This window comes from Gossypium hirsutum, chromosome A04 (genome assembly GCF_007990345.1).
Source record: "Gossypium hirsutum isolate 1008001.06 chromosome A04, Gossypium_hirsutum_v2.1, whole genome shotgun sequence".
Classification (NCBI taxonomy): domain Eukaryota; kingdom Viridiplantae; phylum Streptophyta; class Magnoliopsida; order Malvales; family Malvaceae; genus Gossypium; species Gossypium hirsutum.
Genome location: NC_053427.1, coordinates 10,361,160 through 10,433,248, shown reverse-complemented (window position 1 = coordinate 10,433,248; position 72,089 = coordinate 10,361,160). Strand labels below are relative to the sequence as shown.

Here is a 72,089-nt window from a genome sequence, read left to right as displayed (position 1 = left end):
AAAATTCGGCTAAGGGGAATATTAGCTAATATGTTGAATTCGATTCGTGATTTCGTACATATGTGACTCTAATGTCTAATGTATATATGGGCTAAGTACCTTGAGCTTCTCTTTTGATGTTCGAATGAATTGTATTAAATTGCTTAATGTGATTAAAAATGCGTATGACCATTTTGTATTTGAGCTAAAGGTGGCCATATGACCCATCAAATTCATTGTCATGTTCGGCCATAAGCTAGCATAATGAGACTTTAATAAGTTAAATTTGTTTGAATTAGCTCAAGAGATTAGAGGACCAAAGTTGGATAAGGGAAAGGAAAAAGTGATCGAATAGCCGCCGAAATCGTTCCACAACATCCGAGGTAAGTTTTCGAGTAATAGAGCTTAGATTATGATTCGATTAGATTATGTCTTAAGTAAATCAAAATCATGCTCTTTGTATGTGGCTATTGAGCCGAAATTTGTAAGTGTGATAAGTGTTTTGTGTTTGAGCTTTGGTAATGAAAATGAAATATGGATGTGTCATGATTTATTGATATATGTGCATGGTTATTCGAATGATATCCGGGCTAAGTCCCGAAGGCTTTTGTGCTAGGTGACTATAACCGGACTCAGATCCGAAGGCATTCGTGCGAGTTGCTATATCCGGGCTAAGAACCGAAGGCATTTGTGCTAGCGATTATATCTGGGCTAAGTCCCGAAGGCATCTGTGCTAGTGACCATATCCGGGCTAAGACCCGAAGGCCTTGTGCAAGTAGTTATATCCAGCTAAATCTCGAAGATTACTTGAGTTTGGGAATGAGCGATCTGCTATAATAATTTCAATTAATACGCTCGTAAAATCTCAACAACGAGGTATGTGTTGTACATGCATTGGATTAATTGATTCCTCTTAAATAGCATTCGCTCATTCGATTAAGGAGCTTCCGGTTTTTGGTTAAGTTGATCCCTTATGTATGAATATAAGGGTTGGAAATGTGAAGTAGGACTGATTTTTGAGAATATATGTGTATATGAAATTATCCGTTTATTTATATGAATGCTATACTTCAGTTGAGCCTAATTTCATTGCTCAAAACTTACTAAGCATTAAATGCTTACTCCGTTTCTTTGAATCTTTGTTTTATAGATTTTGGTACGTCAGCTATCGGACTCGGGAATGTCGAAGTTGAAGTCGCCCAAACTATCAAATCCCCTTTTGGTACACTTTTGGTTGAACTTTGAAACGGCATGTATAGGACTACCCTTTTTGTTGTTGGTCATGGACCCTTTGGTTTTGTATAAATTTGGATAGCCATGCGAAAATGGCTTATATACACTTTGAGCTTAATATTATAATCGTCTTGTATGATGTTCATTAAGAGGTATGGAAATGTTTTGGAACGATTAGCCATTGGAATGGTTAATCATGATCATATTTTGTGCTATATATGCTAAAGGGCTAGTTGAATCATGGAGACTATGTAATAGGTAAAGTCTACCTTAAAAATAGATTCTGATAGCAGCAGTGACGTGGATGTGAAAAATCACTAAAAATATTAGGAATGGAATTAAATAGTGAATAAATTATGTAATCGAAACTTGTTGAATCTATTCTCATAGGAAAGTAACAAAATGATCATATGAACAGTATATTATGAGATATTTAAGTTTTCGCAAAACAGGGCCAGAATGTTTTCTGGATTCCCAGTTTTGAATTTTGAAATTAATTATTAATTAACCAGAGATAATTAGAAGTCATGCCATATATTTAAAGATTCCTTTTCGAGTCTAGTTTCTATAGAAACAAACGGCATCAGTATTGAAGCCTTGTACAGGGAGATATCCAAGTCGTAATGCGTAAAGTTCAGTGTAGTCGAACCCTGAAACAGGGGAGACTTTAACTAATAATCTGTACTAATTGGCTCGACCAAAAATTATAGAAAAAAATTTGTAGATGAACATATGAGTTTAGTTTCAGGAAAAATTTACGAAACTGGTTTTCGAGTTTTTGAACTCGAGATATGATTTTTAAGGTGACAGTGACGCAGTTAGCCAGCTCGTCAGGAAATTTAAAATGGACTGTGCAAATAAGTGATTTAAGTCTGCGAACCCCTCGTGTCTGACTCCGGCAACGGTCTCGGGTACGGGGTGTTACACCGCATACGACTTCTGTCTATCAGATGCCTCCTTTAATCGATCTCTTATCAACTTAACCTTACTTTCAGTATCTGCTACCAACTCCAGTCCAAGCACTTGTCGTTCACCCAACTCTGTCCAACACGTAGGCGTACGACATCTCCGCCCATAAAGTGCCTCATATGGATCCATCTGAATACTTGCTTGGTAGCTATTATTGTATGCAAACTCCGCCAATGGCAAGTAGTCCTCCCAACTCCCACGAAAATCTATGATACAACCCCTTAACATATCCTCCAAAATCTGAATAACCCTCTCCGACTGTCCATCTGTCTGTGGGTGAAAGGTAGTACTGAAATCCAAACGTGTACCCAATGCCTCCTGCAACTTCTTCCAGAACTGAGATGTAAACCTAGGGTCTCGGTTGGAAATAATCGACACTGGCACTTCATGTAGTCGCACTATCTCTGCCACATACAACCTAGCCAACTTTTGAAGTGAAAAGTCAGTACGAACAGGTATGAAATGGGCCGATTTGGTCAACCTATCCACAATCACCCACACCGAGTCTTTCTTCGATGGTGTCAAGGGCAGCCTACTCACAAAGTCCATGGTTACCCTTTCCCACTTCCAAAGTGGTATCTTCACTGGCTGCAACAGTCCAGAAGGTAATTGATGCTCAGCTTTCACTTGCTGGCATGTCAGACATTTCCCTACAAAATCCGTTACTTCTCGTTTAAGTCCAGGCCACCAGTACAATTCTCGCAAGTCATGATACAACTTGTTCCCTCCAGGATGCATGGCACAAAGTCCTCCATGAGCTTCCTTCAATATTGTCTGCCTCAAATCAGAGTCCTTCGGAACACAAATTCTTCCTCGGAAACACAGAACTCCTTCGCCATTTAACCCAAACTCAGAAGTTTCCCCTTCCTTAACTTGTTGGAAACGAGCGACCAAAGATTCATCATTCAACTGCTTTTCCTTAATTTGATCCACCCAGGTTGGCCTCACTTGCAACTCAGCCAACAGACTTCCATCATCATACAGACTCAGACGAGCAAACATTACTCTCAGATCAGATACAGCTCTACGACTTAGAGCATCAGCTACCGCATTAGCCTTGCCTGGGTGATATTCGATCGAACAGTCATAATCCTTAAGTAACTCAATCCATCTCCTTTGCCTAAGGTTCAGCTCCTTCTGAATCAACAAATACTTAAGACTCTTATGGTCAGTGTATATAATACACTTTTCTCCGTACAAGTAATGTCTCTAAATCTTAAGTGCAAATATCACTGCTGCCAACTCTAAATCATGAGTCGGATAGTTCCCCTCATGAGGCTTAAGCTGTCGTGATGCATATGCAACCACCTTACCCTCTTGCATTAACACGCAGCCCAAACCCACGTGTGATGCGTCACTGTACACACTAAAATCCTTCCCAGACTCCGGTTGAATTAACACAGGTGCTTCAGTTAGAACTTTCTTCAACTTCTCAAAAGCTTCTTGCTGCTTCTTAGTCCATACAAACGGTACTCCTTTCCTTATGAGTTTTGTCAGGGGTGCTGCCATCACAGAAAAACCTTCCACAAACCTTCTGTAGTATCCTTCCAGTCCTACGAAACTCCGTATTTTCGACACTGACGTAGGAGGCTTCCACTCCAAAATCGCTTTAATTTTCTGAGGGTCCACCTTAATCCCCTTAGCAGAGACCACATGTCTTAAGAAGGTTACCTCCCTCAACCAAAATTCACACTTGCTGAACTTCGCAAAGAGTTCCTTCTTCCTTAACACTTGCAGCACTATACGGAGATGCTCATCATGTTTCGCTTCATTTTCAGAATATACCAGGATATCGTCAATAAAGACGACTACGAACTGATCTAAAAATGGTTGGAACACACGATTCATCAGATCCACAAACGTTGCAGGAGCGTTCGTCAGTCCAAATGGGATAACCAGAAACTCGTAATGACCATACCGAGTCCTGAATGTTGTCTTATGGATATCTGCCTCCTTGACCCTTAACTGATGATATCTAGATCGAAGGTCGATCTTGGAAAATACAGAAGCTCCTCTAAGCTGGTCGAACAGATCATCAATCCTTGGCAGTGGATACTTATTTTTAATCGTCAGTTTGTTCAACTGGCGATAATCAATGCACATCCGCATCGTACCATCCTTCTTTTTCACGAATAGCACTGGTGCTCCCCATGGAGACATGCTTGGCCTAATGAAGCCCCTATCCAACAACTCTTGAATTTGAGTCTTTAACTCCACTAACTCCTTCGGTGCCATCCTATACGGTGCGATGGACACGGGCGCCATTCCAGGCAACAAGTCTATTCCAAACTCAATTTCTCGGTTCAGAGGCAATCCTGGAAACTCCTCCGGAAAAATATCTTGGAACTCTTTTACGGTCTTAACCTTATCCACTGTCAGTCCCTCCTCTTCTGACTGACTTACAAATGCCAAATAGACCTCACAACCTTTCCGAATCCACTTTTCGGCTCTTAATGCCGACACCACATTGGACAAATAATCCCTTCGCTCACCTATCACCATAACCTCTTCATCCTTTGTGGTCCTTAACACCATTCGTTTAGCAGCACAATCCAGAGTCACTTTATACTTAACAAGTCAGTCCATTCCCAAAATGAGATCAAACTCTCCGAACGGTAACTCCATCAGATCTCTAGGGAAAATCTTACCTTGAGTTTCCAAGGGTACATCCCTGTACAGTTTGTCTACCCTAACCGAGTGACCCAAAGGACTTAGTACAGATACCCCACTCACAATCTCCTCAGAGTGCACACCCAATGACCCAGATACGGCACATACAACATAGGAATGAGTAGATCCAACATCCACCAAGGCAGTATACGGCATGCTAGAAATAAAAAACGTACCAGTTATGACGTCAGGTGCGTCACCCTCCTCGCGGTGACGAGCAGCATATACCAAAGCTGGCTAACGAGCCTCAGTGTTAACAGTACCCCTGCCAGGTGCCCCACGTCCATAGCTATTGCCACCACGACCTCGGCCATGACCTCTCGACGGCGACGGTCTACCTCGCGCTGTTTGCACGGGTTGCACAGCCCTTTATTCAACCACTTGAGCCTGAGTTGGCCTCTTAGGACAATCCCTAATCTTATGTTCCTTTGATCCACAACGAAGACAAGCCCCAGAACATTTCCAACATTCCCCCAGATGCATTCTACCACAATCTCCACAAGCTTGAGGTCTAACAGTGTTCACCAGAACCGCTCGAACTGGTTCCTCCATCCTAGCTCTCTTAACATTCCGTTTGCAGTACCAGTTGGTCCAACATCTCTCCTGAACCGATTTCGATCCCTGTCGCGGTTCCTTCGTTCAGCTTGCTTCACCTATTCGGCTATCTTAGCCTTTTCTACCAGTGCAGTAAAATCGCGCTCTCTCTGCAGAGCTATGAGCACCCTTAGCTCATCCCTAAAGCCATCCTCAAAGAGACAATACCATTAGCATAGCGGCTCAATCGCAGAAACTCTACCTCATATTCAGCAACGGTCTTACCACCCTGGGTCAAGTTCAGGAATTCCTTCCTTCGCTCATCCACATAGCTAGCTCCGACATACTTCACCTTGAAGGACTGCTTAAACAACTCCCAAGTTACCCTCTCAGCTAGGTTACTCTCTCTCACAGTGATCCACCACTGATACGCCTCGTCCCGTAGGAAGGATACTGCTCCTTTTAACTTTTGCTCCACTGAGCAGTCCAAATCATCCATAATCCGCTCAGTGGCTTCCAGCCAGTACTCAGCCACATTTGGGGCTACTCCAGATGCACCCCTAAAAACTTCCGCTCTGTTGGCCCGGAGTCACTCAGAAATGGATCCCCTATTCATGGGCCCGATATTAGCTCCAGCCACCCTTTCCAAAACTCTTAACATGACCTGGGACAAAGCGTCATCCCCTGCGGCCCGATCATACGGCCCATTCTCATCCACCGATGGTGGTCGTGCTACTCCAGCGGGTATGTGTTCAGAAGACGAAGATCCAGCTTGAGTACTACCTCGGCCTCGACCACGGCCTCGACCACGGCCTCTTCCCCGAGTAGCTCTCGTACTCATATCGATTTATCTGATTACGAATTTTATGCATTTAGTTTACTGTTTCCACAGTTTATTACAGAATATCTTATGAACAGATAAGGTTTCAGAGTTGTTCTTGCGTAACCACAGTTTAGCTACTGTCTCAGTTTCCTAGGGCTTAGTTTACCCTACAGTCTCAGTTTCATAGCCTTTACGCTATATTATCTATAGTACTATCTCTAAGGTTTAGTACTAACTACAGTACAGTTCAATATATAAAACAGAATAGTACTTACAGCCTTGGTGCCGGGGATTCAATATTCCACCTCATCAGTTTTCAGATAAACTCAAAAGATTTAGACTTTTTGAAATCCATTTTCCAAACATTTGTGCTAAAAAAACAAGTTCAGAGATTATCTCCTTTAAACAGAAAATTTATTTTCAAGAGTCAGGTTTTTCCAAAAATACCTTGTTTTTGGCATAAAGTTTTGAAAACCCTTTTTGGACTCGACCACAGTCGAGTTGTTGCAACCTAGGCTCTGATACCACTAAATGTAGCACCCTAAATCTGGCCCAGACGTTAAGCCCGAATCTGACATGCCACATTGAAGTCAAAAACCCGTGTTCCCTTTTCAGTGTTTTAAAAGCCGACTTTTGTCAAACTAACCACGTGAATGGAAGCTGGGCACCAGGTAGGAAACCGGAAAAAAGAAGGTGAGCCATGAAGGCTACTTAAATACCAAGCTCTCCAATTGGATCCAATCTTAGACATGCCCACATCCACTACCACACTTGGTTATAACAAGTTGAAATTTCTTTGAGTGATTATCTTTGGTAAATCAAATATTCGTGACGTCGTGTTATTTTAAAAAAAAAAAACAAGTATCGTTTTGAAATCACGCCCTAAGTCTAGCCCATTTGAATTAGTATCCATCAATTTAAAGTTATTCAAAATAATATAATCCCAGAAAATCAAAGAAGAAAATAAAGTTAAAATGGCCTTATTACAACCCAAAAATTAAATAGTAATTAAAAATAACTTAAGAAAACCAGTCTCTTTTTCAAACCCAAAAGTATTCACCATGGCCACTCTGAATCCCCTCCGGCTCCAAGTCACCCACATCAAGGCTCACCTGCAAGGTTAAAGAAGGGGTGAGTTTGGGGAAACTCAGTGTGTAAGGAAAACCCATCCAAAGCCCTAGTCAACTCAAGCCCATTGGGCCTAAGCCCATTCAGGTAACAGTGATACTGGGCCAGAGCCCTTTTCAGATTACAATAAACTGGGCCTTAGCCCCTTATTCAGATAACAGTATGGCCCATAGGCCCATTTCAAAATACATGCAACATCACTAACATATACAAGCCCATTTGGGGAGACTACTCAACCCACCAACCACTACACTCCACCCGTACCAGCCATACACTCCATGTGGGGAATAGCTCAACCCACCCAGCCGAACACTCCACAGTTGCAGCCTTGCTGCTCAGTTAACAGTAAATTGAGGCAAAGCCTCCAGTACGTGGACAAGCCACTTTCAGTACTTCCTCCGTCAATATCCCAGTCCCATGCATCAGATAATAACAACATGGCATGCAGTAAATAACAACAGTCAAACATGCATTTAGGTCAATTTAACCCTAAGGGTATTTCGATAATTTATCTCCTAGGGGTAAAATTTTAAATTTTCCACTTTTAAAGGTATTTCAGTAATTTATCTATTTTAGGGTTTTTCACGCATATTCCTACCTTTCACGTACTAACAGAATCACTACCGAGGGTTCTTACCGAATTGGGCCCGTTGGCCCATCATTCCAATTTTGCCCCATTAAGCCCAAAAATATCGAGGGCACAGAAATCATGCACTTTGCAGTCCAAACATTGCAGCTTACCAAAAGCATTAATCGATTTACCTCACGAGCATTCGCACACTCACAAATCTACAAAATACCGGTTTTCGGCATTTCGGCTTTTCAACTTTTGCCGATCTAGACTAAGAAAGAGGGTGTTAGTTACACACCTGTTTGCGACGATATGCTGACGAGATCCACACACGAACCGCCTACAATTGGATTACTAACACGTTAATCTAACTATTCAAATGCAAACTACGTATTAACCCCTTACAATATTCGGCCAACCACACCTACAGGTCTTAGTAAGCTTATAAGAAATCAATAAGCAACTCATTAACAAATTTTTGTCAATGTTTACCACATAATCATAATTTCACTGCAAGCTGTCTTCCTGAGTAACAGTCACTAAATCATTTATAACTGGAGCTACGAAACTCCAAATCAAGTGCCGTTAATTTTCCCTGAAAATAGACTCATATATCTTCTATCCATAAAATGTTCAGAATTTTTGGTTTGGCCAATCAATACCAGAATTTTCTTAAAGTTTCCCATGTTTCACTGTTTGACTAATCTGACCACTCTTCTTTACAAATCAAATTTCTCATTGTACAGAATTCAAAATATGTTCTCGTTTACTTCATTTGAAACTAGACTCATTAAGATTTAATTACATAATTTATTCAGCTTCTTATTTATCTCCCACAATTTATGGTGATTTTCCAAAGTCACGTTACTGTTGTTGTCCCAAGCAGATTTATTACCAAATCACTCTTTCACACACCTATCTTGCATGCATGTTATTTAAACATGTATATCACCAATCAATCATCACATATCTATGATTTTTACTTAAGCATAATCTCCATTTCATCATTTTAAAGCAAAACATGTTAGCCGATTTTTCCCTTTAGCATCTAAGGCACATGCATGATCATTTGTTTGGCTCAACTTCACCTATCTTCATTTTTCATAAAAAGAACATGAAACAACAACCATTTCCTTCATTTTAATTCATGACCAAATGCTCACAACACACCCAAAAACCAAAATATGCTTCAAGAGTTAAGGTAGAATTAAGAAGAACTCATGAACATCAAGATAGAAGCAAACTACTATGAACTTACCTTCAATTTTCTTCCCCAAGTGACCGAACCTTCAAGAGCTTTCTCCTCTCCTTTCTCTTCTCTAACTTTCGGCTATGATGAACAAAGATGGACAAAACTTTGTTCTTTTCACCCCTTTTTCTTTTAATAAAATTTCATATTTCATCCATTTAATTCTTTAATACAAAAGACATGAAATGCCCATCATGGAACATTTACCTAACCCATTATCATGGAACATTTACCTATTTGTTTGGCCACTTCAATTTAGCATATAGCATTTTCAAACATTTTCACATAGGTCCTATTTCATAATTTCACCCCCTTTTTCTTATGGAACAAAAATTAACTAAAATTGTCGGGTTCTATCTTAAGCTTGGGCCTTCTAGAGGCCCACTAACATAATTAAACCTATGCCAACATTCACAGAATTCCCGAAAATTGGGGCGTTACATTATCTATCAACAACCTTTCATTTTCTACCATAAATTTCTAATTTTCAGCATATACATCCAAGACCCATTTTCCATACTTTGATAACTTCTCAAATTGATCCCCCAAATAGATAGATTAAGCTATCACAGTTTCAAAAAATCAAAATTACTAAAAATGGGCCAAGGAAACTTACCCAATTTGGCCATGAAAGTATCTTCTCTCTCTCCTAGGGTTTCCATGTATTATTTTGGGGAAGAATATGATAAAAATGATTTTTATTTCTATTTAATAAATTATCATCTTTTAATAATTTTGATTTCCAATTTAGTCTTTAGCCTTTTTCTAATTTTTCATGGATGAATAATCCAAAAATATCTACTAACTTTTCATTAATGATCTAATTACCATATAATGACCTCAAGTTTTGAATTCCATAGCTATTTAATCCTTCTAGCTACTAGAATTCAACTTTTGCATTTTATGCGATTTGGTCCTTCTTGTAATTAAGCACATAATCGATAAAATTTTCTTATCAAAATTTTCACATGACATTTCTATCATATTATGGACATATAATAAAATAAAAATAAATTTTATTTTCGCCTCAGATTTGTGGTCCTGAAACCACTATTCCGATTTCACCGAAATTTGGGCTGTTACAAAGTGACAATATGTTATAACTCAATCATCAATTACACTCTTTGTCAAAGCATATGAACCACATATTAGCTACCAAAAGAAGCCATACATATATATACCAATTCATAGCATCCAAAACAACTCCAACCAAAGTATCACCTATTCAAACATTTTCTATCATATTTAATTCATCTATATGCATTTCATTCAATCATATATTTAGTCCATCACATATCAATCAAATATCACATTCAAATCTCTAAATCAAGCTATGATCAACCACATTATTTTCCACAAACACTCAACTTATACAAGCACAAAATATGCAAATTATAAAGAAACACTTATAAACAAAAACAAAATACTCCTATTACATGCAACATATCCCAAAATAAATATTTTCAAAATCTACCAAAAGATAACTAGATAGTGTGATCTTCAAGTTGATCTAATCGCGGGATTCCACAAAACGAAATCTACAAAGAAATAGGATAACGACACGAGTAAGCTTCAATAAAGTTTAGTAAGACCATAGGTCGAAACGATAAAACTTACCGTATAAACATAGCATAACATTTAACAACATTAATTAATTAAATTTTTTCAAATTCTTGTTTAGAACTTGACCACAATAGTTGTTGAGTGTAAGGTTACTAATTACTCTCGTCCGTTTAAAATTTAAATTTTACTTAGTCTATAACACCCCTTACCCGACCCGATCCCCGAGTCTGAGCTACGAGATGCCATATCCGTTGCCCGAGCAACTGTTGACAAAATTCATAATAAAATCATCATTCATGTAATTAATAGCATACAAATGTTTTAATTTAACTCGAGATCAAATAGGGACCTTTTTGAAACATTTTTAAAATTTTAGATCAAATACACCTTAAATAAATCATTCAAATATTTAAGCATGTCATAAACATCTATATATTATAATACACAATGAAATCTGAGCCTTAATCGAACTTACGAAAGCTCTTTTGTAGACTCGAGCATGAAATGGGAACAAATTGTAAAGTTTTCAAAATCTCCAGATCAGGTATCGATACCCTCGCCTGGTACCGATACAAAATTTAGCTTCAATGATTCAGAAAAATTGAAATTAAAACCAAAGTATCGATACCAATCGTAAAGTACTAATACCTTCTTCATGGTATCGGTTCCTTACCTCTGTATCATTACCATTTTAAGATTCTGTTGTTTTGAAAATCAAGAATATTTGTTAAAGTATCGAAACACTCATCAAAGGTATCGATACCTCCTATTGCAAAAATCTTCATTTTTGTACCTATTTCATGCCAACAACAATAACTTATACAATTGGTGTATAATGCACGCTTATACCTGCACCAAACCAATCCAAAAACATACTTGAACATTTCATTTCAACTAAGTTACATCATTCAAACCAATAAGCCATAAATTGGCACTAAGACAAACCAATTTCATTTTTGCAAACTCGAGTTATACTAACATGCCTTTAAGTCAATTGAAACCAACATCTTACCATTTCAATTCATGTTCAAATATATCATCCAAACTAAAATTTAGTTATACCATATCATAACTCTATCATGTTACTTGAATACCAACCATACCATACATCATTTGCCAATTCACATAGTCAAATTTGCATCACTTTCACAACATTAAACATTAACTAAATTCAAGCCAAATCTAATAATTTAGATTAACGAAATAACACATATTTACATGCCACAAAATTGAATATAAAACGATCAAAATATTGCCGATTTGAAAGTGGGATAGTGTGAGCTTCTGGATGATCCACAAGACACGTTTCACAAGTTAACAATCTACAAGGAAAGGGAAAAATAATAGGGTAAGCATTTTGAATGCTTAGTAAATCCATATGAAATTAACTCAACTTACCTTGACATTACAACTAGTTTAAGTAATTGAAATACAACTGTACAAAACATTGCATTCCTTTGGCATCCTTATGCATACATATACAGCTTCATAAAATAACCAATAGGTTAGTTCATTAATACAACAAGATCATAGTACTCACTTCATATCCAAGTACAACAATGCCATTTTGTATCATGTTATTCAACTTTGCTCATTTTCTAAAATATCAATTGAATTCATATTCAATCTTATCTTCCATTTCATTTTCATTTAATTCACATTTTTTTATTTGAGCTGCTCACACAAGCTTCAGATAAGGTTATTGTACAAGCTTTAGAGAATGCGCAACAAGTGTTGAATCTCAAACCATTGGTAATGTAACACCCCTAACCCATCTTCATCACCGAATTAGGGTCACGGAGCATTACTGTACAAATCAAAACAATTAATTTCAAAATAGATCAATAATGCCATTTAAACTTTATTATCAAAAATTCATTAAAGACCCAGCCAATATACACATTTGGGCCTTAAATCAAGCTTTTGAAAAACATTTCAGGAACAATCCGGGACTAATTTAAAACAAATCAAAAAAGTTGAAAAAAGATTAAAAATTTTGAAAACATGGGTCACACTTGTGTGACATAACTCAAGTTGTGTGGGTATTCAAAGTTTGGTCACACGGTCGTGTCGTCAGGCCATGTAACTCACTATGACCATGTGATTCATCCTGCATCTAGAATTTGATAAACACACGGCCGTGTGGGTTGGCCGTGTGTGGCATATAGTCGTGTGACAGCCAGTGTCCCAAGCCGTGTGCACCAAAATTAACCCTTAAAACAAACCATTTCAATACCATCCTTGTCCAACAAGATACATCATTTACACGTGCATTCATTTGTCCAAAACACTCTTTAAACACTCATTCATTAAGCCTTATACATGCCAAAACACACATCACTGATTCACCACTTAGTTACTTCATTCTCAAATTATACCACTTACTCACATTCCTTTACAAGACAAACATAAGAGACCAAACTCACCTATTAACACAAGCATATACCAACTAATTTCAAAACATATATATACACGCAAGTATGTTAAGCATAGGCTCAAAACATAACAAATTAACATACAATCTTATACATGTCATTTATAATCATTAGCCTAAATTATTCAAAAAATACCAAACTAGTCAATGGATAATGTGATTGTGCTCTGACGAAGATTCCAACCGATTAAGCTTTCCGATGATCTACAAAACAAATAAAACAACTATATAAGCAACTAATGCTTAGTAAGCTCGTATAAAGGAAACTTAAACTTACCAAACATATTAAATTAAACAACCAAACATACTTTCATCATGTCATATGCCAAACTTCCTTTCCTATACACATCACCTCATAAGGTTAATAAATATAACATTACATGTAAGTTCCAAGTAAATCATGGCATATACATTATAAGCTTTTAGGCTTTATATATCATCCATCGCATATATATATATCCATTACACATTCTTCTCATTTGCATCCACATAGTTAGCAGATAATAAGTAAACTTAAAATCTATTAAACATAGCATATATTAATAAATGAATTCCATGCATATTTCATCCATCACTTGATAAATTCTTATCCTTTTTATTTCATTTATGCCTATCTATCTTTTCATTTCATATGAACATTAGTAACATTAAATTTAATACATGTCTTTCCATTAATCTTTACTTACCAATTGAACCATATAGAATTACATAGGATACTTGAAATAATATTTTTTGTACAAATTACTTGATACAATACATCGACACGAAGCCTGCTAGGCTTAAGGCCTGATATAATACACCGACACGAAGCCTGCTAAACTCACGGCCTAATACAATATACCAGCATGAAGCCTGCTAGGCTCAAGGCCTGATACAATGCACCAGCACGAAGCTTGCTAGGCTCAAGGCCTGTTATGGTACACCGGCTCGAAGCCTGCTAGGCTTAAAACCCGGTACAATATCTCTAATATAACTCAATTGCATTATTAATTTCCATCAACCAACATTATATAATTACAAACAACTTAACTAATAGAGTAAAACAAATCAAGGAATTTAATATAAAAATATATATAATACAAACTTACTTGTACCAAAACGATGCACTAACATGATCCAACGACTAATCCGCTACTTTGATTTTTCTGCGATTTGTGTCCGTTCGGGTCATTTCTTGATCTAGATAATAAAGTTTATTCAATTAATCTCATTTCAGCATTTAAAATAATTAATTTAACTTATAACCCTTAATAATGAAAATTTATAAAATTACCCTCAAAGTTTATCCTTTTTTCAATTTAGCCCCTAAACTCGAAACTTGCAATTTGACCACTTTTAATTAAAATTCATGATAGCCAATTATTACCTAGCCTTATAATAGCCCATATTTATCATCAATTTACAATATTTTCCTTAAATTTTACCAATTTCATAAATAAGTCCCTAAACCTTAAAATCATCAAAAATTACCTAACAAAATATGTTTATTTAGCAGTCAAGCTTAACAATCTATCATAAAACTTCAAAAATATATCAAATTCATCCATGGCATAATCTATAACATTTAAAAATTTTACAAACTGACCCCCGAGTTAGCTAGATTAAGCTAATACAAACTCAACAGCATAAAATTTACGAAAAACATGTGAAAATTAAACTCACATGCAGATAACCATGCTTGGTGAAGCTTATGAAGCCAACAATGGAGTTTTCCATTTTCCTATTCAGTGATGAAGATAAAAAATGAAGAAGACACATGCTTTATTTTATTTTATTTTATTTTAGGTTTATTTATTAAATTACTATATTAACCAAAATAAACAACTAAAATTCCATATTTAAAACCCATGAACCGTCTACTATAGTCTAAAAAGTTATAATTAACACAAAAAGCCGTTAATTCATGCTTTTATATCCATTTAATACAAATAAAGCTATAGCAATTAATTTTTACATATTTTACAATTTAGCTCTTTTCAATTAATTAACTATCTAAACATTAAATTTTCTTAATCAAATTTTAATATGACCCTAATAACACTCCAAATATTTACGAGCTCAGTTTATAGAAACGAGATCCTGAAACCTTATTTTCTAAAACCACTTAACTTTAAGGACTTACCACTTGAACCTAATTATTCATTCAAATAACATAATTTATCAAATCAAGATTTATTATAATACTATATTGGACTCATAAATATTAAATAGTCATATTTACGGATTCACTCGTCAGATTTGTAGCCCCGAAACCTCTATTTTTGACACCACTGAAAAACGGATTGTTACAAGTAAAGAATAATTTGATGTTGCTCACACAAGCTTTAGAGAATTTGCATGAAGTGTTAGATCTCAAGCCATTGATAATCAATGATTCGATGTTGCTCACACAAGCTTCAGAGAATCTGTAACACATGCTGGATCTCAAGCCATTGATCATGATACCCCTGATCAAACACCCAATTCTCTTTTAAACCTTAAAACATTTACTAAGCTTTCCTGATTACCATTATTGTTTTCGTACCATTTCAAACTTTATAACATCAACACATATGTATCATTCAACCATACCACATTTTACATCCATACAGTTTCATATACTTATTTGTATTTTTCACACAACACTATTACCACATACAATTCATTCAAGTATATAAGCATTCATCCAATACATCATATCCATTCATAATAATAATAATTTTCGTACTTTACGTTTTAGTCCTTAAATGCCAAAATCATCAAATTATATTTAACTTATACTAAAAGACATTATAATTTAGGTCAAACATAACATAAATAATATAGATAGTTTCATATAAACTTACCCGACAAAAACAGCAATAGACAATGTGTCATAGACTAATATGCAATTTTTCTTTTTTCCACGATTATCCTTTAATTGGTTTAAATCTCAATCTATATGATAATTCAACTCAATTTATCAATCTAAAATACCTTATAACATCTAATTATAATCATATGACATTTTTGTCGAAACCATTTTTTAAAGGGATGTTTGAAAAATGGGGATCGACTTTTTGAAAAATGAAAACGGGAGTCGCCACCAACCTTTTTAGGTGTGATTGGATCACCTTATAAAACGTTTTGGTCTATGAAAACTAAGAAAATAGGTCCGGGAGTCGGTTACGTACAAGGAAGGATTAGCACCCTCGCAATGCCCAAAATTGGTACCAAATTGAATAGTTTTCTGTCTTAATGTCAAAAATTTGAAAGGATTTAAAAATAGGATCCCTTTTTTAAAACCAAAATTATTTTAAGTTGAAAAATCGAGATTCCTTAGCTCCGAAAGAATACAAACATCACATCCAGCATGATAGGACACGATATTCTTAAACTCACGTAACTGAAATCATCTCGTGATTTACAAAATCTATTTAGAAGGATACTTTAGGCATTTAGACTAACGGGAAATCGCAACCCAGCATGTTAGGGCACTATTTCCCGAATTCCTAAATACGAAAAACATTGCCTCATTTTAGAAAAACTTTTGGATAAAATATGACAATTAAATGAAATATATTTTTTTAAAAATAATGATTTGAATAAAATTTAAAAAAAATAATTTACTAAGAGTAATACTAAAAAAATTATTAAAAAATGAAAGAGTTTGATATGATACTAAAATTATTTTAAAAAAATTAAAATATATAAAAAAATCAGGGAAACATGGATTAAATCAAAATAAAAAGAGTTGAAAAACGATGAACAAAGAATAAAATAAGAACAAACCGTAGAAAATAAGAACGTAAGAGGGAGAGAAATTTGAGTGAAAGCTCTCAAAAATTTTTATTGTTTCCCAAAACTCTAGTGTGTTTACAATGAAGGGAGAGGCCTCTATTTATAGTTGAACCTCCTCAAATCCAACGGTACAGATCAATTACATCAACGGTTAAGATTAAAAGGTATCTACAAATTAAATCTCTAAGATTACAAAATCATATCTTCTAAGATTGCATATCATATCTAAGATTGCAATTCATATCTAAGATTGCAATCATATATAAGATTATATCATATCTAAGATTGCATATCATTGAAGATTATATTTCCATATGAGTCAAGCTTGTAGATGGACCTTAAATCTTTTCAAGTAATGGGCCATTCCGATCGGGCTAAATTATATTTGTAGTTCTAGACTGAACTTGGACTTCGTTTTTTTTTTGGTTTATTATTTTTGTTTTTGGACTTATTTCTGGGCCCAGGCAAAATTGAGTGTCTACAACTGCCCCTCTTTGCTCATTGCTGTGTAACAGGAATAGAGCAAAGACTATAAAACGAGCAATTTTGCCCGGGCTCGCCGAGTCTTGAGTTCTTGATCCTTGATCTTCTTTAAATGGCCTCTTGACGACTTCAATCTGCTTCACTGCAACTCAGGAAGGTGATATCTGCTATCTTTGATTTGCTCCCCGTCTAATACAGAGACGCCAAATCTGTTATCTTCGATCTGCTCCCCGTCTAATACAGAGACGCCAAATCTGTTTCTTCAATCTGCTCCCCCTCTAATACAGAGATGCCAAATCTGTTATCTCCGATTTGCTCCCCGTCTAATACAGAGATGCCAAATCTGTCATCTTGGATCTGCTTCAATGTAAACACATGAAGGTCAGATCTACTATGTCTTCGATCTACTCCCCGTCTAATGTAGAGATGCCAAATCATCTTGGATCTGCTTCAATGAAGGTCCAATCTGTTATGTCTTTAATCTGCTCCTCGTCTAATACAGAGATGCCAAATCATCTTGGATCTGCTACAATGAATGTCAGATCTGCTATGTCTTCGATCTGCTCCCCTTCAATACAGAGATGCCAAATCATCTTGGATCTGCTTCAATGAAGGTCAGATCTGTTATGTCTTCTATCTGCTCTCCGTCGAATATGGAGATGCGAAATTTGTTTCTTCAATTTGTTCTCTGACAGTATAGAGATGCTAAATCATCTTAGATCTACTTCAGCGTAAACACGTGAAAGCCAAATCTGCTATGTCTTCGATCTGCTCCTTGTCAACGCAAGGATGCCAAATCATCTTGGATCTACTTCGATGTGAAGACATCCGAAGGTTAGATCTGCTATGTCTTTGATCTGCTCTCCATCGAATATGGAGATGCCAAATATGTTTCTTTGATTTGTTCTCTGACAGTACAGAGATGCCAAATCATCTTAGATCTACTTCAGCGTAAACACGTGAAAGCCAAATCTGCTATGTCTTCGATCTGCTCCTTGTCAATGCAAGGATGCCAAATCATCTTGGATCTACTTCGATGTGAAGGCATCCGAAGGTTAGATCTGCTATGCCTTCAATCTGCTCTCCGTCGAATATGGAGATGCCAAATCTATTCTCTGACAATACAGAGATGTTAAATCATCTTGGATCCGCTTCAGCGTAAACACCTGAAGGTCAAATCTACTATGCTTTAGCCTGTTACCCTACTGCTTAGGGGGTTAAGGCGCATCAATCTTCATTGTCCCTTGAAGGACATAACCTGTATAATGTGTATGAGTTCATGCCTAATGATTAGGATGCTATGATCGAAGTGAGTCAAATGCTCCTAATTAAACCTGTTATAATGCAAAATTTTTATGAATATGACCCCTATTCCAGACATCACCACTCATTCTTTCGTCAAAGTTTATCCTTATTTCTCTCGAAGTATCATTCCTACTCAGCCTGTGGGTTTGTACCATTCTTCAAATGCTATGACCCACCAAAAATGTCTGTAAGATTATCCTCTCTTAGGATCGAATCGTTTGATTTGTCCAATCATCATTTTGGACTAAAGAAAGAATTTCCTCGAGTTCTTTCAAACCTCACTTACGTGAATTCTTCGAACAATTGTTCTGTTTTAGTTTCTTGTATTATCTAGAAATTTCCAGAGTAATGAGCAAAACTTTATTTGTGAAAATTATTTAGTTCATCTATCATTATTTTAATGCAACATACTTTAAGAATAATGGAAGATGAATTTAATCTTGAGAATAATTAGATTTGAATAAATCTGTCAAAAATATGAAGGAAATTAATCTGAAAGCCTATCTTTGAGAAGAAAAAGAATCTAAAGGTAGCAAACAAGACAAAAGTTAGATGCCCTAGATATTGCCGCTTGAGCGTTTATATGCCAGCTCCATGAAGACTTTTTTAAATTCAACATGTGTTTAAAAGATCCAAAGTACTTTGTTGATGCCCCGATATGCAACGCGCTTCACTCTTCGTTGAATCAGATATAGCAAGATTACCGTGTGCTCTTCAAAATTTGAGCTGCCCTTTCGGGTTTTCAACTCAAAACCCCTTTGGTCACAAGGCGCCCTTTGCGGGTTTTCACCTTGGCCTCTCTATTTTTTTTTCGAAAACTCAAGGCACTCTTTGCGGGTTTTCACCCTGAATTCTTCTCTCCTTTAGACAAAGTACTTCTTGACTGAGTCTGAATTCACTGGATTGGGCAAACTCTTCCCATCCATTTCCGTTAAGATCAATGCACCCCCACAGAAGGCCTTCTTCATGACATACGGCTCTTCCCAATTCGGCATCCATTTTCCTCTAAAGTCCTTCTGAATGGGAAGGATCTTTTTCAGCACAAGACCCCCCTTGTGGAATTCTCTTGGTCGCATTTTCTTGTCGTAAGCTCTCATCATTTGCTTCTGATACATCTGACCATGACGAATGGCCCTTAGCCTCTTTTCCTCAATCAAGTTCAATTGATCATATCGCGATTGTATCCATTCAGCCTCATCCAACTTTATCTCTGACAAGACTCGGAGAGACGGTATTTCTACTTCAATGGGTAACAGTGCTTCCATCCCATAAACCAACGAGAAAAGAGTTACCCCAGTAGAGGTTCTGACGAACGTTCGGTAGGCTAAGAGTGCAAATGGTAATTTCTCATGCCAATCTCTATAGGTTTCAGTCATTTTCCCCACTATCTTCTTGATGTTTTTGTTAGCAGCTTCTACTGCCCATTCATCTTTGGGCGATATGGAGATGAATTATGAAGCTTAATCCTGGACTGACTGCAAACTTCTGCTATCGTTTTGTTGTTCAAGTTCAGTGCATTATCTGATATGATCCTTTCAGGCATCCCATACTGACAAATAATCTCTTTCTTCAAGAAACGACTTACAGCCGACTTAGTAACATTCGCATAAGAAGCAGCCTCTACCCACTTCATGAAGTAATCAATGACCACAAAAATAAAGCGATGCCCATTTGAAGCTTTTGGTGATATTGGCCCAATGACATCCATGCCCCACATAGAAAAAGGCCATGGAGAAGTCATAACGTGTAGAGGTGAAGGTGGTACATGAATCTTGTCTCCATAAATCTGACATTTATGGCATTTTTTGGCGTAGTTGATACAATCCTCTTCCAAAGTAGACCAATAATATCCAAACCTCATGATTTGTCTAGCCATCGTGAAACCATTAGCGTGCGTCCCACAAACACCCTCGTGAACTTCTTCCAAGATTAACTTAGCTTCCACGGCGTCAACACATCTCAACAGTACTTGGTCCTTTCTTCATTTGTACAAGATGTCCCCATCCAAAACGTAGTCGCGGGCTAATCTCCTTAAAGTACGCTTATCATTTTCAGTTTCCTGTTCTGGGTATTTACAATTTCTCACATATCGTAATATATCCTGATACCAAGGGTTATCATCCTTTTCTTCTTCCTCAATGTTACAACAGTGAGCTGGAGCCTCGAAGATACTCATCTGAATGGGTCTCATCTCCTCCTCTTTATTCACTTTAATCATTGAAGCCAAGGTTGCTAGAGCATCTGCCATCTGGTTTTCGTCTCGTGGGATATAATTGAAAGTGATGTCATCGAACTCCTCAAGTAACCCCAAAACTACCTTTCGATAATTGATCAATTTAGGATCCATTGTCTTCCATTCACCTTTAAGCTGGTAAATTACCAACGCGGAGTCTCCATAAACTTCTAAGGTTCTTATTCTTCGCTCTATAGCCGCTCGGAGTCCTATGATGCACGCTTCATACTCGGCCATATTGTTTATGCAATCAAAATCCAACTTGCACGTGAATGGATAATAATAACCATTTGGGGAAACCAATACTGCCCCAATTCCATTTCCCACTGCATTGGATGCCCCATCAAAGCTCAACTTCCAAGGATAATCCTCTATAGCTGCTACATCAACTCCTCATTTGGGAAATCAAAATTCAACGGCTCATAGTCTTCTAAAGCTATATTAGCTAGAAATTCCACTATCGCACTTCCTTTTATAGCCTTCTGGCTCACATAAACTATGTCAAACTCTAAAAGCAGAATTTGCCACCTCGCCATTCTTCCATTCAAAGCTGTTGGCTCCATCATATACTTCAGAGGATCAAGTTTTGAAATAAGCCAAGTAGTATGATACAACATATATTACCTCAACCTTCAAGTCGTCTAGATTAAAGCACAGCACAATTTCTCAATTGGCGAATATCTCATCTCACACTCTGTGAATTTCTTGCTGAGGTAGTATATCGCCTTCTCATTTCTTCTCGACTCGTCATGTTGGCCAAGCACACATCCCATAAAATTGCTAAACACTGATAAGTATAGAATTAATGGTCTACCTGGATTAGGTGGAGATAACACAGGAGCATTTAACAAGTATTGCTTAACCTTATCGAAAGCACTCTGGCATTCCTCATCTCAAGTACTTTGGTTGTGTTTTCTAAAGAGGTGAAATATAGGGTCACATTTTTCAGTTAATTGTGAAATAAACCGAGCAATATAATTCAACCTTCCAAGAAAACCCCAAACTTCTTTCTGAGTACGCGGTGAAGGAAAATCTTGTATGGCTCTAACTTTTTCTGAATCAACTTCTATTCCTTTTTCACTGACCACAAAACCTAGTAACTTCCCTGACCTAGCTCCGAAAGTGCATTTTGCCGGATTAAGTTTTAACTGAAACTTCCTTAATCTCAAGAATAGTTTCTTTAAAACCACAATATGTTCCTCCTCTGTTCGAGATTTGGCAATCATATCATCAACGTACACCTCAAGTTCCTTGTGCATCATATCGTGAAATAAGGTCACCATAGCCCTTCGGTATGTTGCCCCTGTATTCTTTAGCCCAAAAGGCATTACCTTGTAACAAAAAGTCCCCCAAAAGGTTATGAAGGTGGTTTTGTCCATGTCTTCAGGATGCATCTTTATCTGATTGTACCCTGTAAAACCATCCATGAAGGAGAACAACGAATATCCTACTGTGTTGTTTACCAAAGTGTCTATGTGAGGTAGAGGGAAATTACCTTTTGGGCTAGCTTTGTTCAGATCCCTGTAATCAACACACATTCGTACCTTCCCATCCTTCTTAGGAACTGGTACAATGTTAGCTACCCATTCAGAATACTTCACCTCTTGTAAGAATCCTGCATCGAACTATTTCTTGACTTTATCCTTTATTTTTAATACGATATCTGGTCTTATTCTTCGCAACTTCTGTTGAATTGGTTTACAATCTTGTCTTCTTGGAAGACGATGCACCACAATATCAATATTTAATCCTAGCAAATCTTGATAGGACCATGCGAAGATATCCTTGAACTCACGTAACAACTCAATCAGTCCTTGCCTTATATCATCAGCAATATGCGTGCCAATTTTCAGCTATTTCCCTTCCTCTAGGGCTACATTCTCTACTGCCTCTTTCTCATGTGGCATGATTTGTTTCTCCTCCTGTTTCACCATCCTCAAAAGATCTAGAGACACATCACAATCCTGGACATTTTCAAAACCCTGTGATTCCTCTAAACACATGTCTTGCTCACGAGAGAAATCAGGATTTGTAATATCAATGCTCATGTCATTGATATCTAGGGATCTGTGAAGTATAAAGAATATACAAAGAATTAATGAATTTAAGAATGATTATTTATGTGCTATGAATGAAAGAATAAGAATTGCCAAAATTTAATGGAATATTGGTTGATAAAAATGAAACAATACTTGTTCAAATTGATAAAAGTTATGCTTTATTAAAAAATAATAGATAATTGTAAGCCCATTTCACAAATGAAATCCTATTACTCCTAGGCTCTAGAGTAACAAGAATGTTTCGAGAATTACTCTGAAAAATTCCTAAAGACTACAGAAAGTTCCTCCACAGTCCAATTATTCAAAGAGCTTCCCAGTTCGTAAAGGCGAATGCCCTCAAGGTTTCCTTGCTCCGATCCTTCATTGTGTATAGCATTAATCTGATGAATTTCTTCTATAATTAACCCTCCCGATATGAAAGTTTGGGATATTGGAGGGAATGACATCGGCTTCCACTCCACTTCTCTTCCATTAAGGAGCGCCCTTCTTCCCTCTTGGCACTTCTCAACTTCTTTCCTCCTTTGCTTATAGTCTGGCTTGAAGCCCAGACCAAAGCGATCTCTCTTGTCTTTCAGTTCTGGGATTTGAGTCCCTCCTTGAAGATATCTTCCCAATACTTTTCCTGACAAGGCTCCTCTTCCCATTATCATTTGCAATCCCATCCTTGTAGTTCTGGATATCCTGGGCACCAGCACCTTATTCCCTTCTGAAATGAATGTTGCGTTGACGAATTCTAATGACCGGAAAGAGCATTCAATTGCCTCCTCGTTTTCTTCCTCATGTCGTTTTGTATCTTTTCCAATTGCTCTTGCAATTGGTCCTGCATGTCCTTCTGTAACTATTCAAATCTTTGGTCCATGTTCTTAGTTTTTGCACGAGTTCCGTAGTGATGTGTTGCTTCCATATTTTCTTTCTCTTACTCTCTTTCTCCCTATTAATTTTAACTAATTAGGGTCTTTCTATAAACTTGAATGCATATGATACAATGAGATGCTATGAAATGCAAATGCATGAATGCAAAAGATGTCGATTCTGATTCAATTTCATTTTAGAAAACGTTATTTAAGGAACAAAAATCTTTTCATAAAACGGATTACAAATACGCTTTCACCCGTAGGCCTAGAGTCTTAACCCTATCTAATAACAATGTTAACTCTCATCCTCTGTCTGACGATGACTCATACATTATACTCAGTGTTCTAACTTGTACTATCAAATCCTGCAAGTGTTCAGCAACCTCTCGAATCTGAACAAAGGCTTCTCCCATGAGATAATCCCTATTTCCAACTTGATCCTGAAGATGGTGAAGTTCTCCCTTCCACTGTTCTTCTCTTGCCTCGAGCTGCTCAATCCGTAGCTCACAGCCCTGTAATGCTGCTTCCAACCTTCCAATATCGTGCTTCATTTCCTCAATCTTATTCAAGCTTGCCTTTAACTCAATTGCAAGGTTACGACTTCAGTGATGATGAAGAGATCATCCAAGTTCAGCCACCTTAGTTTTTAATCCTTGATTTTCCTTCTCTACGGTCTGATTACGCGACCGCATCTCTTGGAACTTCTTCTCCCAATACTCGGCTTTGGCTCTTTCTTCCTGAATCTCTTGTTGCCACTGCTCTGGAGATCTCCCTAATCCGACCCTTTTCAACGTTACCTGGGCCTTTTTGTAGTGCGTCTTTAAATCATCTTGATCTTCCTCGATCTTTCTCTTTTCCTTTTTCACCTTCTCGACTTCCATCTTTTGAACATCGACGTCGAAACTTAAGCACATTTTTTCCTCTTCGAGCTTCTCAATCCTCTTTTCAATCTCCGAATTCTTTCTCTCGAACTCTTGCTTCATAACCTCCAACTCTATAGAATCACTCGTAAGCTCTCCTCTAATGATCGAGCCACTCCCAAAATTGGCCTAGGGACATTATCGTTGACTCTCCTACTAAACCACCCTTTATACTCAAGGATTGACGTCGAGCCTTCGGTCAAGATCTTCATACAGAAAGGCTTCTTCCAAGCCTCAGAAATCTCTCGCATCTTCTTCTTATAGTGATCTCCTTTATAAGAGAAATCACTTTGAGCTAGACCTTGTGTAACCAGTATGAACTGCCTCGCTCTATATTGCCTTAGAACAAGCAATGGTGCATATCCAACAACTCCCTAAATTCCTGGCAAAGGGACCCAATCAAAACTGCCACAGCAGTAAAGGACTTCACTAGGAACCAGCCAATGAGCCTTCCACATAACATCTTCCTCTCGAAGATTCTGAAGAATGTCTATCCACCTCTCCTCTGAAATGTCATCTCTCCTCGACATGTCTACTGCTTCTTTTAAGGAAGAATAACCCTCAAAGAATACTCGGCAAGGAACCTTATCAAGCTTCCAAAAATGACTGTGGAACCAAACCAACAGAAACTGTGCACATCCAATGAATCTACCTTCGCCGGCTCTCCGACATGCACTCAAAGATCTAAATGTCTCAGCTAGGATTACTGGTACCGATATATTCTGCTTACCAACGCAATCGAACAAATCCGCAACTGCCTCATCTATGTGCCCCAACGCCTTTAGGAAAATCACCATGCCGTAAATACTCAAAGCCAGGACGTCGACCCTTTTCTTTACGTCTGGATGTGTCGATATCGAATCCATCAAAACGGCCCATGGAACGCACTTACTATCACCCTTTTACTGTATACGAGCTACAGCCCACTGCTCACTCATCCCAGTAATCATCACCAACTTCTTTGCAAAAGTTGGAAGACTAGCGGGCCTAACATAAGCCTTGTGACCCTGAATCCTTAGGCAACGTAGTAAAGTCGTATACTCCTCCAAAGTAGGTGCAAGATCAACCTCACCAAATGTAAAGCAACTATAAGCAGGGTTCCAGAACTGTACCATAGCTCGAAACAAGTGCCTATCTACTTTGACATCTAGCAAATAAGGAAGGTCTCCATAATTCTGATAGAAAAGCTGCTTAGCCTCGTCATCCCATTGGGCCCAAATGTTTCTCAGCTCCTGAAACTCATTCTGCGTCGAATTAATACGGGTGAAGTCCCATAACTCTGACGTATAGCCCTCGGTGACACTATCTCCTTTCTCTAACTGGGTTTTCTCTGACCAGGTACAGACAGAAGCATTGTCCACCACTCTATCAAGGTATTCATTCCTCATTACAAAAATTTCTAATCTAGAAATCAAGCTGTGAATCGATACCTTTAAATGCCAAATGACATGCAATGACAGCAAAATAAAAATAGGTCAGTATCATAAAAAATGATAAACAAAGTACTTACAAGGGTAGCTTACTAAAGGCTATCACTATCTTTCCTAAACTCTTTAAAGCTCGCTATATGAGTTTTAGCTCTAAAGCCAAGGTACCTAAACCAGCAGATTCCTTGGTCTTCACCCATTATAGGCTCATATAGACCAAGTTCAGTTCAGGGGGACACATTTCCCTATGGCCATACGGAGATGAAAATCTCACGAAGACATAGGTACAGTATCCCGGAAGCAATCCACTAGCTCATACGAAGGTGAAAACCTTGCGAAAGCGTAGCTTCTCACTCCCACTTAAGGGTGTGACCACAACGGTCATGCAAATGCAATGTACAGATATAAGGTAACAAACATATGCAGCAAACACATGTAAAAAGGATCTAATTTTAAATTTTCCAAACTTCCGACATTAAGACAGAAAATACTCAATTTCTTGGCTTGACTCTCTTAAATCCCCAGTGGAGTCGCCAAGCTGTCGAAACCATTTTTTAAAGGGATGTTTGAAAAATGGGGATAGACTTTTTGAAAAACAAAAAGGGGAGTCGCCACCAACCTTTTTAGGTGCGATTGGATCACCTTATAAAACGTTTTGGTATATGAAAATTAAGAAAATAGGTTCTGGAGTCGGTTACGTACAAGGAAGGATTAGCACCCTTGCAACGCCCAAAATTGGTACCAAATTGAATAGTTTTCTGTCTTAATGTCAAAAATTTGAAATGATTTAAAAATAGGATCCCTTTTTTAAAATCGGAATTATTTAAGTTGAAAAATTGAGATTCCTTAGCTCCGAAAGAATACAAACATCACATCTAGCATGATAGGACACGATATTCTTAAACTCTCGTAACTGAAATTATCTCGTGATTTACAAAATCTATTTAGAAGGATACTTTAGGCATTTAGACTAACGAGAAATCGCAACCCAGCATGTTAGGGCACTATTTCCCGAATTCCTAAATACGAAAAACATTGCCTCATTTTAGAAAAACTTTTGGATAAAATATGACAATTAAATGAAATATATTTTTTTTAAAAATAATGATTTGAATAAAATTTAAAAAAAATAATTTACTAAGAGTAATACTAAAAAAATTATTAAAAAATGAAAGAGTTTGATATGATACTAAAATTATTTTAAAAAAAATTAAAATATATAAAAAAATCAGGGAAACATGGATTAAATCAAAATAAAAAGGGTTGAAAAATGAATATGAACAAAGAATAAAATAAGAACAAACCGTAGAAAATAAGAACGTAACAGGGAGAGAAATTTGAGTGAAAGCTCTCAAAAATTTTTATTGTTTCCCAAAACTCCAGTGTGTTTACAATGAAGGGAGAGACCTCTATTTATAGTTGAACCTCCTCAAATCCAACGGTACAGATCAATTACATCAACGGTTAAAATTAAAAGGTATCTACAAATTAAATCTCTAATATTACAAAATCATATCTTCTAAGATTGCATATCATATCTAAGATTGCATATCATTTAAGATTATATTTCCATATGAGTCAAGCTTGTAGATGGACCTTAAATCTTTTCAAGTAATGAGCCATTCCGATCGGGCCAAATTATATTTGTAGTTCTGGACTGAACTTGGACTTCGTTTTTTTTGGGGGGGTTATTATTTTTGTTTTTGGACTTAATTCTGGGCCCGGGCAAAATTGAGTGTCTACATTTTAATTTTCATTTTACAAAAGTTTCCTAAATTTTCACATTTTATTCAATTTAGTCCCTAAACCAAAATTGTCATAGTTGAGCTTCGATTTTGAAATCAATCTCAACTTCATCATTCTACAACCCTCTAATATATATAATTACAAAATTTTCATACCAATTTTGAAATATTTACACTTTAGTCACTATGTTCAAAACTAACAGTTTTCACTTTACAAACTAACCAAATAACATCAATTTCATCAAGTATTCATCAATGACAAGTTTTGAAAACTTTAACAGTTTTGAAAAATAATACATGGGTTAACTAAACTGAGTTACCACAGTCTCAAAATTATGAAATTTACAAATATATATATACTTCTAAATGCTTACCATGCAAATGTTCAAACCTTTAGAGGTTAGAAAAATTGACTTTTTTTGTTCTTACAAACGGCGGGGAATAAGGAAATAAGAGTTGATAGCCTTGTTTTATTATTTTTAACATAAAATAATAATTTAATTAAAAACAAATTTTAATATTTTTAAAAAGAAACATCCACTATATAGCTTAATGGTCAAATTGTCATTTCAACCCTTGATTTAATTATTAATTTAGTCCTTGAGCATTTACAAATCTATAGTGACATAACTTTATCATTTTTACAATTTAGTCCTTATATCACAATTAACTAATCCAAATGTCAAAATTAAAGAACCAAACTTTAATTAAACTTTATAATAACCTTGTAAATATTAAATAATTATATTTATAGACTTGACCATTAAAAATAGGGTTCCAAATACACTGTTTTTGACACCATAGAAAAATGAATTGTTACATAATCGTTAAATTTCAAATATTCTCATTAAACTCGAGACCGTAGCTCCTGAGGTGCTACGATCCTTTAGTGTCATTACCTTCATTCCAAGTGAGTGCTGAAAACTAAGCATTTATATTGAACTCGACACTCGTGGTTATCAAGATATTGCTAAAAAAAGTATTTTAGAAATTAACTTTCTTATTTACCCATTTCAATATACTAAAGAAATTAACTTTCTTATTTACCTATTTCAATATACTAACTTCTAATGTCACATGTGTTGCCTGTGATTTTATACATTTAATATCATATTCAACATACAATATAGTTTTACTTCATGTAATTAATGCAAAGTAATATTATTCACAACAATAGCTTATTAACATAATTAACTCTAATACATTAATTAGGTGATAATTAAGATGCTTAGAATTCTATTCAAGTAAAAACTCTATTTTAAAATTAGCACAACATTTTTTTATCTAATAATTGTAAATTAAATTATAATGTTTTTAAATGTATAATAATTATCACAAATTCTATCAAATTATAATTATTTTAAATATATAATTATCACAACTTCTATTTTACTTCAAATTTTTTTTATTTTGAAATATGAATTTAATAATATGATGAAAAATAAATGACATTTTTTATAAATTAGACTCGTACTTTTATATATATTATTGATAAAATATAAAACTATAGTATCCTAGTAAAAGTATAAGAAAGGAAATTAATAAATTTCGATACAAAATAAATTATGTTTTTAATAATATCTATACCTTGTTATGGCATTGCAAAAGAAGAGGAAGGAATTGTTAAGAATAGGAGTAAAAGGGATGATGTGGAGTTATACGATTGGAACGGATTACAAGTAGCCCTGATCATGGGTCGGGCCACCCAGTCTGACCCGAAGGCCTACCCGAAATGTGGGAGGGTTTGAGTAAAAATATAGGCCCAAAAAATTGGCTTTGACAAAAAATAAGACCCGTTTAAAAAATGGGTCAGGCCTCAGGTAAGGCATTTTTGGCTCGGGCCTGGCCCGGCCCAACCCGAATTCACTAAAGGATAAAAAAATTAGTTTTTTAATATTATTTTCTTACTGTTTTCTCTCTATTTTGTTACTATTTTACTATTATGTTACTACTATTTTGTTGTTATTGTTTAGATATTGTATAAAGCTTATTTTATTGTTAATTTTGTTATTATTTTAAAGACATTTGTGAACTTTCTTATTATTTTAGAGATATTTGCTTGTTAAGTTGCATTTATCTTATTGTTATTTAAATATACATATTTTTTAAAATTTATTTTCAATTTTTTGGGAAATATTTATTTTGATGTTTTTAGTATTTTTGATGTATTATATATATTTTAAAATTATATAAAAAATAATATAAAAATTAATATGGGCGGGCTAAGTCGGACCCGGGTTTTAGCATTTTTATCTGGGTCAGGCTTGGACAAAATTTTAAGCCCATTTTTCGGGTTGGGCTGAGCCTAGTAAACGGGCCTAAAATTTTAGTTGAGTACGGGCCGGCATGACCATGCACACCTTTAATTACAAGTGATTTGAAAGAAACCAACAAAAAAGAGGAGATCCAAGTATTTGACTTGTCATTTTATTGAATTTTGTTTGTTTTTCTTTTGGTTCCTACGAGGAAAAAGAGGTTGATGGATGACAATTACTACTTTTGTGATTTTATCATCTCTTTTATTTCAACATCTTTGTTAGGAATCGACCCGATTAAGCAATGAACAAGAAAATAGCGGAATAAATTGAGAAATTGAACACACAAATTTAACGTGGAAAAACCCCTCCAAAGAGGATAAAAAAGCACGGGCAAAGATAATTTTACTATAATGGCAAAAGAATGAAGAGTACAAAAGATGGAGATTAAGACTAAACCCCGAAATTCGAAAACAAAGAACCCTCAAAACGTAAACACAAAATTCTCTAAATGTGTTATGAGTTCTAATGGGTGTATTTTTCTAAGGTTGTAAAAGAGCCTATTTATAGGCTAAATTCATAGGTCAAATAATATTAAAATAATCTAAACTAATCAATGTTTGATTGAAACAAGTAAACAGAGTTTAACTGGAAGATTATTTCTCAAATTTGACTGAAAATAGGAGTCATATTTAACAAATCTCCACCTTGACTCAAATTTTCACAACGCCATCTTTGCCAAAGCCCGCCATGAGCCTATCTTGAACTATGCAGGGAATTAACTGAGTCGAATTTGTGCTTAGAAACTGAAAGACTTCTATCCTTCGACTTGTACACTGCCAAATCAAATCTAACCCGGGTTTGATTTTCACGAACACAGTGCTCTAACTTTTCAAAACTTGCATTCAAAAGAGAACCTCTTTTCAACGAAACGGTCATACATTTTTTTCCCCTATGGCTAAGTTGCCTCCGCTCCAAACAAGTTGACTTCAACTCCGTAACAAACGAGGGACGTCTGATTTCACCGGTCACTGTATAACCTTCCAAAATATAAAGGCTGTCGGTTCTTTTACCTTTTAACAAAATGAGAGCTCCACGAGATACTTTAATGCCGCTCGACTCGATATTGATTTTGTATCCTTTCAAGTCTAAAATACTTAAGGAGATGAGAGATTCTTTCGTGAATCAGGTACATACCTGACATCTAAGAGTGTCCTAATCATCCCATCGTGCATCTTAATTTTAACAGTACCAATACCAATTACCTTACTAGATGAATCATTTCCCATGCGCACAACTCCACCTTCAACTGAACTGTATGTGGAGAACCATTCTCTACTGGGACACATGTGGAAAGAACATCCTGAATCTAAGATCCACTCGGACATGAGCTTGGTGTTACCCCTTGTTGACACTAACAAGAAATCATCACCATTTTCATCAGCCAAATTAGCATCAGCTACATCTTTCTCGTTACTCTCAGCAGCTCTTTTATTTCGCAGTTTATAACAATCTGCTTTGACGTGACCTAACTTTTTACAATAGAGACACCTTTTATCTCGTTTCTTTGATGCTACCAAAACGGAAGCTTGCCTATCTATCTTGCTATCCAAATGAAGCTCATTGTCGAGTTTGTCTCTACTCAACAAATGACCCTTCACATCTTCGAACGAGAGTTTGTCTCTGCCATAAATCAAGGTCTCCCTGAAAGACTTGTATGAAGGGGGTAAAGAGCACAATAATACCATAGCCTGATCTTCATCGTCAATATGAACCTAACATTCTTTAAATCATTTAAAAGAGTAATAAATTGACTGATGTGATCTCTAAGAGGCTCACCTTCGTTCATGTGAAACGTAAATAAGCGTTGTTTCAACACTAAACGATTAGCCAGAGACTTAGTCGCATAAAGAGTTTTTAACCTTTTCCACAAGGCGGATGAGGTCTTCTCCATTAATACCTCCTGCAATACCGTATTCGCGAGGCACAACTGGATTGCAGATAAAGCCTTTTCATCAAGCTTTTCCCATTCTGTTTTATTTAGATTCTCAGGCTTTTTCCCAGTAACAACCTTTTTCAAACCGGATTGAACTAGAATTGCCATCATCCGAAATTACCACAGATTGAAATTTGTCTCACCATCGAACTTTTCAATTTCAAATATTGTTGCTGCCATCTCTGAACGGGCTGATCTATGAAAATTGAACTAGCTCTAATACCACTTGTTAGGAATCGGCCCGATTAAGCAATGAACAAAAAAATAGCGGAATAAATTGAGAAATTGAAAACACAAATTTAACGTGGAAAAACCCCTCCAAAGAGGATAAAAAATCACGGGCAAAGATAATTTTACTATAATGGCAAAAGAACGAAGAGTACAAAAGATGGAGATTAAGACTAAACCCCGAAAACCCAAAAACAAATAACCCTCAAAACGTAAACACAAAATTCTCTAAATGCGTTATGAGTTCCAATCTCTAATGGGTGTATTTTTCTAAGGTTGTAAAAGAGTCTATTTATAGGCTAAATTCATAGGTCAAATAATAATAAAATAATCTAAACTAATCAGTGTTTGATTGAAACAAGTAAACAGAGTTTAACTGAAAGATTATTTCTTAAATTTGACTGAAAATAGGAGTCATATTTAACAATCTTAATTTTTAAAATATATATTTAAAATGCTTTATATTACTTTATATCTTAAACTTCACTGGTTGAGATTAAATTGTAAATTTTAAAGAGTTAAATTGTAATTTTATCATTTTATTACTAGTAAGTCTATAATTTTTAAGCCGAAAGAATAATTTTATCAAATTAAGAGGGCCAAAACCTGTACGTGTCCCTTAAGATGGACCTTAATTTATATCTAGTCAATACTTAAACATTTTTAGACTTATTTAATAGTTAAACCTAAAAACCATTAACCATGATAGTTTTTGTTCGTACAGGGTTGATCACGGTAGATTTTGGGTTGCCACCCTCCCAAATTGCACCACATGTCTTCAGAAATTAAAAATAATTATAATAAGTAATTATAATTTTTAAAATATTTGTTTTATTTTATTTTAAAATTTTAAATAAAATAAAAAGGCTAAAATTCCTTACAAGCCCCTGAACTTTGCTAAAAAAAATCAAATAAGCTCCTATACGTTTTACGCACTTAGCTGAGTCATTGAACGTTAAAATTTTCAATTAATTAAGTTATTTAGTTATTAAAGTTAACGTTCAACCATTAAAGAACAACGTCAATCACTTTGGGGATGTTTTCGTCACATGGCACACTAGAATATACCACGTGACGGAATTTGGTGTTTTATGCTTAAAATTGTTTAAAATCATAAAGAATTATAAAAATCATACAAAAACATAATATATATATAGAAAATTATATAAAACTATAATATTATAAATATAAAAAATATTAAAATTTACAAAAATATATAAAGTGAAATGTTTTAATTATTATAAATGAAAAAATATATAAATTGTAAAATTTATTAAAGCATTGCAAAAAAGCATTAAAAATTATTAAAATAAAATATATATATACATTATGAAATAAGTAAACATAAAAGTGTTAAAAGAAATATCAAAATTTTAACAATGAAAAAAAAACTTGAATTAGTGACATTGCGTGGCGAATACATCTTTTCTTTCGCTTAATCGAAGTACAGCAGTTTAAAGAACTGCAGCAAAACAAGGCAAAGCTATTAGAACAAAATAGTCCCAGCAAAAAACCAAAAACCAAACACAGACCACAAAAAACAAACACAGACAAAATCCAACAAACAAACCACAAAAACCCCACTGAACACCATCAGTAAAACAGACCACAAAGCATAAATAAATCAACACAATTCGACCCAGAAACCACCACACAACCTGCAAATATTACAGCAAGCACCCAACCACTAAACCCCTTAAGTCTCCACCATGCCTTAAACATGTCCTGCCTTTTCACACCAGCAACCGCCAGCGCAAAAGCTAACCTATTCCCACTCTTGTCCGTTAACAAAAAGGTTACAATTCCCATTAACGACAACCTTAAATCAACTTCTTTAAAGAGAGAAAAAAATAAGCACGGTCTCACACCTTTATTCTCCAACCAATTTAGCACCTTCTTTGAACCAACCTCAATGAATAAAGTGCATTTACCTTTCCATCCCAACTCTAAAAACATATCCAAGGCAATGTTAATCACCCCCACCTCTGCGGCAAGGGAGTCTTTCGCTTTAAACGGACCAGAAAATAAAACCCTTGCCACCCCATCCGAACATCTTAACACCCCACCACACCCGCCTTCATCCTCACACGCTACACCACAAACATAGAATTTAACCCCCAGCATAACACGGAGGACACCAAAACTTTCCACTCAAACCAACTTCTTTAAAATTACACGAACTTCGATATGGACAAACCCACCAAATTCTCTCATCTACTTACAATTCTTCTTACACAGACCTAATCCACATCAAAGCCCAAGTCTTTGAAAGAAAAACTAAGCTGGACAATTGGCCACTTTCAATCGAACACCAGCTCATTCCTTGCTAACCACACCGACCAACAAGTCGCTGACATCGATATCATCCATAAACTTTTAACCACACCATAGTCTTCGGTTCTCTATAGCACCAAGGACACCCATCCCCCAATTGGTCAAGCTTCACACCTCTTCAAATGAGAAATACATCTTATAACCTAATGGATCTTATTCTGAGGTAGATTACGACACAACTGACCCTGGTTTTGTGCATTATCACCCCCCACATCATTGGATTCAATTTCCATTCGAAAGAAACCTATCTGCATGCATAGTTGCCATATTGAAAATAAATGATACAGGGAATTCAAGGGTGTCAGGCCCGGTTCTAGGGTTGTCTGGAGGTGCGGCCGTCCAAAGCTAAAGAGATCCAAAATCTTGTTTTTCAATTTTTAAGGGTTCAAAAAAAATTTTAACTTTTAAAAGTAAAAAAAATTACCAACTTTTAAGGGCCCAAAAAAATTTAGCTTTTAAGGGTCCAAAATTCATTTAACTAACTTTTAACAGACCTAAAATTTTTTTCCCAACTTTTAAAGAACTTAAAACCCCATTTTATTGTTTTGTCTAGAGTCCCAAAAATGTCAAGAACGGGTTTGAGGGTAGTATGAGCTTGGACTAATCTAATTAAAAAGTTGTGTAAACTTTTAATTCATCAAAGTCGTTTCCATTGTCAGCGTCATAATTGGTGATGAAGGGATGTATGCATGACTCGATCATTCGCTTACATGATGATATAATGATACAACAAGACGGTAGCTTGAAAAGGTAAAAGGGCCAAAATGTCGTATCAATGGCTCCTTGTCTAGTTTGACTAGTTGGGATGCACAAGAATGACATTGCTGATGTGATCATTGATGACTAGATGCCACGCATTGTTCTTGTACTATTGAATAATGTTCTAGTGGATACAACTTTCCATGGCCCATCTTATGGAACCATTGCATATAGGACTCCGAGTCTTGGAAAATTCCATCCAAGACAACTTTCCCACATATGCTCTGTGAAGCTCAGACTTCCCATAGTTTTACCCACTATGCATGCTTAGTCAGCCAAAATCAATCATGTCATCTCTTAGAGCTATACCCCATATACGGTTGATACATCGTGTAACATCCCAAACCCGACTTAGAAGTTATGACCAGATATTGATAAAGTACATCAACTTGTTCAAAGCTTTTGTTTTAATCCAACTCGGTGAATGTTTCAAAACTATAAAATTTTGGCAAAACTCACATAGATGTTTAGAAAAAAAAACCAAAGTCCAAAAACATTTATTTAAAACCCAGAATTCTAATTCAGAGTCGCGTGTTTTGAAAGTACTAACGTTGGCAGATCATTTCTAGTACTAAAACAAACATTCGTTAAAACCATATATTTATTACAGAAAACACTTAAGTGATTACTTAATCTTTGCAGCGGAAATTTATAGAGTTTTAATTTTGAAAATTGAACTTTTGGCTTGGTAAACCATACGATTTTGCAGTTATAAAATACCAAAATCCAACAAATAGCGTAAAAACCAAATATCAAAGCCCAAAAACAAATTTCAGTCCCAACAGTCCAGAAAAATTACTAACGCAAATCACCATATTTAATTAGCTAAAAAACTAATCCGAGCTCCCACACACCGTCTGGTCCTAAGTTTGAAGACTGCCTAAAACGTATTAAACAAACGAGTGAGCTAAAAGCCTAGTGTGTAACACATGCCAAGCAACAAATCAGGAACACATACATAAACAGATACATATTCAGATATAGATTCAAACATGTCCTCATATACAGAATCAGATGTATTTTCATAATCAAATATAGTTACGGACACAATTTTAGTTACAGATGCAGACACAAATTCAGATATAGATGAAAACAGAGATCCTATCCCCATCCGCTACACACCAATTCCGTCCAACCAATCACACAAATTAGGACTACAAGAGTCCAACCATCCAATCACATAGGGTCATGGTGGTATGCCACTCATATAAGTCTAGTTGAGCTACCATACAAAAATGTTGAGGTAACCCGTCAGAATCAAATATATGGTTGAGCCACTATAATTACAGTCAAGCTGCCAGAACAAATATTGCAGATACACTGCCAGAAGGTGCAATAATATTTCTAGAATCACACTTCCTCCATCACATATCACATCCTACCCCAATGTACATGCAAATACTAATGGACATTAGATGCACATATGTCATACATGTTTTTCACATCTGATCATGCTAACAGAATTATCTGATCACAGATCATATATGAATTTCACATTTAAGACATTCTTGTAGTTGATACACATACAACATCCCTATTACAAACAATAGCAAAACATCATATTCCATAACGAAGCATAACTTATAACATATCATATCACATTATTATACTTATCAGAACTTACTTAACACGCTTCCTACATATACCTACATGTGTATACTGAAACTTACAATTTTCTATGCCTACATAATGCTTACGGACCTAATTTTTTATTCCCCTAATCGACCCTTAATTTTCCTCAAAATTGGCCTAAAAGTCCTACACGGTTTACTATTTTAGTAAATGATGCGGAGAAGGGTAGTGACATTGATCCACAAGAAGCTCAGCAAGCTCTTGAAATAGCGGAAGCTAACTTGAGGAAAGCTGAAGGCAAGAGGCAAACAATTGAGGCAAATCTAGCTCTCAGACGGGCTAGGACACGAGTCGAGGCTATCAACGCGATTTCGTAACGAGTTGGTTAATCGAAAGAATTTCCGTAGAAACAGAACTTTCGTTTATACATCACATTTTGATTCTGCCGATTAAATAGAATCAAATACAATCAAAAGTGAAATCAGATTTTGATCTAACGAAAAATTTAAAAATTGAAAACAGAAATAGAATAGGATGAAAAAGATAGAAAATCAACTACCAATCCAGGCCGTGTAATCACACACAGCTGTGTGCTACACACGGCCTACCACACGGCCATGTAGTGTTGGGCAATTTTAAAAATAGCCCTGTTTCGCAATTTTCTCGAGTTCTGAGTGATGTTTGGAGTTAGTTTCACACACCTGATTATTGGTACAACAAACCACGCATCTGGAACTCATAAAACCTATATACAGCATCAAAATGTATCGATTAACAAACACGAACTAACTCAAAATTTCACTTTAAATCCACTCCTTCTCTAAAAGAAAATAGTCCCTTAAATGATATACTAGCACTTACCCCAAAAATAGTGACTTAATAACACCCATTAGCCATGCCTAACACGCCAGAGAGATGTTGTACGCATCACCCTCTCCTCCTATAAAAAATCAAAATGATTAATAGTTGAATATTTACAAAACACCACCCACAGTTAACAAGCAGAAACTTACCATTGAAGAACAAAGTTGCAAGACTTATCCGTCAAAAAATCAATGAAAAAGGAATGGTAAAATAGAAAATGAAGAACAACGTCAAAGAAAATTTTAACAAACCAAAATTTTCTAAAAAAGAAAGAAAAAGAGAATGAGAGAAATGAGACTGAGATAGAGAGAGTGGAAGAGGTTTTTGGGTTAAACCAAAACTACCCACATCCCACTAAATCCACTAGCTAACTACCAATCAGATTCCCTCAGAGTTCAAAACAAAAACAATTTTCACTTTACATTCACAAGGATTCAAACACAAGACCAAAGACTAAGTTGAAGCCTTACTACTAAACCAACAAGCTTATTCTTGTCATAGTTGAGCAAAAATAATTTATAAATCAAATGTTCAAATATAAGGGTTTAGGCAAAAATAACAAAAATTCAAGGGAAAATATTTGAACCTAGAACCTTCCACTCACAAGCGCAACACTTAACCACCAAACCAAATTATTTTACTTGATATAATTTTCACAACCTTAATTCAAAACAGGACATGACCTCTTTTGGTTTCTCCAACCCAATTTCTTCTAATCTAATTTTCTGGATGTGACACATCGTATTTTGATACAACGAATGAAGCTCTTTTCGAATTTGAAGAGCTTATTTTCAAGTAATTGGTTTAGTCTTTTTATCTTTTTTCAATACTTATGTTAGACTTTATTATAATTTGAAAATTTTAGTTTGTTTATGTTTTCCTAAATAAAATGACAATTACCTGTCTTTATAAACTTAATGGTGGCTAAAGATGTTTCAGGGACTTAATTTAGAAGAGGGATGAGGCAAGTAAATAGATAGATGCAATGTTGCAACTTTGAGAAATAAATGTTGCAACTTAGTCTTTTGTGCCTAAAGTCGCAACATCATACATGAATGCCGTAACATTATCTATTTTTTACCACCCAATGAGCTCCCCTCAATCTAGCATAAGGTTGAACATTCCAGCCTTCAAAGTTGCAATATGAAGCACCCTGTTGTTAAGTTCGCAACATTGACCTTGTAATATCATGACGTTGACCTTGAACTTGAACAGGAAAAAGCCAAGCAAAGTCACGACATCCACCTACCAAGGCCATGGCATGAGCCCGCTGAGTTGAATGTCACGACATTGGTCTTCCAATGTCGCAACATTGGGCCCAACACAACCACTTTTAAAAGGGCAACCGAAAGTGATTATGGATCAAAGTTGCCTAGTATGAGTTAATTGTTTGGGATATTTATGTAATTGAGGAATTAAAATAGCTTTTCTTTTAAAATACTACATTATTTAGATATTGTAAATGAGTAAAAAGTTAGGATTTTTTAGTTTTATTTTTAAGTTAGTTCATTTTGTTGTTGGTAATTTTAGGCCTAGATTAGAAAAGAGATTATTTCTAGGTTAGCTTAGTTCTACAACTTTCCTTGCAATTACTTTATTTTTATTGTTCAATTGAAGAATTTTCTATTTGGTCTTTCAATTATTTTGCAAATTGAAGCATTCTCTTCATTGAATCAAGAAATTTCTTACAAATCTTAAGTACTTTGTAAGTTTTGCAATTTCATCCTTATGCTTTGTTGTTATTTCTTGAAATTGAATTATTTGATTAATTGCATAATGGGTTGGTGCTAAATTGCTTGGGTGATGGTTGATTAAAATGCTAGCATGTGAATTTTATGTTCAAAGACTAAATTGCAAATTTAGAATAAATTGAATAAATTGTAAAACTTAGAATTGACAAATCTAAGGGAAAATTTAGAAAGCTGAAACTGAGAGGAGAACCTATTAAGTAAGAATTAATTTAATTTAGTTTAACTGAGTAAAGCCGAGATGATAATTCAATCAAATTTCTTATTTAGATTAAATTGAGACCGAGAGGAGATTTTATTAAATAAGAAAATTGGCAATTGGGCTACTTTGAACATAAATTCACTGAAATGGACTGATCATTATTGTTTCCTAATTGTGATTTTCATTAATTGAATATTGGCATGTTTAATCTCCTTTTTTTATTGTCATAATAATTGGTTGTTCCTGTAGCTTGGTAGTCTTCCCCTTGCATGTTATTTTATTCTTAGCATTTCCATTACTAGATCTCTCTTGAGTTTGATCATTAGAATACTTAATGTTCCATTATAACATAAATATTACAGCTAAACTTGTCACACTTGCATAAACACCGCACTTCATTTCATTTAGATCTATTTTCGCATGTCTCAATGCACGTACAATAAGGCAGCCAATGGTCGAGGTCTTGGGCCGGCCTTGAGATTTGTTGAACAAGCCTGAATTGTCGTGTCATTGGATTAGGTTGTTGGTGTTGGATCTGGTGCCCTAAGTCTAGTATATTTATTTGTACAATTGTAATTTTTTCGAACAAATTGGTTAAAAAATTATTCATGAATTACATTAATACCCTTTGTATATTGCCCTCGTGTGTTTTTAGCATGTAAAGAAAAATAGAAGCAAATATTAGCTCAATGTTTGTCTAATGTTTAGCTAATACTAAGCTGTATTACGTGGTCGGATTGTAATACGGAAAGACAACTTATATTAGTAAACGAACGTAAACATGTCCTTAGTCTAATCATGAATGAGCAAATCGATTGAAAGACTGACATACTATCTATCAAGTTCAATTTGGGAGATGCTTTGTCTTGGGAAAAAGATCCATTGACTTCATAGCCTGCCCATGACATCATCAGGAAAACGGGAGAAAGGGGAAAATGCACTGTGGGAAGGAAAAGATAAGCAAAGCATCAACCAAAAGACTTGGAAATGGTTAGGGAAAAAGCTTTGAGGAGGAAACAAGTCGCGTTAGGAAGCCCAACAAAGAACTAAGGTAAGAGAACAAAATGAGAGAAGAAACTCTTTGGGAAAACAAAGAAGAACACTAACAATAGTATAGATAGGTCTAATTCAAGTATGTATTAGTTATAATGAGATAAATCTTGAAATTACAAATGAAATTTTGACTAACTATATAATATTAACTTCGATTTGATACATATATATTTTTGGTTGGATTGATTTGATACATATGGAATTTTTATTTTGATTCAATTATATATATGAAATTTTGATTTTGATCAAATTATACATATTCAAAAAATAAATAAATCTACTTTTTTTTTTCTTAATGGGCAAATATAATTATTTTTATGTATAAAAAAGGGATAAACTACACTAGTAGTCACCCAACTATTAGTAAATTTCTTTGTTGGCCACTCAATAATGAAAAGTTACAAAACTGTTACCCAACTATTTGATTTTTTTTTCCTTTTTTTGGTTATCGGTTGTTAAATGACTAACGAAAAAATGATGTATAAGCTTTTAAAATTAACATAATAGCAATTTTAACCCTTTAACATTCACACTTTATATTAATTTAGCCTTATCTTAAAAGAAAATAGCTCTCAATGTTTGCTCATTGCCTAATTTTGTACTATTTTTAACATGAAAATATAATGCAATAGACAATGTGTAAATTAGAAACAAAGAAAAAAATAATTTTAAAAATCTTGTTTATTATTAAACTAAATAATCCCCAAATACATTGCTTTCCTTGTACTTCAAATGGTTGAAACTTATTATCTCTCAATAATAAATAACTCATTTTTTGTTTACTTGAGCTGGTTGTCTTAATGAAGTAAATTAAAGCTAAATTTTTTTTTGAAATTATTAGACATAAAATTGGGTTGAATTAATGAAGTGGCTATTTTTTTATTTTCAATTAATTGAATTGGCTATTTTAAAAATTTTGGGTCATTTTGTTTCTTCTTATTATTCTTCATTTTTCCATTGAGTTAGATGCAAGAATGACGTCTCAAAGGGACAAAATGGTAGTACTCTAATCGCTCCTATTTACCATCGAAATCCGTCATTTGTTGTCAACTCCAGTGTCCAATAATATAAGTTCATTCATATCTCTTTTTGAACTCCTGAGTCCCAAGCCATTCATCTTATCCATTCTTCATGCTTGGCTAAGTGATGATTTTAAAGGCATTTTCATTTTTCTTTTAATAGTGGATTAATTAAACGAGTGGTGAGGCTCTCTATATTCACTAGAAAAAGTAATAATGACAACAACGACTATAACAAAATAGCTCAAACGAAGCAATGTTGAATAATTAAAGTGTAAATCTTATGAAACCGATGAACAGTGAACAACGAAAACTAGATCATCTCGATTGTCAGTGTTCAATTCACTAATGGAAAATTAGAGTAACAAAAGAAAATAATGAGAAAAAGTGAAAATTATGATTGAGTTTTTGGGCGTTTCTATTTTTATATTTTTCTTTTATTTATTTTAGTTAATATTTTTTTAACTTTTCAGGTGGAATAGTTATAAAGAAAAGTAAAATTAAAAAAAAGATTAAACTATATATAAATGATAATTAATTTTTTTAGAATAAAGACTAAATAAATAAATAAAGTTGGGGTAATTTTTGAGGTTTTAACAAGAAAAAAGAATCCAAGTATTGTTTAACGAATAATCTAAATTGAGCATAAGAATGTCAGCACTGACGTGATTCGGCGATTGTTTCAAATACGCCTAATAAAATCACGAAATTGCCATTTACCTCTCATGGCCTTCCCTCTTCCCCCAAAAGAAAAACCCCAGAGGACTTTTAAAAAACCACGAACAAACCAACAAAATTGACGAGTTGACCACTCACGTCTCCACCGAGCCACCACCGCCCCATTACTCGCTCCTCCTTTTTTCTTGCTTTCTTTTTAAACATCTATTTCTCTTTAAACATAAATTTTGGGTTCTTTCTAATCACTTGCCATTCGATCCGAATGTACAATTCCAAATCATCCCTTTTACTCCTACTCTTTCTCATCAATTCCTTCATCTTCTTCTGCAATGCGGATTCCGGTACGAAATGCTCCAACACGAGCTCCCTAATCGGCTTCGAATCCAATTTCACCATGGTCCAACACCAACTGAGAGGCCATTTCAAAATCCTCGATGATTGTTCTTTCCAAGTATCCAGATTTGACATGTTATCCGGTTCTTCCGACGTCGTTTTCTGGGGGGCGGTCGCCGTCGATTTCTCTAACATCACCCGTGGGTTCCCGATTTCCGATCACTGCCTCAACCAAACAACTTACAAAAACGCGTCGTTTTCGATCCAATTACTCCCCAACGTCACCTGGGACCAGATCAAAGTTCTCTCCGTCTGGGACGTCACCACCTTATCGGACTTTGGCCACCTCACCCTCCCCACCAACGGGTCGGATTTGTATCCAGGCAGGGTACATACAATGTTCGATAACTGCAAGAACTTGTCGGGTAATTATAGGGTTCGGTGGAGCTTGAATGTGGAGGACAATTGGATCGAGATCGGGCTCGAAGCGGCGACCAAGACGATGAATTACATGGCGTTTGGGTGGGCGAATCCGAATAGAACCAAGGAGCTGATGTTAGGAGCAGACATCGCGGTGGCGGCTTTTACGGAGGAAGGTAGGCCCTTTGTTGATGATTTTTACATTACGAGTTATAGTGAGTGTATGTTGCATGGTAAAGATGGTTCAGCCGTAGGTGTTTGTCCTGATGTAGTTTATGAGAATACCACCAACGGCATGACGCTAAATAATACTAAGTTGGTTTATGGACATAGGAGAGATGGGGTTTCCTTTATTAGGTTTAGGAAACCATTGAATTCGTCGGATGGTAAATACGATTTGCCTGTGAATCCTACCGAGGAAATGACGGTTATTTGGGCATTAGGGTTGATGAAACCGCCTGATACTATCCGGCCATATTATTTGCCCCAAAATCACGGGGGTCCAATGATGGTTGCATATGGACATTTGAGGCTTAATGTTTCAGAGAATGTGGATGATTGTTTCGGGCCATTGGATGCTGATGATAAGCAGGACCAAGATTTGATTATTGCCAGTGCAAAAGTTCCGCTTGTTGTTACGACTGGGGAGGCGTTGCATTATCCAAATCCACCAAATCCATCAAAGGTTTTGTATATTAATAAGAAGGAGGCTCCAGTTTTGAGAGTGGAAAGAGGGGTTCCTGTGAAGTTTTCGGTGCAGACAGGTCATGATGTTGCTTTGTATATTACTTCTGATTATCTAGGTGGGAATGCAACATTGAGGAATGCGACTGAGACTATTTATTCTGGTGGGCCGGAAGCAGAAGGAGTCATGGCAAGCCCTTACGAATTGGTTTGGGCTCCCGATAGGAATACCCCTGATCAAGTGTTTTATCAGTCATTATACCAGCCGAAGATGGGGTGGAGAGTCGAAGTTGTTGATGGTGGTCTATCTGATATGTATAACAATAGCGTGTTTTTAGATGATCAGCAAGTTACTTTCTTTTGGACAGTATCTAAGGATTCAATATCTATTGCAGCCCGTGGTGAAAAGAAGAGTGGCTATCTAGCTATAGCTTTTGGTGGTGAGATGGTGAATAGCTATGCTTATGTGGGCTGGATTGACAATGCCGGAAAAGGGCGTCTAAATACATATTGGATTGATGGAAAGGATGCCTCAAATGTGCATCTGACGAATGAGAACTTGACGCATGTCAGGTGCAAGTCAGAAAATGGCATCATTACTTTTGAATTCACACGCCCCTTTAATCCATCATGCAGTAGTCATGATAAGAAGAAAGAGTGCAAGAACATTCTTGATCCAACAACTCCTCTTAGAGTAGTTTGGGCAATGGGTGCTAAGTGGTCTGAGCATCTTAGTGAGAGAAATATGCATTCTGTCACTAGTCAAAGGCCTGTGCGTGTGATGCTTCTGCGCGGTTCTTCTGAGGCTGAGCAAGATTTACGACCGGTATTAGCTGTACATGGATTTATGATGTTCCTCGCTTGGGGTATTCTACTTCCTGGTGGAATATTGGCTGCTAGATACCTTAAACATGTAAAAGGTGATGGATGGTACCAAATTCATGTTTACTTACAGTATTCGGGATTAGCAATTATCCTACTTGCTGTTCTTTTTGCTGTTGCTGAACTTCATGGTTTCTTTGTTAGCTCATTACATGTTAAGTTTGGGATTGCTGCTATATTTTGTGCCTGTGTACAGCCAGTGAATGCGTACCTCAGGCCTAAGAAACCTGATCATGGTGTGGAGGCTTCCTCAAATAGGATTATTTGGGAATATTTCCATGTAATTGTTGGCAGAGGTGCCATTGTTGTAGGAATAGCAGCGCTTTTCACTGGAATGAAGCATTTAGGAGAAAGATATAAAGGAGAAAATGTCCATGGACTTAGCTGGGCATTAATAATTTGGTTCTTGATAGGTGCACTACTAGTCATTTATTTGGAGTATCGTGAAAGACAGCGGAGGAGGGACCGATTTTTAGGAAGGGGCAACTGGGTCCTAGGCAATGTTGAAGAAGACGATTCTGTTGACCTTTTAAACCCACACCATGCTTCCGCACGAACAGGTTCACAGAATTCTGGACTAATGGAAGTTCAGTTAGAGCCATTGAGCAGATGAATTTATTGATGCATATATATATATTTCTGTTTTTGGATATAAAAGCACAATTCTTCGCCAGTTTCGGGAGTTTCCTACAAACACTGAGTTTAGCAGAGCTGTTTCTTTTCTTTGACGGATTTCCCCGGGATGGGTTTACTGTATGAGAATTTTTTTTCTACCTCCGACACCTCCTGTGAAGATCAATTTGTGTACAGCATGTATTTTGTACACTTGATACTCCTCATAGCATAGTGGAAGGATTTATCAGTTTACCGGAACCTCATTTCTGAGTGAAAGGTACCTTACTTTGTTTTCAGATGAGATCAGTCATTAGATTGTCTAGTTTTCTTTCACAATACTTGCAAATGATACATGGATCTTCTAACAATACAATCTAGTCTCTTTTCCGGTAATAGTTCATGGTGCATGTGTTATTTCTGTTATCAATGATGTTTCTTTTATCTTCGGTCTTGCAATATAAAGGCTCTTGATAAATTGCATTTTGCTCCTTTTACTAAAATATAGTAAATTAATTTTTGTATGTTAGATGAAAGTAGTCTTTTCTATTAAAAATTTTACTTTCTTGTACTGCTAAAATTTTGCATGGCTGATAGAATAATCGGATAGTGATGTTTAGTTTGCTACGTGTACTTTGTATTAACATATAAAGATTAGTATTTAACCATAGAAATTGATTAAACTGAAATGTATAGTACTTTTTTATTAATGTTGTCACATTAGTTGAGGAAATCCTTAATTCTATTGCCAAAGTGAGTCCATAGCTTGTTCACCAGTTCTTCTGTCAGGGAATATAATAATGTCCCATCATGAATTGCAAATTTGAGATGATTGTAATAGATTAAATACATATAATATTATTCTTTTCTGTTTAGAAAAGAAAGCATTTTAACGTGCTGTCGTCTTTGTCAGAAAGATGGGCAGAATCTAATTTATCAGCCGAAATTGAGAGTTAAAGTTACACTGATGTGTGACTTTTTTCTTGGTTAATGCTATGGAATTAGTACTTAGTTGATTGAAGACTCCACAAATATGTGGGGGATTTGGAATTTGATTTTTCATTGCATGTGTGTTAAGAACAAAAATGATAAGTTTTCAAGAAAAACCCAACCAAGATTGACATTTTCTTTAAGTTGGTCAAATCTTAAGTTGTTTTAGGTTTACGATGTTCGAGTGATTGGTCAAATGAGAAGTAACTTTGCATGACAATGGTGAGATAGTTTCCCCTTCAAATCAGCATAAACTGAATTGAATGGAACTGATTTAGTTTAGTTTTTGATTTATTTGGTCAAGACATTGGGTTTCATTGGCTTAGTCAATTGGTTTTTAAATCAATATGAAACTCAGGATCAAATTCAAATAATTAAATATGTAAAGCCCAACGCAAAAGTTAGTTTTCAAGTTAAACTCAGTTGTGAATTCAATTTACATGTTTATATATAGAATTACTGTAAGACTTAAAAAGTAGAAACCTAAACCCAGAAGTTGAATAAATGTGTTTGAAGTAACAATCATTTTTCCTATAATCCATATTCAACCATTCAATGTATTTTTACATCACCCTTCACAATCACCAATCCCCCCAAAACCATTTCATATTTAGTGGCAGAGTCGATGAAAAAAAAATTATATAATAAATATATTTATTAAAAATTATATAAAAATATTTGATGTTGAAATTATTATATATTATTTTAGATATAAATCTTATTATGATAAATTTTTTATTAATTTATTATATAAGAAAATAAATATTTTTATAAAAATATAACTTCATTTATATACGATAGAGTATTTTAATAATCTCTATAACCTCTTCTTTTTAAGATTTAAATTTTTTTTTAAAAAAATGGAAGATAATTGCTTTGGGCCGAATAAAACTAGTTTTAAATCATAAAATAAATAAAAACATCTATTATTAAAAAAGGACTTATTGATACTTGAGTTTCACATTTTTTTCTTATGTGGTACTTGTGTTAGTTTTTATCCAATCTGGTACTTATATTTGACAAAAGTTATATATTTTGGTACTCAAAAATAATGACGTTAACTTTTTACTGTTTAGTTCTGGTTTTAAGGCTGAATTGATAAAAGTTAATTGCTAATGTTATTAGTTTGAATTTTTCATGATTTTGTTAATAAAATAAATGTTACACCCTAAAATGTGGGTTAAATTTGTAACTGTAAGAATTATTTTATTTTTTTTTCTGAAAGTGTAGTTAGGCTTCCATTTGGGCTTGATCAGTTAAAATGCTGTAAACTTAATCGATACCTACACAAGTATCAATACCTTTTTATATAGGTACTGATACCTTTATATTTTCCAGTGTGAGAAACCCTAATATGCCGAAAACTGTAAGTATATAAGCCTATTTTTGCTAGGTCGACCCCTCTTTTTCATTTTCCTTTGCTTTGTGTCACCCAAACCCTAAATTCTCTATTTCTTTCCCCTCTTCTCTCTTTCTTTTCCCTTGCATTGTCCCCTCTCTTTTCCCTTCTCTTCTCTTTCTCCCTTTTTTTTCTCTTTTTTTTTGTTCCTCTTCCTCTCTTTTCTCCCTTGTTGTCGCCACATCCTCCACCGTAAGTATAATTGTTCTTTGCTGCCAATTTTATGAATTGTAATGTTGATTATGTGCGTGACGTTAAATCTATGATAAATTTGTATAAATTACTGATGCATACTTATTACTATTGCTTAACCATAAAATTGTTATTGTTTGCATGATAATAGCATATTAATTTTGTTACTGTTATTGTTATTGCTTTCTGATATCGATAGCATGCCACATTGTTGCATTGGGATTTGAGTTTTGAAGGAGGAAGTGTAGGCATTTAATGTCAGACTAATTTATCAATCAAATTATTATTTTATTGGCGGTTTATCTATGACCTACTGATATAATGGCAATTCATCCGTAAAATATTGTTTGGTATGTAGGGTTAAACAAGTTCTTGGGAACTCTACTATAGAGTGTAGTGGATAGTTGAGTAGGAAAATTGTACCGTTATTCATGCACACTGTATATTTATTAAGATCATTGTAGGATTGGTAATATGATATGTATTATATATTTCAAACCTGTGTGCTGTTAATTATTGTTTTATATTTACTTCTCATATGTTAAGATCACATTGAGCTTCATAGCTCACACTTTAGTTTTTCCCAACTTTTCAGATAACTCGTGAGTTTAGGGCTCAAACTCAATACTTGGAGCACTGTTGACAGATTTTAATTAGAAAGATATTTTAAACTACTCTATAAATATTGTTTTGTTTTGTTTAGTTTAACAAACTATGGCATGGACTCTATTACACTTAAGTTTTGGGGATTTTGCATTATTTATTTTTTATCATTAAACTTGAATCTGGTTATAAACTTCGAGACTATTAAACTATTTAAAGTAAATGTAAATGAGACTTTTCTAACAACTTTTGAACTAAAATAAACTAATGTTTTCCTAAAATGATTTAAATTGGTACATGTTTTGAAATTGAATCAAAACAGTTTTTTTAATGATTTTTACCAAGCCTGACGAAAAGTCTTGATACCCAAGCATCTAGTACTGATTCTTAATCATATGAATCGATTTTTAAACCAAACAGAATGCCAAATTAGTATCGATATTTCTAAAAGTATCGATACCGATTGATCACATTTTATAACTTTAAAAATTGGCAAAATGTTCAAATCGTATCGATACTTTTCTATTTTGTATCTGTCGAAACTATTTTTATTTTGAAAAAAGAAGGTCGACTTTAGAACGAAAATAGAGTCGCCACCAATCCTTTTTGCTTAGGTGTGATCGGGTCACCTTGTGATCGATCATTTTAATAAAGCATTTTGGTTTACTAAAATAACATTTTTGGTCTACGAAAAACTAGAAATCGGATTCGGGAGTCAGTTACGCGCGAGGAAGGATTAGCACCCTCGCAACGCCCAAAATTGGTACCGTATTGATCAATTAATGTCCTAATGTTGAAAATTTGAAAAAGATTTTAAAATACAATTCCTTTAAAACGTTTGGATGACTTGAATTGGATATTGAGATTCTCTCGCTTAGAAGGAATAAAATATCATATCCAGCACGATAGGACACAACATTTCAAACCCTCGATATAAGATCATCTTATAATTTCCAAAACTCATGCATTTGAAATTTCAAAAGGATATTTGGCTATCTGGTCAAACGGTAAGTCGAAACCCAGCACGATTGGGCACGATTTCTCGAATTTCTAAACACAAAATATTGTCTCGTTTTAATTTAAGAGAACATGGATGAAATTTCAAAAGCATATTCAGTTATTCGGTTGAACGAAAAATCGAAACCCAGCACGATTGGGCACGATTTCTCGAATTTCTAAACACGAAATATTTTCTTATTTTTTAGAAATCCTTATATCGGGATACAAAATGTCATATCCAGTGAGTTAGGACACAACACCTCGAATTCCTGAGAATAAGCTTTTATTTGAAACTTATACGTTTTGATTGAAAAAGGGTACCCAGTTACTTAGATTCAACAAGAAAAATTGGAACCCAGTAAGTTAGGGCACAATCTTCTCGAAGACTCCAAATACCGAGCATTGCCTTATTTTGAAAACTTTGAATAAAATGATTTTATAACTTAAATGCTATTAAAACACGACCCTTTAAGCGAATAAAATGCGATGGAATAATAATGTACAATGCAAAGTAATAATTCATAAACAAAATGTTATAATAATAAATCACAAATAACAAATAAATACAAAGTAAGAAAATCTAAAATAAAATATAAAACAATTCTAAGCAAATAATACTTAAAAAGGATTTAAAATGGATGTTATAAAAGCAATCTAAAGTATATAAAATAATTTAAAAAAAAATTAGTATCCATTCAAGATAAAATAATGTATAAAACTCTTTAAAAATATTATATAAATAATTCAAAATATATAATGTGTAAAAAAGTTTGAAATACATAACATATGAAAATATTAAAGTAAATAATGTATAAAATTGAAATGAGCGTTATATAAAAAGTTAAAATAGATAATAACAAAAAAATGTAAGATAAATAAATAAATAGAATGTTAATAACAAGAGTAAAAAACATATATAAGGAAAAATGTAATAATGAAAATAATATTAGTATATAAATAGAAATAAAAATATAATAAATAGAAATATAATAATAATAGAAATATAAATAGATAAATAATAATTAGATAAATAATAATAGTATCAGAATAACAAAATAAATATAAATAGAAACATAAAAATAATAGGAATAATGTATTAAATTAGTTAATTTGATAATAAAATAGCGAAAATAAAAAAGGATTAAATCAAACCTTAAAGCAAAATTCTGGGGCAAATCAAAAATAAATAAAAGAAAATGAACCAATTTGAACGTGCAAATAACAATGAGGGACCAAAAGGGAAATAATCCCCACCCTCCAAAACACACAGCTTCAAGGAAGACCAAAATGTAGTCAAAACAAATTTTAGGGCAAAACTTAAGAATAATGAAACTTAATTGCAAATCAAATAAAAACAAAAGGGCTAAAAGCAATCGGACAAATTTAGAAAAATAAAGAAATTGAAATAAAATGGACAAAATTCCCACGTAATTGAAAGAGAAAAGAAAATAATTCAATTCTAATGGAAATAGGAAAATAGAGAATAATCAAATTCCAAATTGAAGTAAGAATACCAAAAGTCCTCCAAAAGTAATTCGTTCCCTCCAAAAGTAATTCGTTCCCTTTCAAAGAACAAAATACCCCTATTTATATACATAGGGTTTACTAAAAATAGCCTAACTAATTTAATAATAAAATAAAAATAATATCTTTCTATTTTTAGCCTTTTACCAAGTCAACAAAATTTGATAATCCTTTGGCTTTCTCCATCTTTTTTATTTGGCCGCAATTTAATGATTGTCTTTCAATTTGACCCTTTTTGGCTTGTTTTCGACCGATTGCATCCTTTGGCTTCGGTTATTATTTTTTTGGGCCCAGGCCAAAATTGGCTTATTACAGTATCGATACCTTTCGTGGAGATTTGAAACTCAACAATACAAACCTATTTCATGCTTGAGTTGCTAAAAGTCGTTCTGTAAATGATTATATTTGATTACTTGAATTAAAATTAAGAATTGTATAATCTGAAATCATTATGAAATGGGCTTTCTGGTTTTATTTGAAAACTGATTGTTTTATTGGGTCATTTTGGTAGCTAGTGTAACCTTCATAATGTTTGGGTCAGGTTGGGAAGGTTACAATAAATTTAGTGCTAATTGTGAATTTATTTAATTTTGCATTTAATTGATCAAATATAGTCCAATAGATGCGATTTAATTCAATTTCTTCGAGTTGCTTTGATGAAAGTTAATTGGTAATATTATTAGTTGTAACACCCTAATACCCAACTCGATCATCAGATCCTAGTTACTGTGTGTCACATTCGTTGCCAGAGTAACTACTATCAAAATATTGTAATTGATTCACTTATATATGTACAATCATACAACAAACATAAGTATATAATGAAATACGTTTAATTCCAAGCTTTACTCGATTTTTAAGATTCGATTATTGAATTAAGTATGAAATAAGACCAAGTTGCAACAAGTTCAAAAATTTTCGAAACAGGTATCGATACCTTAGTTAGGTATAGATACCCAAATGAGCTTCAACGTTTTAAAGTATCGATACTTAACATTAGGTATCAATAATTCATTATAGAGTATCAATACCCATGCTAGTATTGATACTGTTTTTCAATTTTGTTTTGTAAAAAGAATTTTAACAAAGGCCATAGGTATCGATACTTTTGTAAACTATCGATACTTTTAAATAAGTATTGATACTTAAGCCCGGTATCGATACCGTTTTGAAATTTTATTTATTTGAAATACTATTTGAAATTTCTAAGTATCAATACTTGCTCATTGGTATCGATACTTCAAGAGTTAAGTTCAAAAATATGCATTTGGCACCTATTTCATTCCCAACATCAACAAGCTTACCTAGCACATACCTTTTCCACATCATACCTATAACCAATCACACTAAAATATTCTCCCAACACATTTAAACAACATCAAGGTAAGTTCAAACATACCTATACAATAATTTACAACTTTACAAATCAACTCAACCATTTCATCATACATTTACAATCATCAATTCATTGCCCCTAAGTACCACTCAAATGTCAAAGCAAATATAATTTCGAGTCATGTTTTATGCTCGCTTCTAACCTAGTAGCATATCTTTCATATATTAGTATCTTATTGACTTACTTTGATTATCCCATTCTATCAACTAAAACTTAACTTACAATGCCATATCCACCACCAAAGTATCCCATTCTTACTCCAAACAGAATTTCAAGTATCAGACATGTAACAACTCAACATTAACATATATGCTCACATGCTTTATACCATCTTCATTATAACATTAACATTTATACAAAATTCATCCACTTGCCATCTAAACCTTCAACTTAGTAAAATATATAAAGAACTCCCCTAGGTACATGCCATTAAATTAATAAGAATTTCACCAACCTTACAGAGTTTGAGATTTTTGTTGAAATGCTAATTTTGAAGCTCAAAATCGTGAATTTAACCTAACCTATGCATGGAAAACAAAATTTTGTGCAAAATAGAAACTCAATGGTATTTCTATAATCAAACATTTAAATATAATGTAAATAAATTAAAACATTAAAACAAAATATCATGTATTGACATTACTAAATCACCTATCAAAATATACTATCTCACCAAAATATACTATCTCACCGTATAAATCATTTCATTTATGCCCAAATAGCTAGTATAAGAATATCATACTTTCATTCAACAAGTTCCAAATTGAATTGATTGGACTATCTCATATTTATACAATTTTTCAGGATTATAAATTCAATATAATCATTTACCATCTCAATATATTTTCATGTACCATTTTACATTTACATGTTTAATTCACTATTAACTTGACCCAGACTCAAACAAATACATAATCCAACCAATCACACCTATTTGGCACCCAATGCCTCATCGGACAAATCCGAAGTAATAAGTTGCACCCAGCGTTCATCGGTATAATCGTAGTACCAATGTGCCTAACACTCATTGACTTGTAGTCGAAGTAACCCTATACTCTTCCTGTAACACCTCTTACCCGTATCTGACGCCGGAACAGGATTACGAAGTATTACCAGACTTATAGATCAAAACAATAAAATTTCATGTTCATAAATCATTCAATTAAAAAACCAATCAATTTCCATCATATAGTCCCTAATACGAGCCCTCAAGGCCTAAAATAAATATTAGAAATGGTTCGGGACTAAACCGGGTTCTCTACGATTTTTTAAGAAAACATGGAAAGTTTTTCAAAGTGAGGAGACACATGCCCATGTCTCAGGCCGAGTGGACATTCGAAATGGGATTACATGGCTGTGTCCCAGCCAGTGTCTGACCCCGTGTAACTAACTGACTTAGGTTACACGACCAAATCACACGGCCCTGTGCTAGGTCGTATACCCTTCGAAATGGCCTCACACACCTGTGTGCTAGGCCGTATATTAGGCCGTGTGAAAAATGGAGGGTATACTGGCTTGTGCCACACGGCCAAGCCACACACCCGTGTGCTAGGCCATGTGAAGCAATTGACTTGGTTTCTAAAGAAGTATCAGGGGACACATGGTTGTGTCACCTGGCTGTGTGTCATACATGGCTGAGACACACGCACATGTCTTTGCCCGTGTGGACAAAAATAGGCTATTTTCCAAACCATATTTCTCACCCAATGTGGTACCAACCTAAGCTTAACAATGCACATACAACCATGGCATAAATAGGCACTCAAAACCAACCAATATCAAGTTTATATCATGTACAATCCACACATCCAACATGATATCCATAAGCACATTCATTTGACCACTTTTAAACATACCAGATATACTTCCAAAGTCTACCTACATGGTCAATTACATATATGAAACATTGTGCCTAACTTAGCATGCATACGTATTCTCAATTTCAACCATTTGGTACTTTAAATACCAGTTCACAAAATAAAGCATTCACATAGCAAATATACACAACATATCATAAGGCCATTTACACCTACATATCAAAATATATACCATTTTCAAGCCAAACCAATTAGCTAAATACACAACAAAACATATAGGCCACATTAGCCAAAATACCTATACATGTTATTTAACCCAAAATGTAAAGGCCAAAGTACCAAAATAAGAGTTTGATAGTGCGACGCGATCTCCGACAACTTCCAAATCGAGCAAGTTTCTGAATCATTATAAAACACGGAAATTATAACGGAGTAAGTAATTAAGCTTAGTAAGTTCGTATAACTAATAAATACAACTTACCAAATCATCCACACTTTAGATAAGCATAATTAAAATATAGGTAAATTTCAATTCAGCCCAAAGCCTAACACATAATCACAATTATGTTAGCTATGTATAAATACATCAACTATGAATTTCTTCCCAAACTTCACATTAATACCTGCACTGGTTCGTATCAACTTGTATAACTTTGTATCATCATCTGTGCCTGTTGAACCATTTGGAATACTATCAGATACTCGGGTATCTCACACACTAAGTGCCAATATGTGGTCAAAACCACTTCTATCTCATATCTCATATCGATGCTCACTCTCGAGCCATAACTAAGTCTTCTCACACAAGTTGTAAGTCAAGATGTAGTGTAACATTCCGAAATAGGGCCTAAACGGAACAGTGGTTGCGAAACCACAAATTCAGGGTAGAAAAAAATTTATTTTATTATTATTTTGAGGTTCATGGTATGATTACATGATTGTGCGAAAATTTCGTGATAAAATTCTATGCATAAAGTGCTTAAGTTGAGGTTAGGGACTAAATCGAATAATAAGTTTTTAGTATGAAATTATTTTGGAATATTAATTAGGAGATCTTAAATGGTAATTTGACCAATTTTAAGTTCATGGACAAAATTAGGACATGAATTTTTGAAAGTTTAGTAAGGAGGGGCATTTTGGTCATTTGGTTATTAACATTAATAAAAAGGTAAAAAGATGATAAAATTGTATCATCTTCTTCAAGTTACCAGCCGAACCTTACCTCTCTCCATAGCTGGGGTTTCTTCAACTTTCAAGCTTCATAGTAAGTGATTCCAAGCCCCGTTTTTAATGATCTTTACGTTTTTGAAGTCCCGGTAGCTCGATAAAGCTTATGCTAGCAATAATTTAAGTTAGGAATCAAATTTGGAAAAATACCCATAGGTGAAATTTGTGTATTTTGATGTTTTATGATTGAATATGTGGTTTTAAATTATGTTAGACAACTTGTGCTACTTGGTTTTAAGTGAAAACGAGTAAAAAGGCTTAATCGGTAAAAATACCTAATAGTCATAAGTACATGTTAGTGTGTGAATTTGATGTTGTCATAGAAGGGAAAAATGATAAGCATGTCATAAAACATAAGAAAATAGGATGAAGTTTAATTTACGAGCCTTGGGGAAAAAGTGCAAACATGTGAAAGTTTAAGGGCAAAAATGTAATTTTTCCAAAGTTTGAGTAAAGGGTTGTTTTGATAAATGTTGATATTAAATAAGCTAAATTACTATTATAGATCAAGAAGAGCGAAATTCGGGAGTAGATCGGGGAAAACAAAAAGTAAAGGACTAAATTGTAAAGTTTAGTCACATTTTGTATCAAGGTAAGTTTACAATAAATAAATGCAATATTCTTTTATTTTACATTATTATTGTCAATTTCCAGCATTTATATATTTATGTTATGAAAATATTTAAAGTCGAATTTAAGGTGAAGTGACAGAGGAAAAGTGTTAGAAAGCCCCGGTTGAACCCTAGGAATGTTAGGATATTAGGGTTGACAGGACAGAACAGAAATGAGCCATGTAAGTCCATATTAGACATATGGCTTTGGAGACAGGATTGAGCCATGTAAGTCCATATTATATATGGCATTGGAGACAGGAATAATTCATGTAAGTCCATGTCAAAGACATGGCATTGGCAGGATATTGATAGACAGGAACGACCCTAGTATCCTTAGTATTCCGAGTGGTTCAACGGGTCAGGATACGAGTTAAATTACAGTGAATTAACAGCAAAGGAAAAGTAGATTATATTTATGAAAAAGGAAAGGTTAGGTAAGAAAGAAGGTAAGGGAATAAAGAAGAAGATAGAAATTGAGAAGTAAAGAAATTTATAATGTTAGATGATATTATGCATAATTATCCATTATGTTGAATGTTGTGATTTATTTGCTTGTAATCTTACTAAGCCTAGTGCTTAATCTCTTTATTTTCTTCTTCTTATAGTACTTATCTAGCCACTCGGGGATCGAAGGAAACGTCGGAGGCCGATCACACTATCAAAGAAATAACTCGATATAATTAGACGTTTTGTTTTGTGTATGGCATGTATAGAAACTTAGCTACTTTTGGTATAATAAAAACAATGAACGATGTGTAAATACTTGCTAGTGATTAGCTAATAAAAATGGCTGATGATATGCATGTTTATTAATATGTATGATTGAATGGTGATTATCACATGAAAATTATGAAAAATGTGAAAGTAACCTAAAAACAGATTCAAGTAACAGAAATGATGTAACTTTGAAAAATCACTAAAAATTGTAGAAACATAGTTTGAAGATGAATAATATATGAAATTAAATCTTATTATGTCTATTTTCTTATGGAATAAGAAAAATAGGTAAAGGTATTATATATTATGATATATCTGAGTTTTAGTGAAACAGGGTCAGAGCGATTTCTGGATCCCCTATTTCAACTTTGGAAATTCACCATAAATTGTACAAAACTAATTAGAACGTGTACTTTATATGATTATAATCCTTCTTGAGTCTAGTTTTAAGAGAAACAAATGGCTTAGTGATATGAATTTTGTACAGGAAGAAACATGGTTCGTAGTAAGAAGAGGTTAGTGCAGTCGAGTTTTGAAACAGGGGAAACTTTAACTAATAAACTGTACTAATTGGCCAAGTCAAAAATCTATGAAAAACATTAGTAGATAGATATATGAGTCTAATTTCAGGAAAAATTTACGGATCTTAATTTTGAGTTTCGGAACTCAAGATATGAATTTTTAGGCGACTACGACGCAGAATGGCAGCACATTCCGAAAAGCTTAAATAAACAATTTAAAACTATTTAAGTGATAGATTAAGTTTAGTAATGCCTCGTGCTCGATTCTGGAAACAGTCTCGGGTAAGGAGTGCTACATTTATTGGTATCAGAGCCAGGTTTAGTCGGTTCTCGAAACAGTTAGTGTGAGAAAAGGTCTAGCTATACATGCCATACTTGTATTTTGATAGTGTGACGACTCCTGACGATTTTTTTTAATAAATATTTTGTTTTATAGTAATGGATCTCGGGCGAGCTGGTGATGATAATGTAGAAAGTAATGCGCCTGCTTCCACAGAAGGGGCAGCACCATCTGAGAATAGGCCAGTAATAGTTGATCAGGGAGGAGTGACTCGAGAAGCTCTCTTCCGAGCTTTGAATGATTTGTTTGCCGAGTTCGTTCGTACGAATCCGGCAGTTAGACCTCCACCCCCTCATGATTCTCAGGCTACCCATGTAGCTCAAGCTTCCCCAGTCATAGGTACAGTGGTAAGAGAAAAGCCACCAGTTGATAGAATCAGGAAACAAGGGGCAGAAGAGTTCCGAGCAACAAAAGATGATGATGCAGAAAGAGTAGAATTTTGGTTAGAAAATACTATCAGAGTCTTTGACGAATTATCTTGTACACCCGAGGAATGTATGAAATGTGTAGTATCACTTCTTAGAGACTCAGCCTACTACTGGTGGAAGACACTTGTATCAGTTGTACCGAAAGAGAGGGTCACTTGGGATTTCTTTCAGGAAGAATTTCGTAAAAAGTACATCAGTCAGAGGTTTATTGACCAGAAGAGAAAGGAATTCTTGGAATTGAAACAAGGCAATATGACGGTGACCGATTATGAGCGTGAATTTGTCAAGCTCAGTAAATATGCTCAAGAATGTGTGTCCACAGAGGCTATCATGCGTAAAAAGTTTGAGGATGGGTTAAATGATGATATCCGACTGTCAGTGGGTGTCCTAGAAATAAAAGAGTTCGTTATTTTAGTTGAGAGAGCCTGTAAGGCAGAGGAGCTATTAAAAAGAAAAGGCAAAGTTGAGACAGAGACACAAGATACAAAGAAGAGACAGATGAGCAGATCATTTCAGGCTACATCCAAGAGGCCCAAAGAGTTTTCTACCAGATCTAGCTTTTCGGCAGGGCAATCTAGTCAGAATAGAGGTAGCAAATTTAAGGATCCAAAGGCTCAGACCACCTCGACTACGAGTGTAGGTAATGTCAGACAGGGTAGATCAGGGTGTCCACGGTGTGGTAGACTTCATTATGGTCCTTGTCGGGCAGGCGAAAATGTTTGCTATAAATGTGGTGCTCCAGATCATTTTGTACGAGAATGTCCAGAAGTGGCTAGCCGAGAGGTAACACAGAATGCTAGATCCGGAAATGCTCCTACTAGAGGTAGATCACCGAGGCAACCGGGAGTAGGAGCAAGTAACAGAGGTACCTCTAGAGATTCGACTGTGAGACCAGATGTTAGAGCCCCTGCAAGGACTTATGCTATTCGTGCACGCGAAGAGGCATCCTCCCCCGATGTGATTACGGGTAAATTTTCTCTACATGATATTAATGTCATTGCTCTAATTGATCCGGGTTCGACTCATTCTTATGTTTGTATAAAATTGATGCCTAGTATAAGTATGCCTATAGAATCTACAGAATTTGTGATTAAAGTATCGAATCCATTAGGCAAGCATGTATTAGTAGATAAAGTATGTAGAAATTGTCCTTTAATGATTAGAGGCTACTGTTTTCCGGCCGATCTCATGCTATTGCCATTTGATGAGTTTGATGTGATTCTTGGTATGGATTGGTTGACTACACATGATGTGATAGTGAATTGTGGAAAGAAATTCATTGAGTTGAACTGTGAAAATGGTGGAATTCTTCGGGTTAATTCAGAAGAGTCAGATAGTTCATTTCCCATAATTTCTGTTATGTCTGCTCAGAAATACTTGAGAAAAGGGTATGAAGCTTATCTTGCTTTTGTGTTGAACACTAAAGATTCAGAATTGAAAATTGAATCAGTGTCTATGGTATGTGAGTTTCCCGATGTGTTTCCGGAAGAACTACCAGGTTTGCCTCCTGTTAGAGAAGTTGAGTTTGGTATTGAGTTGATTCTAGGTACCACACCCATTTCTATTGCTCCTTATAGAATGGCTCTATTGGAATTGAAAGAATTGAAAGCTCAGTTGCAGGAATTAACAGATAAAGCCTTTGTAAGACCCAGTAGTTCACCATGGGGTGTACCAGTGCTATTTGTGAAAAAAAAAGACGGATCGATAAGATTGTGCATAGATTATCGGCAACTTAACAAGGTAACAGTAAAGAACAAGTAGCCATTGCTTAGAATTGATGATTTGTTTGATCAATTGAAGGGAGCTACTGTGTTTTCCAAGATAGATTTGAGATCCGGATACAATCAGTTGCGAGTTAAAGAGTCAGATGTCCTGAAGACTGCTTTCCGGACTAGGTATGGTCATTATGAGTTCCTTGTGATGCCATTTGGCTTGACTAATGCTCCTGCCATTTTCATGGGCTTAATGAACCGAATTTTTAGACCATACTTAGATAAGTTTGTAGTTGTGTTCATTGATGATATTTTGATTTATTCTCATGATGAGACTGAGCATGCAGAGCATTTGAGAACAGTTTTACAAATTCTGAGAGATAATCAGTTGTATGCCAAGTTCAGCAAAAGTGAGTTCTGGTTACGAGAAGTTGGTTTTCTTGGACATATTGTCTCAGGTGAAGGTATTAAGGTTGATACGAGTAAGATTTCAGCCATTGTTGATTGGAAGCCTCCTAGAAATGTATCAGAAGTTAGAAGTTTTCTTGGTCTTGTCGGATATTATAGACGATTTGTGGAGGGATTTCCATGATAGCTACCCCGTTGACGAGACTACTACGGAAGGATGTTAAGTTTGAATGGACTGAGAAGTGCCAACAAAGTTTTGACAAGTTAAAGGCATTGTTGACGGAAGCTCCTATCTTAGTACAGCCGGAACCGGGTAAAGAATTTGTGATTTACAGTGATGCATCCTTGAATGGGCTCGGTTGTGTACTCATGCAGGAAGGAAAGGTAATTGCTTATGCTCTAGACAATTGAAGCCACATGAGAAAAATTATCTGACACATGATTTAGAGCTAGCTGCTATTGTATTTGCATTGAAGATTTGGAGACATTATTTGTATGGTGAAAGGTGCCGGATATTTACCGATCATAAAAGCTTGAAATACTTTATGACTCAAAAAGATTTGAATTTGAGGCAAAGAATATGATTGGAATTGCTTAAAGATTATGAGTTAGTGATTGATTATCACCCAGGTAAGGAAAATGTAGTTGCTGACGCTTTAAGCAGGAAACTTTTATTTACATTGCGAGCTTTGAATACCAATTTAGCCATGTCAGATGATGGTTCTATTTTAGCTGAATTTAGAGCTAACCCGGTATTTCTTGAAGATATTTGTGAAGCTCAGAAGATGATAATGAGTTACAAGCTAAAAGAGTTCAATGTGAGTCAAGCATAGAATCAGATTTCTGGATTGGTTCTGATGGTTGTTTGATGTTTAGAGACAGAATTTGTGTACCAAAGAATGATGAGCTTATTCGGAAGATTTTACAGGAAGCACATAGCAGTTCTTTATCTATTCATCTAGGCAGTTCAAAATGTATAATGATTTGAAGAAATTGTATTGGTGGGTAGGAATGAAAAGAGATATTTCAGAGTTTGTTTCTAGATGCTTGATTTGTCAACAGGTAAAGGCCGAACATCAGGTACCCTCAGGATTATTGCAACCTGTGCTAGTTCCGGAATGGAAATGGGACAGAGTTACTATGGATTTTGTGACAGGATTGCCGTTAACACTGAAAAAGAAAGATGCAGTATGGGTTGTGATTGATAAGCTAACTAAGTCGGCTCATTTTATCCCAATCCGTATGGATTATTCACTTGACAAGTTGGCCGAGTTATACATTTCAGAGATAGTTAGACTACATGGAGTGCCATTATCAATCATTTCAGACAGAGATCCAAGATTTACTTCACGTTTCTGGAAGAAGTTACAAGAGGCTTTAGGTACGAAGTTGAGTTTTAGTACGGCTTTTCACCCTCAGACCGATGGTCAGTCAGAGAGAGTTATTCAGGTACTTGAAGATATGCTTAGATGTTGTGTATTAGAATTTCAAGGTAGTTGGGAAAAATACTTACCATTGGTAGAGTTTACCTACAATAATAGTTATCAGTCAAGTTTGAAAATGGCACCTTATGAAGCTTTGTATGGACGTAAATGCCACACACCTTTATATTGGACAGAGCTTAAAGAAAGCCAGATTTACGGGGTTGATCTAGTTAAAGAAACAAAAGAAAAAGTGAAAGTTATCAGAAATTGTTTAAAAGCAGCTTCAGACAGGCAGAAGTCGTATGCAGATTTAAAAAGAAAAGAGATCGAATATCAAGTTGGTGACAAAGTTTTTTTGAAAGTATCCCCGTGGAAGAAGGTTCTCAGATTTAGCAAGAAAGGCAAACTAAGTCCACGTTTTATTGGACCGTTTGAAGTGATTGAGAGAGTCGGACCATTAGCATATCGGTTAGCTTTGCCGATTGAGTTAGAGAAGATTCATAATGTATTTCATGTGTCTATGCTACGTCGTTATCGTTCAGATCCGTCAAATGTGATTTCTCAGACAGAGGTTGAGATTCAGCCAGACATGACTTACAGTGAAAAACCTGTAAAGATTCTAGCTCGAGAGGTAAAGCAATTAAGGAACAAAAGTATTGTACTTGTGAAAGTACTATGGAATAGACATGGGGTAGACGAGGCTACATGGGAACCCGAAGAGGCTATGCGAAAACAGTACCCATATCTCTTCACAGGTAAGATTTTCGGGACGAAAATCCCTAAAGGGGGGAGAAATGTAACATTCTGAAATAGGGCCTAAACGGAACAGTGGTTGCGAAACCACAAATCTAGGGTAGAAAAAAATTTATTTTATTATTATTTTGAGGTTCATGGTATGATTACATGATTGTGCGAAAATTTCGTGATAAAATTCTATGCATAAAGTACTTAAGTTGAGGTTAGGGACTAAATCGTATAATTTGCAAAACTTGCATTTTAGAAGTTTTTAGTATGAAATTATTTTGGAATATTAATTAGGAGATCTTAAATGGTAATTTTACCAATTTTAAGTTCATGGACAAAATTAAGACATGAATTTTTGAAAGTTTAGTAAGGAGGGGTATTTTGGTCATTTGGTTATTAACATTAATAAAAAGGTAAAAAGATGATAAAATTGTATCATCTTCTTCAAGTTACCAGCCGAACCTTACCTCTCTCCATAGCTGGGGTTTCTTCAACTTTCAAGCTTCATAGTAAGTGATTCCAAGCCCCGTTTTTAATGATCTTTACGTTTTTGAAGTCCCGGTAGCTCGATAAAGCTTATGCTAGCAATAATTTAAGTTAGGAATCAAATTTGGAAAAATACCCATAGGTGAAATTTGTGTATTTTGATGTTTTATGATGGAATATGAGGTTTTAAATTATGTTAGACAACTTGTGCTACTTGGTTTTAAGCGAAAACGAGTAAAAAGGCTTAATCGGTAAAAATACCTAATAGTCATAAGTACATGTTAGTGTGTGAATTTGATGTTGTCATAGAAGGAAAAAATAATCAGCATATCATAAAACATAAGAAAATAGGATGAAGTTTAATTTACGAGCCTTGGGGCAAAAGTGCAAATATGTGAAAGTTTAGGGGCAAAAATGTAATTTTTCAAAAGTTTGAGTAAAGGGTTGTTTTGATAAATTTTGATATTAAATAAGCTAAATTTACTATTATAGATCAAGAAGAGCGAAATTTGGGAGTAGATCGGGGAAAATAAAAAGTAAAGGACTAAATTGTAAAGTTTAGTCACATTTTGTATCGAGGTAAGTTTACAGTAAATAAATGCAATATTCTTTTATTTTACATTATTATTGTCAATTTCCAGCATTTATATATTTATGTTATGAAAATATTTAAAGTCGAATTTAAGGTGAAGTGACAGAGGAAAAGTGTTAGAAAGCCCCGGTTGAACCCTAGGAATGTTAGGATATTAGGGTTGACAGGACAGAACAGAAATGAGCCATGTAAGTCCACATTAGAAATATGGCTTTGGAGACAGGATTGAGCCATGTAAGTCCATATTATATATGGCATTGGAGACAGGAATAATTCATGTAAGTCCATGTCAAAGACATGGCATTGGCAGGATATTGATAGACAGGAACGACCCTAGTATCCTTAGTATTCCGAGTGGTTCAACGGGTCAGGATACGAGTTAAATTACAGTGAATTAACAGCAAAGGAAAAGTAGATTATATTTATGAAAAAGGAAAGGTCAGGTAAGAAAGAAGGTAAGGGAATAAAGAAGAATATAGAAATTGAGAAGTAAAGAAATTTATGATGTTAGATGATATTATGCATAATTATCCATTATGTTGAATGTTGTGATTTATTTGCTTGTAAGCTTACTAAGCCTAGTGCTTAATCTCTTTATTTTCTTCTTCTTATAGTACTTATCTAGCCACTCGGGGATCGAAGGAAACGTCAGAGGCCGATCACACTATCAAAGAAATAACTCGGTATAATTAGACGTTTTGTTTTGTGTATGGCATGTATAGAAACTTAGCTACTTTTGGTATAATATGAACAATGAATGATGTGTAAATACTTGCTAGTGATTAGCGAATAAAAATGGCTGATGATATGCATGTTTATTAATATGTATGATTGAATGGTGATTATCACATGAAAATTATGAAAAATGTGAAAGTAACCTAAAAACAGATTCAAGTAACAGAAATGACGTAACTTTGAAAAATCACTAAAAATTGTAGAAACATAGTTTGAAGATGAATAATATATGAAATTAAATATTATTATGTCTATTTTCTTATGGAATAAGAAAAACAGGTAAAGGTATTATATTTTATTATATATCTGAGTTTTAGTGAAACAGGGTCAGAGCGATTTCTGGATCCCCTATTTCAACTTTGGAAATTCACCATAAATTTTACAAAACTAATTAGAAGGTGTAATTTATATGGTTATAATCGTTTTTGAGTCTAGTTTTAGGAGAAACAAATGGCTTAGTGATATGAATTTTTTACAGGAAGAAACATGGTTTGTAGTAAGAAGAGGTTAGTGCATTCGAGTTTTGAAACAAGGGAAACTTTAACTAATAAACTGTACTAATTGGCCAAGTCAAAAATCTATGAAAAAAATTAGTAGATAGATATATGAGTCTAGTTTCAGGAAAAATTTACGGATCTTAATTTTGAGTTTCGGAACTCAAGATATGAATTTTTAGGCGACTACGACGCAGAATGGCAGCACATTCCGAAAAGCTTAAATAAACAATTTAAAACTATTTAAGTGATAGATTAAGTTTAGTAATGCCTCGCGCTCGATTCTGGCAACAGTCTCGGGTAAGGAGTGTTACATGTAGCTACACAGTGCTGATCACACAAGCTATAAGATAACCGCAATGCATTTCGAAAACTCAGCCACCGATAGGACGTACGAGACCAACATCCAAAACACAATAACCCCTAATGACATGTCATTTGTATCCTATCTATTCCTAAGGTTTAATCGGGATCCATACATTGCTGATACTTTGTCGAGAATTTTCATGGTGTCGTATCATCATAATTATATCAATTGAGCATTTAAACACATATAATTTAATGCTTATTAAACATACGAACTTACCTCGAATTATACGGAGAAAATTAATCGATCAATCCACTACTTTATCTTTCCCCCGATCTAAATCCGAACATGGCTTTTCTTGATCTATATCATCAAATTTAACTAATTTAATATTTATTCAATTCAATTCAATCCAATTTCATGTTATGGCAAAATTACAATTTTACCTTATACTTTTAACCTTTTTACAATTTAGTTCCTAGGCTCGTAAAATGAAATTCATGCAATTTTCTCTACTCCCAAGCCTAGCCAAATTTTATAGGTGCTCATAGCAGCCCATATAATTCCCAATTTCACATATTTAACACATAATTTTCACTTTTATCAATTTAGCCCCTAATTGACAATTTAAACAAAACTCACTTAACAAAAGTTGTTTATTTAACAACCAAGATTCATTTTCTTCCATTAAACTTCAAGAACAATTAAAAATATCTCATGGAAAAACCCTAGACTTTCAATCATATTGCAAATTAGTCCCCTATTTAGGTAGCTTAAGCTAGAACAATCCCCAAAACATAAAAATCAACAAAAACGAGATAGAGAATTACTTACATGCAAGGGAATTAAGTGGCTAAAATTTTAAGCTTGAAAAACCCTTATTTTGCTGAAAATTTCGGTGGAGAAGATGAAGCAAATGGGTTGGTAATTTTGTTTTATTTATTTTATCATTAAAAACCTTTTTACCATTTTACCATTACCTAACTTTAAAAATTACACAATTACCAAGCCATGCATATCCACTATCTCAATTAGTGGTTTAATTACCAAATAAGGACCTCCACTTTAAAGTTCTGTAGCTATTTAACACCTTTTGCTAATAGAACCCAACTTTCACACTTTACACAATTTAGTCCTTTTTCACAAACTGAGCATACAAATAGTAAAATTTCTTAACGAAATTTTTATACCAATATACTATCATGCTGTACACCAAAAAATAATATAAAATAAATTTTACGACCTCGAATTTATGGTCTCAAAACCACTGTTCCGGTTTCACTTCCTATCCTATGGCATGCCAATTATATCCGACTCTACCTAAACAATTAATAGGGCAACAATTGCTCAAATTCATTTGTAAGCTAATTTCTCAATTTAGTTCCTTAACTAATTTATCAATTTGTATGCATATCATCATAATTCATCTATAACACAAATTCAATTTTGCAACTAAAAAAATATACTATTTCAAATCTATTCAATTTAGTCATTATCATAGATAACTAGTCAAATAAAATTGATTCAGCTCGATTTATGATTTCCAACTCTCCTCATGATCTTATCATGAAATTGGAGTGATTCGAATTATAAAAATACAAACCATAAACTCTAAACTATTCGATGATAATTTATATTTTCTCTTCCTTTTCGAGGTTTCAAACTTTAAAACCCTATAACCAAAACTTTCTTCTCCTCAACAACGGAGAATTTGACTGCATATAATGTAGAGAAATCCTTTTCTCTTTCTCTCCACTAATATAATTTGTTTTATTTTTATTATATATATTATAAATTAATTAAATTTTATAACATAATTCGTATACACCGCTAAGTCACAGCCCACCAACATTCCTAAAGTGGTAAAATTTCCACTTTATGCCCTAGATTATTTTTTAATTAAAATTTTTATAGCAATTGAACTTTTACTATTTTTACAATTTAGTCTCTATATCTTAATTAAATTTTAATTTGAAAAAATTGCCTATCCAAAATTCAATTCACTAATACAAGAATTCCATAAATATTTAATAATATTTATGGACTCAATTTATGAAAATAAGATCCTGAACCCGAATTTCTGACACCACTGAATTTCGATTTGCTATATTAGTTAACTATGAATTTTCATAAAATCAACTCTAAAACTCAAATTAAACATTAAAAAATTTAATACTGTTATCTTCAAGTATTAAAATGTATAATTTTTTTCAAACATAAGTACCACATTGAACCAAAAAATAACACGGGTGCATAAAAGTAAAAAAATCTTAACTTATTCTCTTCTTTTCATCGACGCTAACTTTTTCAAACTAAATATTTATTTCATCCGTGGTGGCACCAACCTTCAGGCTAGTTTCTGGTTGCGGTTTCTCCAAAAATTTGATTTCGTAGTTTTATTTTATTTTTAATGTCAGCCTATAGTTTCTTAGTTTTTGTTTTGTCCACTCTATTCTTTTTGAAAGCAGATTTCAATTTTTATATTTTGGTGTATATATATGAGATTTGTTAATATAAAGGTGTTGTAAAATCTATTAGCAACCGTTCTCAAATGACTTTTTCACGATAAATCATAGTGATGGAGTTATATTTGAGATGATGACAGGAATAATATGTTATCTGAGACTTAGCCTTTCATGCATCACTGATATAGTGGGTCTCTCAAGGCATTTGGCAATTTTTTTCTTGATGGATTGGTATTTATAGTCAGGTTGATTTGGTGATGGTGGGACTAGAATGCAAATTTCAACAATTTGACCAAATTTATACATCTCTTATTTGTTTTTAAATTACTCCAACGTTGTATCTATTATCAATTTGTCCTTTGTTTAAAAAAATTTACTTTCCAAACATAATATTTATGCATTAATTTATAGCTATTTAAAAAAAATGAAAAACCTTCAACTTTGGCGGAACTGATTTGATCAGATTTGTGAATTTATATAAATATTCAAATAAATAATAAAAGTTGGAATCAAACTTTGAAAAAGAGAAAAAAGTAGGAATAAAATGGAGTTGAAAATTGTCCAAAACTTTAATTGGTATGGATTGAAGCTTTTCATCCCAATCTCCTTTTATTAATTGCCTGCCAACTTAACCCTTTATTTTTATTTTTAAACCATGTGATTTTATTAAGGAAATCATTTTTTTCGTAATTAATTTCTTAAAAGAATTAATCTATTATAATACCTATATTAGTATTTCCACATAACATTAAGTATAGTGTATGACTGTGTAATTTTAAAAAATAATATTTAATTTATATTTTAAAAAATAATCAAATAAAATTATAAAAAATAATCATAAAATATTTATGGAATATCACATTAAAAGAGTTTTCCAAAATAAAAGAATAAAATATAATAAATGCAATTGTCAAAATTTAAATAATATTATCTTAATGTTAGACAAATCAGTAATTAATTTTATAATTCAAAATTAATATCAAAATATAATTGAGATTTCAATTCTTTTTTGGTAGATAAAACAATATAAAGTGGCAATTAAAGATTACATTAATTTCTCAAAAAATTAAGATAATTTATCATGATTAAGCCACTTATTAATTCCATCATATTGCTACCAGCAGCTCTACTAACTAAAATCATCTCTATTAACATACCATTATCACGTTCTACTTCCAAGTGATGATATCCCTTCTCCCATAATAGGATTAGACTCTCTAGTCTTGCCTCAATTTTAAAAATTATGTCCTTACCTAAAAACATCGAAAATCCACCTTACCACCTTCCGTCAACACCGATAGAGAATCCAATTTTATTAAGTAAAATAGATATTCAACCTCATATATATATATATATATATAATAAATCAAGATTTTCTTGTATTTTTGAAAATATTGAATTTTGGAGCAAGTACTATAATATATTCACTGTATTAAAATATAATACTTAAATAATACATATTTTATATAGTATTATTTGTTAAAAGTATTAATTTTTTTAAAAATATTAAATTTAATTAATACATAGAATCAGAAACAAACTTACAAATATGATATTATGTTACAATTCTGTGACAGAATCTGTTTAATATTAAAATCCAAAAAGCACAGAATTCTTATCTCATTCCAAAAACAGCTCCAACTTGAGACAGTCAAGAATATATAAATAAACACTGCAAAGTGCAAACTGAAAAGAGTACAAGAAAAAATAGTTTTTTTTTTTTTTTTACTTTGCCATTTTACTTTATATATCATTCTTTACACACCCAAATCTCTCCTTTTTTTCCCCTTTTTTCTCACTTTCTCTCTGTTAGTAGAAAAATAAAATTTGTTGGCTGTTTGCTAAGCTTTGTTAGAGAAAAAAAAATGAGGGAATCCTATCTCCTTTTCACACTGCTACTTGTTTTACTTCCTTCCACCCTGCATTTCCAAGCTCATGCTGCCCCTGCTGGTACCCTTTTCTTTATGATCTTAGATTCTATTCATTGTTTTGGGTAATGGGTATTTTTCAAATTTAGATTTGAATGTTTCTGCTTTCAGTTTGAATGCTACCTTTCTTTTCTTTGCTTTGCTTTTCTTGTTGTTCTTGTTGGTTTAAGAGCTGTTAGCTTTTAGTGATATGCTTTTGATCTATACTTTGCTCAAAATGGGTTTTCCTTTTGGTTTTTGATAGTAGACCCTTTTTTGGGGGTTTGAATAATAGGTTCTTTTTTAATTAAATGTGATATGATTTACTTAGGACCATTGGTGAAGCACTTGTCTTCTTTACTTAAATGGACCAGGTCTACCACTAAAGCACCCCAATCAGGTAAAAACTATAATTCTCATCTTATGTTTTGCTTCTGTAATTTGTAGTTTTCTTTTTCAATTTTGAATGGGTTTTTGTTTTTACAGATGGCAATGTTCTTCAATTTGAGAATGGGTACTTAGTTGAGACTGTAGTTGAAGGCAATGAGATAGGAGTTGTTCCTTACAAAATTCGGGTCTCAGAGGATGGAGAATTATTTGCTGTTGATGAAGTTAATAGTAACATTGTTAAGATTACTCCACCATTGTCTCAATGTATGTGTTTAATCTTTTGGAATGACTCACTCTAGTTTGCTTAAGCTGTTATGGAAAACATTTTACGCTATGGATTTGTTGACCGTTTTCGTTTTTATTAATTTGGTGACATATGGTGCTTTTTCTTGTTTTGGGATTACTGGTTATTGCAGATAGCCGTGGAAGATTGGTTGCCGGGTCATTTCAAGGTTACACGGGGCATGTGGATGGAAAGCCAAGTGATGCTCGTTTCAATCATCCCAAAGGTGTAACCATGGATGATAAAGGGAATGTATATGTTGCTGATACCATGAATCTTGCCATTCGAAAGATAGGAGATGCAGGTATACACGGATATATTAGGTTGAATTGTCTTCATAAAATTTGTTACTCTAAAATTTCTCATTAAGCATTGTTGATTGAAAGCCTTGATTGTCAATTTATGATAAGGGGAAAATATAATAGGCTTCATCAAAGATGAGAGGACCCTTTGTAGATTAATTTCTAAGGAAAAAAAAAAAAGTTGACTCGGGACTATTTGCAGGTGTCACAACGATTGCTGGAGGCAAATCAAATGTTGCAGGATATAGGGATGGGCCTAGCGAGGATGCAAAGTTCTCGAATGATTTTGATGTGATATATGTTCAACCGACCTGTTCGCTGTTAGTTATTGATAGAGGAAATGCTGCTCTTCGACAAATCTCACTTAACCAAGACGATTGTGATTATCAGTATAGTTCAGTTTCTCCCACAGGTTGTACTCCTATTTATTTTCTTTTGCAATGGTTTTCGAAATGGAATATTGGTATAATGACAAGGAAAGAAGTGTCAGATTAGTTAAGCTTAAATATTTGAGAAATTAGTTTACCACTTGTTAGATATTTGTTATATTTCTCGGGCAAAAGGGATGACCGGATAATAAGCCTACCTCTGAGAATGAAAGAATCAAACTTCCTGGATGGTTTCTAGCGAAACTTAAAAATTGTCAAAAAGGGAAACTTTAGGAACATGGTCGCCCAAAATGTAGGCTGTTGACAATTGTGTTACTCACAATGTCAATTCGGACTTTTTTCATCATTAGCCTTGTGGTGATCACATCAGTTTTCGTGATGTTAAGTCTCGCTTTATTATTTTAGAATCACAGGTTTTCAGGATGATAAGAAAACCTTTTAAACGATATGCTATCTCATTAAATTTTAACATAATGGTAGTGCGTCTGTAGTCTTGTTAAGTCAAATTACTTGCTGATTGTAGGCACTGGCCTTTTAGCAGATATCCTAATGGTTCTTGGTGCTATCTTGGCCGGCTATGCCACATGCTTACTTCAGCAAGGATTCGGACCTTCTTTCTTCCCAAGAATGGTACAGTTCTTCCTTTTTCGTTTCAACCATGTAACATAAAATGTTTGAAGGCTAACAGTTGTAGCAATCTCGACAATCCTATCAGCATCATTGGTTCTCTTTTTCATCTTTTTTGCAAGCAAATAGTTTCGGCCAAATAATTTTTGCTTTCATGGCGTTTGACATTGTTTTCATGTGTTTTTGCTGTATACATCTGATGCATAAACTGTTGCTGCAGCAACCTTCCGATAGAGAATTCAAAGAACAACCAAGCAAGGAGAAGTTGACTCCTATTGTCGATAGCACGAAAGAAGTACCTGGGTGGCCATCTTTTGGCCAACTTGTCGCAGATCTTTCTAAGCTTGCACTTGAAGCAATGGGAAGCATATTCCTCTACTTTGTCCCCTCTCGTTTTCAACCAAATAGCTCAAAGAAAGGTCTTACACCAATGAAGGATTCTCTTATAATGCCTGAAGATGAAGTCCCCCCTCCGTTAG

General features: G+C 34.5%; 2 protein-coding genes across 3 annotated transcripts in view; both read left to right on the top strand.

Moving 5' to 3' along the window:
• Positions 1-42,639: 42,639 nt before the first annotated feature.
• Positions 42,640-45,974, top strand: LOC107948796 (cytochrome b561, DM13 and DOMON domain-containing protein At5g54830). The gene has a single exon (XM_016883444.2). It carries the CDS (start codon positions 42,910-42,912, stop codon positions 45,577-45,579), a length of 2,670 nt encoding a protein of 889 aa, XP_016738933.1. The 5' UTR covers positions 42,640-42,909; the 3' UTR covers positions 45,580-45,974.
• A 23,360-nt stretch (positions 45,975-69,334) lies between these two features.
• Positions 69,335-72,089, top strand: part of LOC107948795 (uncharacterized) — a 3,496-nt gene continuing 741 nt past the window's right edge. The window contains exons 1-7 of one of the 2 annotated variants that reach the window (XM_016883442.2): positions 69,335-69,662; positions 69,951-70,019; positions 70,106-70,273; positions 70,426-70,596; positions 70,797-71,006; positions 71,507-71,613; positions 71,831-72,089. The exon at positions 71,831-72,089 is cut by the window's right edge and continues 741 nt beyond it. In XM_016883442.2, the coding sequence (XP_016738931.1) occupies positions 69,578-69,662; positions 69,951-70,019; positions 70,106-70,273; positions 70,426-70,596; positions 70,797-71,006; positions 71,507-71,613; positions 71,831-72,089 (1,069 nt within the window). In that variant the 5' untranslated portion in view covers positions 69,335-69,577. The remainder of the gene's footprint in view (positions 69,663-69,950; positions 70,020-70,105; positions 70,274-70,425; positions 70,597-70,796; positions 71,007-71,506; positions 71,614-71,830) is intronic. The other variant, XM_016883443.2, reaches the window with a different exon arrangement.

Excerpts from the sequence above, each read along its gene's own strand:
- LOC107948796 (XM_016883444.2), top strand. The coding sequence starts at position 42,910 with ATGTACAATTCCAAATCATCCCTTTTACTCCTACTCTTTCTCATCAAT.